Source organism: Aegilops tauschii, chromosome 7 (genome assembly GCF_002575655.3).
Source record: "Aegilops tauschii subsp. strangulata cultivar AL8/78 chromosome 7, Aet v6.0, whole genome shotgun sequence".
In the NCBI taxonomy this organism is placed as follows: domain Eukaryota; kingdom Viridiplantae; phylum Streptophyta; class Magnoliopsida; order Poales; family Poaceae; genus Aegilops; species Aegilops tauschii.
This window is the reverse complement of record NC_053041.3, coordinates 584,313,289-584,385,377: the sequence shown is the minus strand read 5'-3', so window position 1 is coordinate 584,385,377 and position 72,089 is coordinate 584,313,289. Positions and strand designations below refer to the sequence as shown.

Here is a 72,089-nt window from a genome sequence, read left to right as displayed (position 1 = left end):
CTTCATCTGCGGCGATTGCTGTTCTGGTGCGCTGGTCCTATGAGGCCTTAGTACGACGACTTCCCGACTGTCTACTACAACAAGTTGTGTCCAACTCTGACGATGGAGGGGCGATGACGGCGGCGCGCCTTCGGCTCGCTTCAGTGCTTGTAGTCGTCGCTAGGTGGTCTACGGATTTGGATATAATTTTTATTATTTTTTATATTCGTTGTCCTGCCATGATTTGAAGATGAATAGATCGGAAGATTTTCCCGAAAAAAAAATATACCCGTGCATCACGTACGTGTACGCACATGCATGCCTGCCTCCGGCCAGAACATCTTCATTTGTGTATACTTTTTTTTGCATGACTTCAATTACGTACAGTGGTGAGCTGATGGCATGTTTCGTGCATGCATTGCTAGCTAATTACCCATGTGCATAATTAACGAAGCGCTCATGCCTGGCGTGGATGCAACTACAAACTGGGCTGGGACCACGGGATCACTTTGAATCGGTCAATGAATGCTTAGCAGGCTAGGAGACCACGGGACCACGCGGACTAAACAACAAATCTGGAGGCAGAGACCAACAGCGACATGCATGCGTGAGGCGTAGGACCACGGGAGCGACAACGACAGCATGCAGAATGACCACCGCCCGATCATGATCCAACGTCGCCTGGTGTCGTCTGGATCTGTTGCAAACTGCCAGTCGGCAGGATTTTAGCTTTTCCGAAAAACGATTAGGACACACGACCCGCCAGGATTAACGGGTCTCCAGGAGAACGTTGCGGGCCCGATAAAACATCCCGAGGCTGGAAAGGAAAAGTGGAAAACACGAATATTGACACAAGGATCGGACGGACGGAAAAACGAATGAAAGCGAATTGATTTCATCTGGATGAAAATTAGCAATTCCGTTAGTTAATTACTAGCAAAAAGGCCCATGCGTTGCAACGGGAGAAAAAAATACCACACGTTTTTAATTTATAAAAAATGGTCTATAATCTGAGAAAAGGTAGGCTACTGGATCGTTTGCTGAAGTTGGGACCGCACCTATCGAGAAAAGGTAGAGGATCGTACCACCGCCGGAGATGGTAAACGACACGACAGGTTGACGGCCAGAGGTGAGGAAGCGTTGGTGTGGCGATTAACATTGCAGCCTAGATAGTATATTTTAAATTTTTAACAGGTAAAATAACATTATATTCAAATTCTACATATTTTTTTAATCAAATTTCGTATATAACATGTTAATTTGAAGTTACGGTTTAGAAGATATGAGTATTTTAAAAAACATTTGATATGCTGCGGGTTTAATGTCAGAAACATTAAGGGGTTTTCCATAAAATAGCATGACGGACTAAGAATACCTATTTCTTTTATTAGTAGGTATAGATAGTTAGGTCAAGGTGTTCCACATACAGTTTCCCGTCCCAAACTCGCTGATCCCTGATGTTGGGCCTCTGTTATCTCGCTCGCGGGCGAGAATCATTTCCCCAGGCTTGACAGGTCCATAGTCCAGATTAGGGCACAGGCCCATCAAGTGATGATAACCAGGCCGATCTGCACCAGGCGCGTTTGTCCCATGCCCGGCCCGCTAGTTGGCCTGCTGCCAGTGGGCTTTCTCTCGCCTGTCGCGTGCACTGATATGCTGCACGGAGCCTGCACAGTCCTGCCGCTTGAAGTTGCTACTCGCTTCTGCAGCTGTCATGCTCCATCCCTCCTACCCACCGTCGCCGACCAAAAGAGCCACCCACCCACCCTACAGCTCCTGGACCCCTCGGCTGCGACCGCTGCCGTCGACCACCCAACGCCGGAAGGACCACTGGGGCCACCCCAGTCGGTCACACTCACGGCGACAGCGGCAGAGGCCGCAGAAGCTGCGGATCTGGCCCCACGCGCCTCCGCCGCCTCCCCCCGCCGGAGCCCATGCATTCAACAGTTGTATGACGGGGTCCGCATCGACCCCATCGAGCGCGCCTCCAAACGCAAGGCTTCTGTTAGCCCGGCTATCGGGGAAGGCAGCCGCCGCCGCTCCTCGAGGCGGAAGAAGAGCAAGGCCGTCAAGGCTGCCTCGGTCGTCGAGTTGCCGCTCCAGGGCACCCCAAGGCCTCTTACCAGAGGCAAGGCCAAGCTGTTCGCCCGCTGCTGTGACCTAAACTTCGAGGCAATCTGCACGGACGAAAGCTTGTCCTCTTCTGATGTGTCAGGTGCTGCTACTGGTTCCTCCGAGTCAACCGGATCTGCTCATGAATAAGTCTGCTAGGATGTTGAGTAGTGATGTATCTTGTGTCTGCATGTTAGTTAGAGCCTCTCCCAAGGGCTGTTTATCTCTGCTTCTGCCTTGTATCGTAGTTCATCCTTCTAGTGTTTGGTCCTTCTGGACTATGTATCTGCATTGTACTACATGTGTCTCTTTCCCTGTCATTTGCATTCTAAGCTTTGTAAGCTCTAATGAGCAGCACATCACTTATTTCAATCAAGCCTTTCCTCTAGTCTTCCTCACTACCATGCTTACGTCTCTCTTAGTCAAGTGTTTTCTTTTCCTTCATGCGGATTGCTAATTGGAATGTTAGGGGGCTTGGTGACTCTCACAAATGCTCTTTGGTCAAAGATGCACTACTTGCTTGTTGATCGAGTGTTGTTTGCCTGCAGGAGACTAAATTGCAGGTCGTGGACATGATGAAGGCAACCTCCTTCCTCCCCCCAACTCAAAGATCCTTCCTTTACATGCCGACCAATGGAGCAGCTGGAGGCCTGCTCATGGCTTGGGATGACAATGTCGGCTCAGGCTCGGAGATACTAAAGCACATGTTCGCTATATCTGCAAGTTTCCAGTCCAGGAGGAACAACGACAGTTTCGTCCTCTCCACTATGTACGCCCCGTGCGACGAAGCTGAGAGGGATGAGTTCTTTGCGGTAATGAGTCACACGGCAGAGCAAGTAACAGGGCCCTGGATCATCATAGGGGATTTCAACATGTATAGGTTTGAGCACGAAAAGTCAAAATAAGAGCCAAAATAAGAGGCTGCACCCTGGGAGATGAGAATATTAAGTTCTTCCACGCAGCCGCTAACTGTCAGCAAAGAAAAAATAAAATTAAACTGCTGGTTAAGGATGGCACAGATTTCTTCAGAGATCAGGACAAGCTACAAATTGCCACTCAGTTCTTCACTGATATCTTCGGGAAACAATCTGTTTCAATGCCAAACTTTGGACCCCCAGGAACTTATACGACCTGGCTGATCTAAGCGCGTTGGAGGTGCCTTTCACCTGGGGCGAAATTGCAACTGTTATTCAAAAAGCTCCGAATAATAAGAGCCCGGGGCCTGATGGCTTCACTAATGAGTTCTACAAGAGCTTCACTGGGCTACTAAAGGAGGATTTGATGAGGTTTTTTCAGGATTTCTATGAACATGGCAATGATCTGTGCGGCATCAACACTGCCAATATTGTGTTGCTCCCGAAGAAAGAGAACCCAACGGATATTAAGGATTTTAGACCCATTGCTTTGGTCCACAGTATACCCAAGCTTGCAACCAAGGTTCTAGCAGTCCGGCTACAACATTTCATTCCGAGCCTCATACACCCTCTACAATCTGGTTTTCTGCCTGGAAGATGCATAGCTGAAAACTTTGCACTGGCAACCGAACTGGTACAACAGGCAAAAAAGAGGAAAATGCCAATGCTAGTGCTCAAACTAGATTTCCAGAAAGCGTTTGACAGTGTAAGCAGGGATGCTCTGAAGCTCATCCTTGCAGCCAGAGGCTTTGGAAGCAGATGGGTCAGATGGATACATGATATCCTATCAACTAGCTCATCCAGGATAATAATCAATGGATCTCTTGGGGAGAGGATCTTATCAAGAAGTGATTTAAGGCAGGGGGATGCCCTATCTCCTTACCTCTTCATTCTGGCCGCTGATGTTTTGCAACAGCTTTGCAAAAAGGAACACCAAGCGGGGAACCTTAAGCACCCACTTGGAAGCGATGCCCCTTTCCCGATCCTGCAGTATGCGGACGACACGTTGATCTTAATGCAAGGGGACATCCAGCAAGCATGTGTTGGGGAACGTAGTAATTTCAAAAAATTCCTACGCACACGCAAGATCATGGTGATGCATAGCAACGAGAGGGGAGAGTGTGTCCACATACCCTCGTAGACCGAAAGCGGAAGCATTAGCACAACGCAATTGATGTAGTCGTACGTCTTCACAATCCGACCGATCCAAGTACCGAACGTACGGCACCTCCGAGTTCTGCACACGTTCAGCTCGATGACGTCCCACGAACTCCGATCCAGCCGAGCTTCAAGGGAGAGTTCCGTCAGCACGACGGCATGATGACGGTGATGATGTTGCTACCGACACAGGGCTTCGCCTAAGCACCGCTACGATATGATCGAGGTGGATTATGGTGGAGGGGGGCACCACACACGGCTAAGAGATCAAGAGATCAGTTGTTGTGTCTAGAGGTGCCCCCTGAAGGAAATATGCCCTAGAGGCAATAATAAAGTTATTATTTATTTCCTTATATCATGATAAATGTTTATTATTCATGCTAGAATTGTATTAACCGGAAACATAATACTTGTGTGAATACATAGACAAACAGAGTGTCACTAGAATGCCTCTAATTGACTAGCTCGTTGATCAAAGATGGTTATGTTTCCTAGCCATTGACATGAGCTATCATTTGATTAACGGGATCACATCATTAGGAGAATGATGTGATTGACTTGACCCATTCCGTTAGCTTAGCACACGATCGTTTAGTATTCTGCTATTGCTTTCTTCATGACTTATACATGTTCCTATGACTATGAGATTATGCAACTCCCGTTTACCGGAGGAACACTTTGTGTGCTACCAAATGTCACAACGTAACTGGGTGATTATAAAGGTGCTCTACAAGTGTCTCCAAAGGTACTTGTTGGGTTGGCGTATTTCGAGATTAGGATTTGTCACTCCGATTGTCGGAGAGGTATCTCTGGGCCCACTCGGTAATGCACATCACTATAAGCCTTGCAAGCATTGCAACTAATGAGTTAGTTGCAGGATGATGTATTACGGAACGAGTAAAGAGACTTGCCGGTAACAAGATTGAACTAGGTATTGAGATACCGACGATCGAATCTCGGGCAAGTAACATACCGATGACAAAGGGAACAAATGTATGTTATTATGCGGTTTGACTGATAAAGATCTTCGTATAATATGTAGGAGCCAATATGAGCATCCAGGTTCTGCTATTGGTTATTGACCGGAGACATGTCTCGGTCATGTATACATAGTTCTCGAACCCGTAGGGTCCGCACGCTTAAAGTTCGATGACGGTTATATTATGAGTTTATGTATTTTGATGTACTGAAGGTTGTTCGGGGTCCCGGATGTGATCACGGACATGACGAGGAGTCTCGAAATGGTCGAGACATAAAGATCGATATATTGGACGATGATATTCGGACACCGGAAGGGTTCCGGAAGGTTTCAGATATTTACCGGAGAACCGGGGGGTTACCGGAACCCCCCGGGGGGTTTATTGGGCCATGATGGGCCTTAGTGGAGAATAGGAAGGGAGGCAAGGCAGGCCGCGCGCCCCCTCCCCTCTGGTCCGAATTGGACTAGGAGGGGGGCGGCTCCCCCTCTTTCCTTCTCTCCCTCTCTCCCTTCCTTCCCCTCTCCTTGTTGGAATAGGAAAAGGGGAGTCCTACTCCCGGTGGGAGTAGGACTCCTCCCTGGCGCGCCTCCTCCTGGCCGGCCGGCCTCCTCCCCCTAATCCTTTATATATGGGGGCAGGGGGGCACCCCAAAGACACACAATTGATCTATTGATCTCTTAGCCGTGTGCGGTGCCCCCCTCCACCATAATCCACCTCGATAATATCGTAGCGGTGCTTAGGCGAAGCCCTGCGTCGGTAGAACATCATCATCGTCACCACACCGTCGTGCTGACGTAACTCTCCCTCAACACTCGGCTGGATCGGAGCTCGAGGGACGTCATCAAGTTGAACGTGTGCAGAACTCGGAGGTGCCATGCGTTCGGTACTTGGATCGGTCGGATCGTGAAGACGTACGACTACTTCCTCTACGTTGTGTCAACGCTTCCATTGTCACGAGGGTACGTAGGCACACTCTCCCCTCTCGTTGCTATGCATCACCATGATCTTGCGTGTGCGTAGGATTTTTTTTGAAATTACTACGTTCCCCAACACCCCCTGCCCCCGTATATAAAGGAGCAAGGGGAGGAGGCGGCCGGCCAGGAGGAGGCGCGCCAGAGAGGAGTCCTACTCCCACCGGGAGTAGGACTCCCTCCTTTTCCTAGTTGGAGTAGGAGGGGAAAGGAAGGGAAGGAGAGAGAGGGGGAAGGAAAGGGGGCACTGCCCCCCTCCTTGTCCAATTCGGACTAGAGGGGGAGGGGGCGCGCGGCCAGCCCTAGCCGCCCCTCCTCTTCTCCACTAAGGCCCATCTTGGCCCATTAAACTCCCCGGGGGGTTCCAGTAACCCCCCGGTACTCCAGTATATGTCCAAAACTCCCCGAAACCATTCCGGTGTTCAAACATAGTCATCCAATATATCGATCTTTACGTCTCGACCATTTCGAGACTCCTCGTCATGTCCGTGATCACATCCGGGACTCCGAACTACCTTCGGTACATCAAAACACAAAACTCGTAATACAATCGTCATCGAACTTTAAGCGTGCAGACCCTATGGGTTTGAGAACTATGTAGACATGACCGAGACACGTCTCCGGTCAATAACCAATAGCGGAACCTGGATGCTCATATTGGCTCCCACATATTCTATGAAGATCTTTATCGGTCAAACCGCATAACAATATACGTTGTTCCCTTTGTCATCGGTATGTTACTTGCCCGAGATTCGATCGTCGGTATCTCAATACCTAGTTCAACCTCGTTACCGGCAAGTCTCTTTACTCGTTCCATAACACATCATCCCGCAACTAACTCATTAGTTACAATGCTTGCTAGGCTTATAGTGATGTGCATTACCGAGTGGGCCCAAAGATACCTCTCCGACAATCGGAGTGACAAATCCTAATCTCGAAATACACCAACCCAACAAGTATCTTCGGAGACACCTGTAGAGCACCTTTATAATCACCCAGTTACGTTGTGATGTTTGGTAGCACACAAAGTGTTCCTCCGGTAAACGGGAGTTGCATAATCTCATAATCATAGGAACATGTATAAGTCATGAAGAAAGCAATAGCAACATACTAAACGATCAAGTGCTAAGCTAACGGATTGGGTCACGTCAATCACATCATTCTCCTAATGTTGTGATCCCGTTAATCAAATGACAACTTATGTCCATGGCTAGGAAACTCAACCATCTTCGATTAACGAGCTAGTCTAGTAGAGGCATACTAGTGACATTATGTTTGTCTATGTATTCACACATGTATCATGTTTCCGGTTAATACAATTCTAGCATGAATAATAAACATTTAACATGATATAAGGAAATAAATAATAACTTTATTATTGCCTCTAGGGCATATTTCCTTCAGTCTCCCACTTGCACTAGAGTCAATAATCTAGACTACACAGTAATGATTCTAACACCCATGGAGCCTTGGTGCTGATCATGTTTTGCTCGTGGAAGAGGCTTAGTCAACGGGTCTACAACATTCAGATCCGTATGTATCTTGCAAATCTTTATCTCTCCCACCTGGACTTGGTCCTGGATGGAATTGAAGCGTATCTTGATGTGCTTGGCCCTCTTGTGAAATCTGGATTCCTTTGCCAAAGCAATTGCACCAGTATTGTCACAGAAGATTTTCATTGGACCTGATGCATTAGGTATGACACCTAGATCGGATATGAACTCCTTCATCCAGACTCCTTCATTTGCTGCTTCCGAAGCAGCTATGTACTCCGCTTCACATGTAGATCCCGCCACGACGCTTTGTTTAGAACTGCTCCAACTGACAGCTCCACCATTCAATATAAACACGTATCTGGTTTGCAATTTAGAATCATCCGGATCAGTGTCAAAGCTTGCATCAACGTAACCATTTACGATGAGCTCTTTGTCACCTCCATAAACGAGAAACATATCCTTAGTTCTTTTCAGGTATTTCAGGATGTTCTTGACCGCTGGCCAGTGATCCACTCCTGGATTACTTTGGTACCTCCCTACTAAACTAATAGCAAGGCACACATCAGGTCTGGTACACAGCATTGCATACATGATAGAGCCTATGGCTGAAGCATAGGGAACATCTTTCATCTTCTCTCTATCTTCTGCAGTGGTCGGGCATTGAGTCTTACTCAACTTCACACCTTGCAACACAGGTAAGAACCCTTTCTTTGCCTGATCCATTTTGAACTTTTTCAAAACTTTATCAAGGTATGTGCTTTGTGAAAGTCCAATTAAGCGTCTTGATCTATCTCTATAGATTTTGATGCCCAATATATAAGCAGCTTCACCGAGGTCCTTCATTGAAAAACTCTTGTTGAAATATCCCTTTATGCTATCTAGAAATTCTATATCATTTCCAATCAACAATATGTCATCCACATATAATATCAGAAATGCTACCGAGCTCCCACTCACTTTCTTGTAAATACAGGCTTTTCCAAAACTCTGTATAAATCCATATGCTTTGATCACACTATCAAAACGTTTATTCCAACTCCGAGAGGCTTGCACCAGTCCATAAATGGATCGCTGGAGCTTGCACACTTTGTTAGCTACCTCTGGATCGACAAAACCTTCTGGTTGCATCATATACAACTCTTCTTCCAGAAATCCATTCAGTAATGCAGTTTTGACATCCATTCGCCAAATTTCATAATCATAAAATGCGGCAATTGCTAACATGATTCGGACAGACTTAAGCATCGCTACGGGTGAGAAAGTCTCATCGTAGTCAATCCCTTGAACTTGTCGAAAACCTTTTGCAACAAGTCAAGCTTTATAGACAGTAACATTACCGTCAGCTTCAGTCTTCTTCTTGAAGATCCATTTATTCTCAATGGCTTGCCGATCATCGGGCAAGTCAACCAAAGTCCACATTTTGTTCTCACACATGGATCCCATCTCAGATTTCATGGCCTCAAGCCATTTTGCGGAATCTGGGCTCACCATCGCTTCTTCATAGTTCGTAGGTTCGTCATGGTCTAGTAACATAACCTCCAGAATAGGATTACCGTACCACTCTGGTGCGGATCTTACTCTGGTTGACCTACGAGGTTTAGTAGCAACTTGATCTGAAGTTTCATGATCATCATCATTAGCTTCGTCACTAATTGGTATAGACGTCACAGGAACCGATTTCTGTGATGAACTACTTCCCAATAAGGGAGCAGGTACAGTTACCTCATCAAGTTCTACTTTCCTCCCACTCACTTCTTTCGAGAGAAACTCCTTCTCGAGAAAGGATCCATTCTTAGCAACGAAAGTCTTGCCTTCGGATCTGTGGTAGAAGGTGTACCCAACTGTCTCCTTTGGGTATCCTATGAAGACACATTTCTCCGATTTGGGTTCAAGCTTATCAGGTTGAAGCTTTTTCACATAAGCATCGCAGCCCCAAACTTTAAGAAATGACAACTTTGGTTTCTTGCCAAACCACAGTTCATAAGGTATCGTCTCAACGGATTTGATGGTGCCCTATTTGACGTGAATGCAGCCGTCTCTAAAGCATAGCCCCAAAACGATAGCGGTAAATCAGTAAGAGACATCATAGATCGCACCATATCTTGTAAAGTACGATTACGACGTTCGGACACACCATCACGCTGTGGTGTTCCGGGTGTCATGAGTTGCAAAACTATTCCGCATTGTTTCAAATGTATACCAAACTCGTAACTCAAATATTCTCCTCCACGATCAGATCGTAGAAACTTTATTTTCTTGTTACGATGATTTTCAACTTCACTCTGAAATTCTTTGAACTTTTCAAATGTTTCAGACTTATGTTTCATTAAGTAGATATACCCATATCTGCTCAAATCATCTGTGAAGGTGAGAAGATAACGATACCCGCCGCGAGCCTCAACATTCATTGGACCATATACATCAGTATGTATGATCTCCAACAAATCAGTTGCTCGCTCCATAGTTCCGGAGAACGGCGTTTTGGTCATCTTGCCCATGAGGCACGGTTCGCAAGTACCAAGTGATTCATAATCAAGTGATTCCAAAAGTCCATCAGTATGGAGTTTCTTCATGCGCTTTACACCGATATGACCCAAACGGCAGTGCCACAAATAAGTTGCACTATCGTTATCAACTCTGCATCTTTTGGCTCAAACATTATGAATATGTGTATCACTACTATCGAGATTCAACAAAAATAGACCACTCTTCAAGGGTGCATGACCATAAAAGATATTACTCATATAAATAGAACAACCATTATTCTCTGATTTAAATGAATAACCATCTCGCATCAAACAAGATTCAGATATAATGTTCATGCTTAACGCTGGCACCAAATAACAATTATTTAGGTCTAAAACTAATCCCGAAGGTAGATGTAGAGGTAGCATGCCGACGGCGATCACATCGACTGTAACGCCCGGATAATCATGCTACAGTAATCTCACGCTAATCATGCCACGTCACCTCAGTTACTGTTGCTAACCTCGCAGCGATTCGAAACCAATTCAAATTTAAAATTTAAAATATGTGAGACAACAAAAGTTTTCAAAAATTTAAACAAAATTGTTCGGTGGGTGCCAAATATTGCACTGATAATTATCGTGGGGAAAACATATTTTTAGAAAGTGCCTAAATATTTTAAAGTGAATTAAAACATAAATAAAATAAAGAAAAAGAAAAAGAGAAGCAGAAGTGAGAGAGAGCAAGCCCCCCTGGACTACACCCACCTGGGCCGGCCCACCCCAGCTGGCCACTAGGCCACCAGGAGGCCCACCCCGTCTCCCCTTATCCCCCAGGAAACCCTAACCCCTTCCCCACCCCCCCACTCCCCCCACGTCGCCACCCTCTCCCCCTCCCGATCCAGATTGGATCGGGATCGACCCCGCTCGCCTAACGCCGCCCCGCCGCCCGTCGCCGGCGCTCCCCCGCCGGCCTGCTTCACCACCGTCGCCTGGTCGTCCCCGTCGACCTCCTCAACCCCCGCTGCCCTATCCCCTACGGCCCCTGTGAGCCGCCGCCTCCCCTCCTCCCTCTCTGCTCCCACCGCTCCCTCGCCGTTGCCTCGCCCCGGCCGACGCCCGCGCCGCACACGCCGCGGTCGCCGCGCCCCGCGCGTGCGCTCGTCCGCGCTCACCGCCGCGCCCGCAGCTCGCCGAGACCCCACGCTTGCGCTCACCTCGCCCCCTGCACTGCCCCACGCTCCGCCGCGCCGCACCTGCCCCTCCATCCCGTGCTCGCCTGCGACCGCCGTCGCCTCTGCCACTTTGCCCCGCGGCCACTTCCTCCGCCCGCACGGCGCTCGCCGCTCGCCCCGCCTCCGCCCGCCGTGGCCCTCGCGCCCCGCTGCGGCAACCCCCCCGCCCTGGCCATCGGCCTCGCGCGCCCCCACCACTGCAGCTTGCTGCTCCGCCACAGGCCGCCGGAGCCCTGGCCGCTGCTCCGGCCGGCCTCGCCGTGCCCTGGCTTCGCCCAGTGACCGCGTGCGCGCGGCACTACCGTGGCTGGCCGGCCACTGCCGCTGCCCCACCCTGGGCCAGTGACCCTGGGCCCGAACCCCCTGGCCCTATGACGTATGGGGCCCATGCCCCTGGAACGTTTAACAAAAAAAATGAAAAAGAAAAGAAATAAAAAAATAAATAAAAAAAGATAGTTAAAAATAATAATTAGTTAATTAATTAATTAATTAACTTAATTAATTAAGTTAATTAAACCCTGTTTAGGTTAATCTAATTTAATTAATTAGTTTAATTAATAGTTAATTAATTAGTTAACCCTAATTACCCTAATCAGGCTATGACATGTGGGACCCACGTGTCAGATGACTGCTGACGTCAGCATGACATCATGCTGATGACATAAATCCATTTTCGAATTAAATTAAATAATTAGTTAAATTCTAGAAATTATTAAAATCTTTAGAAAATCATATCTTTTAATCCGTAACTCGGATTAAAATATTTTCAACATGAAAGTTGCTCAGAACGACGAGACGAATCCGGATACGCAGCCCGTTCGTCCACCACACCTCCCTAACCTATCGAACTCGCAACTTTCCCCCACCGGTACCTCTGCCCGAAAACGTGAAACACCGGGATTACTTTCCCGGATGCTTCCCCCCTTCGCCGGTATCACCCCTTACCGCGTTAGGGCACACCTAACACCGCGTTTGCTTTGTCATGCATCGTCATGCATATGTTTGCATTATATTTATTGTTCTTCCCCCTCTTCTCTCGCTAGACACCGAGACCGACGCCGCCGCTACCCAGTACGACTACGGTGTTGACGACCCCTCCTTCTCGGCTGACCTTCCAGGCAAGCCCCCCCTTGATCACCAGATATCGCCTACTCTTCTCTATACTGCTTGCATTAGAGTAGTGTAGCAATGTTACTGCTTGCTGTTAATCCTATTCTGATGCATAGCCTGTCCTTGCTCCTATTGTTGTTACCTTTACCAGCAATCCTACTTGCCTAGTTTAGGATGCTAGTATTTCATCAGTGGCCCTACATACTTGTCTGTCTGCCATGCTATACTATCGGGTCGTGATCACTAGGGAGGTGATCACGGGTATATACTATATACTTTATACATGATACATGTGGTGAATAAAGTTGGGTCGGCTCATAGGAGTACCCGCGAGTGGATCTTTGTGGCGGAGCGACAGGGCAGGTTGAGACCACCTAGGAGAGAGGTGGGCCTGGCCCTGGTTGGCGTCCGCGGTTATTTCAAAATAACACACTTACGAGTTCTGGGTATTTGATCTAAGTCTGGCCATTTGGTCTATACGCACTAACCATCTACATGGGAGTAGTTATGGGTATCCCGGCATCGTGGTATCAGCCGAAGCCTTCGTGACGTCAGCGAGTGAGCGGCGCGCGCCGGATTGGAACGCAAGCCTGCTCTTGTATTAAGGGGGCTAGTTCTGCTTCCGGCCGCCCTCGCAACGTGCAGGTGTGCAATGGGCGATGGGCCCAGACCCCTGCGCCATAGGATTTAGACCGGCGTGCTGACCTCTCTGTTGTGCCTAGGTAGGGCTGCGACGTGTTGATCTTCCGAGGGCGGGCATGACCCAGGAAAGTGTGTCCGGCCAAATGGGATCAAGCGTGTTGGGTTATGTGGTGCACCCCTGCAGGGAAGTTTAATCTATTCGAATAGCCGTGATCTTCGGTAACAGGACGACTTGGAGTTGTACCTTGACCTTATGACAACTAGAACTGGATACTTAATAAAACACACCCTTCCAAGTGCCAGATACAACCCGGTGATCGCTCTCTAACAGAGCAACGAGGGGAGGATCGCCGGGTAGGATTATGCTATGCGATGCTACTTGGAGGACTTCACTCTACTCTCTTCTACATGCTGCAAGATGGAGGCTACCAGAAGCGTAGTCTTCGACAGGATTAGCTATCCCCCTCTTATTCTGGCAATCTGCAGTTCAGTCCACTGATATGGCCCTTTACACATATATCCATGCATATGTAGTGTAGATCCTTGCTTGCGAGTACTTTGGATGAGTACTCACGGTTGCATTTCCCCCTCTTTTCCCCTTTTCCCTTCTATCTGGTTGTCGCAACCAGATGTTGGAGCCCAGGAGCCAGACGCCACCGTCGACGACGACTCCTACTACTCCGGAGGTGCCTACTACTACGTTCAGGCCGCTGACGACGACCAGGAGTAGCTTAGGAGGATCCCAGGCAGGAGGCCTGCGCCTCTTTCGATCTGTATCCCAGTTTGTGCTAGCCATCTTATGGCACCTTGTTTAACTTATGTCTGTACTCAGATATTGTTGCTTCCGCTGACTCAACTATGATCGAGCATTTGTATTCGAGCCCTCGAGGCCCCTGGCTTGTATTATGATGCTTGTATGACTTATTTTATTTGTATAGTTGTGTTGTGATATCTTCCCGTGAGTCCCTGATCTTGATCGTACACGTTTGTGTGTATGATTAGTGTACGATTGAATCAGGGGCGTCACAAGTTTGTATCAGAGCCAACTGCCTGTAGGAATCCCCCTTTCCAACTCCTTGGCCGAAGTTGAGTCTATTCATTGCAAAACTTTTACTAACATGGCTGTGTGGCTTACGGGCCAACGTCGCCATTGGGTGGTATTAGGATCTTTTATTCTTCGTCTATACTCTAGGACTCTTATCTCTCTTCTACTCGGGTTAAATGATTTTGCTAACTCTAAAACTAGGATCTCGTACTACTTCCTCCCGGAGAGCCCCTTCATTCCAGATGATGGCCTGATTCATTAGAAGACCCCGAGGATACTCTCCGATGTTATCCCGAGAACTTGTGTTCATCGCCGTTGCAATTCCCTACCACCGATGAATCCCTATGGATAAATACATACACCCGCCATTCTTACTTTATTCCAAGTTGATCTTGTTAATACAAGATGCCCCGAACCGCTCTCCGTTGTTCCAAGAATCCTTTGAGCTTACTGCTTTGCAGTTCCTTGCCACATGAATACCCCTGCGGATAATTACTCGCGCTTGCCGAGTATCCTGTCGTCCACAGTTGTTCTTTGTTTCACAAAATTCTTTGGAATATTATCCGATCTTCCGAAAATCCATAGTAACCTATTGCTCTTGCTCCTCCTTGTCTACTTGCATTGTGAATGCTTTCCATATGTCTGGCAATATTCAGTAGTATCCTTTGTCATCTTTAATTTTGAGCATTTGATTCAATATGTTTGTGAATGATTACAATCATCTAACAAAGTTAGAATTCTCCCCTTTGGCTCAGACGTCACCCCTGACATGAGCTGGTGTTCGACAAATCAAACCTTGATTGATTGTCGATCTATGCCTATTCAACTTACTTGTCTTTGATCAGAGCCTCTTCTTCTGATCCCCCATTTTGGAACTCATAATTCCCTTTGCCTTCGAGCCTTGAGTTAGTTAGTTGTTTCTATAATCTGATATCCTTGCATTCTTTATTCTTCTGGTTGAGTACCGATGCTCACATCAGATCCCTTGAGGACCACCGGATCCTTTGTTGGATTTTATCCGGTAGCGTCCTTCGTATTCAAACACTTTGGAAGTTCTTTATCCATTGGTAAATCCTATACTCTGATTGACCAAACATGCCCTGCTTTCGAGCTTGTATTAATTCCTCTTGAATATTTGTTTCTACGATGCCCTGATGGGTTGAACCTATGCCTTCCTTAATATGTGTGAACTCGAAAGTTTTCACGAGTCATACTCTTCTGGTATTTTGCTAGATAAAATTTCAACACTACAACTTCTTCGAAAGTGAGAAGTGAATGAAAGGTTATGCATTGGAGAAGTGGGAGTCGACCTTGAACCTTGTGTTCATGCCCATGGACACGATGTGGATCTTATCATTAAAGCTTCTCTTAAATTAATTATTCCTTTGGTATAAGTTAATCTTATATATGGGATCTGGCTTTTGCAATCGTGGTTCCGACCATGTTCTCCTTTAAATACCATTTCTCGTGCAAATTTAAGCACTTGTCTTTTGCAGAGCAATACCCCAGTCCAACCTCTACTTTGATTCGTCGTCGAGCATTACCCCCTGGTATCTCGAGATTATCATGGAACTGCATAACTTCTTATGAGTTCTTCATCTAGTACTACATTCTCACCGATTCCAATCCCCCTCGGGTTCTGAGTTATTAAGCACTCAAAGACACTGATAACTGAACCGAGTCCGCACTACGGTTCAATAACTCTAAGTAATCTTCGTTGCTTATGAGTTTATTAATCCATCAAGTCATTCCTAGCCCGACCGGCTATATCATTATCGTGCTAAATTTTAACTGTGCTACCTGGTCCTTACTCCCAGAGCACAACTTTCGATGATGAGCTAAGCTTACGTCGATTTTCCTTGTCTTTTCGTTTCGCCTCAAACAACAAGCTTGATTTCGAGTTTGTGTCATACCCTTGGTTCCAATAACCTTTTGCTTCATCATTCCTTTGACTTGATGTCATTGCCGATCGATTACATCTTCATGGAATCTCTCGACAAATGCGCCGTGATCATCATTAGCATTCTGATGCTCTTCCAGGACATCAATTGAATTCATGATGAGAAATACCATCCTTGCCCTCGATGAATTGTGTTGTCATCGACCACTTTATTGCCTTCCCTCCAACACAAACTGGTTCGTGTTCTGTGTTATACCTTGAGTCCTTGCTATCCAACTTCTGTTGCGTTCTACCTTGGAGTATTGCCATCTTTGATGTCAAGGATGTTGTGAGAATTGCTCCCCCCATCATTTCTTGAAATAGTAATACTTCTCGCCATCTCTGTTCATTCCTTGGTCCCCGTGTTGTTTCTAACGGGAATACCGACAATTGAACCATGATGTGTGAATTTGAAACTTCTAGCGGCCCCATTTGCTTCGTAGTGAATGGTCGATAGTTTCATTCTTTGTGTATTGGTTATCAATCACCATACTATCATTGATCATGCTACATAAAGCCCATAATTCGGGTGCACCTCTCAACCAGTGTTTGCTCGTGGATGTTCTCCTCGAGCATACATCATTATATCATTTGATATGAAAAATGTTATCTCCTTGTTCACATAGTTGTGGAAATCCATCTTTTTGGAAATCTCAAGGAATTTTCGCTGAGTCCATCAGCCACCTCCTCATCCTCTCCTTGGTTAAATGATGAACTCTTGTTTTGGAAATTGCTCCTATTGTTCATTTCCCGAGAATCTTGCAATGTCATCTCACCAATTTGTGTTGCATCTTTTCTTCTCAGGCATCCAGAGTCTGAGGTATTCTGACACCAATCAGCACTGAATCTCGGTCAGATATAATGGTTGGGACATTTCCGAGGGTTATAACATTGGTCTATATATGACCCGGTAAGGTGATGTCATGCCTAGTACACCTGGCCGGAGGACCTATTTATAGTTTCCTTGTTAGCAAGGCTATCCATTCTTCCATGAGGAAATGGTAAGACTTATTATGTGAGTTGTTCCTGATGGATCCTTTGTGTATCCAAAGTCCGACCCTTGCTTGGAGACCATGCGAATGCTATCTCAAAGCACGGTTGTGGTACTTCGAACATCCTTAAGAACATTTGAAGCCCAATGCTAAATTTTTCCTGCTCAATTATCCAAACACCGCTGTATGGGTAATACCATGAAATTTCTCTCCCCTCACCTAGAGGGTTTTCTACATAATATCCTAGCATGGTTATCATGCTCTGCTTGTCCTTGGAAAGGATATACCCTCGAATATGTGTTTAAACACATTTTCCTTTCCATTGTTCTGTTTAATCTGAAAATCACATTTTCCTTTCATTGTTTTGTTTAACCTTCTTGAGGTTTATATGATCTAAGAAGTAATAAGTCACTGCTTTTGTAAGCACCTCGGTGTACAACTCTGTCAGTAAGAACCTGTTACTATTGTTGATGACATTCCGGTATCCACCGATGGACGAGAACTTTGCCTAATGGTCCGCCTCGTTCAACGAGCAGGAAAATCGTTCTCTTCGTCCCTCGCCCTTGGTACCAACGATGCTGCCAACATAACTGACCGGTTATTTTCTGACATGCCTTGCTTACATGATCGTGCAAGACGTCACCTCTCTTCCTATTTTTAACCCACATGGTGGGCCCATAACCCACAGTTCCATAGGATCGAAACCTGACTCTCCTGTACACCCTGCCGCCAAAGTTATTCCTAGAACTTGACTTCGTATGTAGTTCATGGGCCACCTGCCCAGTGATCTATTTTGGTATCAGACGCAATACTTACTCTCGCTGCTCTGAACCCCTTTCTCACTCTGGTTCAGACTTCGAGCATCTATCTATCCGCTTGGAACCTCTTATTGCACCTTCGTACCTAACTCTCGATGTATTTTATATGCTCAACTCGAGAGATACTCTTATGCTCATTCATGGGTTAACCCCAGATTGTTTCCCTCATAAGCATTCTGTCATAGCCGAGCTGCCCCTTACCTATTCGTAAGTACGTTGGAGTTTCCGAAGAAAAGGACGACTTCATCATGATGACCTGGAGAAGAGGAATGAAGGCATCAACATAAGGGATCGACCTCTTCGAGAAGAGCAACCAAGGCCGAGAAGATCCGTTAGAATTTCGGAATTAGACCTTCCCTCCCCCCTTACTCCCCTCTTAAATCTCGGGACGAGATTTCTTGTAGTGGAGGAGATTTGTAACGCCCGGATAATCATGCTACAGTAATCTCACGCTAATCATGCCACGTCACCTCAGTTACTGTTGCTAACCTCGCAGCGATTCGAAACCAATTCAAATTTAAAATTTAAAATATGTCAGACAACAAAAGTTTTCAAAAATTTAAACAAAATTGTTCGGTGGGTGCCAAATATTGCACTGATAATTATCGTGGGGAAAACATATTTTCAGAAAGTGCCTAAATATTTTAAAGTGAATTAAAACAGAAATAAAATAAAGAAAAAGAAAAAGAGAAGCAGAAGTGAGAGAGAGCAAGCCCCCCTGGACTACACCCACCTGGGCCGGCCCACCCCAGCTGGCCACTAGGCCACCAGGAGGCCCCCCCGTCTCCCCTTATCCCCCCAGGAAACCCTAACCCCTTCCCCACTCCCCCACTCCCCCCCACGTCGCCACCCTCTCCCCCTCCCGATCCAGATTGGATCGGGATCGACCTCGCGCGCCTAACGCCGCCCCGCCGCCCGTCGCTGGCGCTTCCCCGCCGGCCTGCTTCACCACCGTCGCCTGGTCGTCCCCGTCGACCTCCTCAACCCCCACTGCCCTATCCCCTACGGCCCCTGTGAGCCGCCGCCTCCCCTCCTTCCTCTCTGCTCCCATCGCTCCCTCGCCGTGGCCCCGCCCCGGCCGACGCCCGCGCCGCACACGCCGCAGTCGCCGCGCCCCCCGCGCGCGCTCGGCCGCGCTCACCGCCGCGCCCGCACCTCGCCGAGACCCCACGCCTGCGCTCACCTCGCCCCCTACAACGCCCCACGCTCCGCCGCGCCGCACCCGCCCCTCCATCCCGTGCTCGCCCGCGACCGCCGTCGCCTCTGCCACTTTGCCACGCGGCCACTTCCTCCGCCCCGCACGGCGCTCGTCGCTCGCCCCGCCTCCGCTCACCGTGGCCCTCGTGCCCCGCTGCGGCAACCCCCTGGCCATCGGCCTCGCGCGCCCCCACCACTGCAGCTTGCTGCTCCGCCACAGGCCGCCGGAGCCCTGGCCGCTGCTCCGACCGGCCTCGCCGTGCCCTGGCTTCGCCCAGTGACCGCGTGCGCGCGGCACTACCGTGGCTGGCCGGGCACTGCCGCCGCCCCACCCTGGGCCACTGACCCTGGGCCCGAACCCCCCTGGCCCTATGACGTATGGGGCCCACGCCCCTGGAACGTTTAACAAAAAAATGAAAAAGAAAAGAAATAATAAATAAATAAATAAATAATAGTTAAAAATAATAATTAGTTAATTAATTAATTAGTTAACTTAATTAATTAAGTTAATTAAACTCTGTTTAGGTTAATCTAATTTAATTAATTAGTTTAATTAATAGTTAATTAATTAGTTAACCCTAATTACCCTAATCAGTCTATGACATGTGGGACCCACGTGTCAGATGACTGCTGGATATTTTCAACATGAAAGTTAATTAAATATTTTCAACATGAAAGTTGCTCAGAACGACGAGACGAATCCGGATACGCAGCCCGTTCGTCCGCCACACCTCCCTAACCTATCGAAATCGCAACTTTCCCCCTCCGGTACCTCTGCCCAAAAACGCGAAACACCGGGATTACTTTCCCGGATGCTTCCCCCCTTCGCCGGTATCACCCCTTACCGCGTTAGGGCACACCTAACACCGCGTTTGCTTTGTCATGCATCATCATGCATATGTTTGCATTATATTTATTGTTTCTTCCCCCTCTTCCCTCGCTAGACACCGAGACCGATGCCGCCGCTACCCAGTACGACTACGGTGTTGACGACCCCTCCTTCTCGGCTGACCTTCCAGGCAAGCCCCCCCCCTTGATCACCAAATATCTCCTACTCTTCTCTATACTGCTTGCATTAGAGTAGTGTAGCAATGTTACTGCTTGCTGTTAATCCTATTCTGATGCATAGCCTGTCCTTGCTCCTATTGTTGTTACCTTTACCTGCAATCCTACTTGCGTAGTTTAGGATGCTAGTATTTCATCAGTGGCCCTACATACTTGTCTGTCTACCATGCTATACTATCGGGCCGTGATCACTAGGGAGGTGATCACGGGTATATACTATATACTTTATACATGATACATGTGGTGACTAAAGTCGGGTCGGCTCATAGGAGTACCCGCGAGTGGATCTTTGTGGCGGAGCGACAGGGCATGTTGAGACCACCTAGGAGAGAGCTGGGCCTGGCCCTGGTTGGCGTCCGCGGTTATTTCAAAATAACACGCTTACGAGTTCTGGGTATTTGATCTGAGTCTGTCCATTTGGTCTATACGCACTAACCATCTACGCGGGAGTAGTTATGGGTATCCCGACGTCGTGGTATCAGCCGAAGCCTTCGTGATGTCAGTGACTGAGCGGCGCGCGCCGGATTGGAACGCAAGCCTGCTCTTGTATTAAGGGGTCTAGTTCTGCTTACGGCCTCCCTCGCAGCATGCAGGTGTGCAATGGGCGATGGGCCCAGACCCCTGCGCCATAGGATTTAGACCGGCGTGCTGACCTCTCTGTTGTGCCTAGGTAGGGCTGCGACGTGTTGATCTTCCAAGGCCGGGCATGACCCAGGAAAGTGTGTCCGGCCGAATGGGATCAAGCGTGTTGGGTTATGTGGTGCACCCCTGCAGGGAAGTTTAATCTATTCGAATAGCCGTGATCTTCGGTAACAGGACGACTTGGAGTTGTACCTTGACCTTATGACAACTAGAACTAGATACTTAATAAAACACACCCTTCCAAGTGCCAGATACAACCCGGTGATCTCTCTCTAACAGGGCAACGAGGGGAGGATCGCCGGGTAGGATTATGGTATGCGATGCTACTTGGAGGACTTCACTCTACTCTCTTCTACATGCTGCAAGATGGAGGCTACTAGAAGCGTAGTCTTCGACAGGATTAGCTATCCCCCTTTTATTCTGGCATTCTACAGTTCAGTCCACTGATATGGCCCTTTACACATATATCCATGCATATGTAGTGTAGATCCTTGCTTGCGAGTACTTTGGATGAGTACTCACGGTTGCATTTCCCCCTCTTTTCCCCTTTTCCCTTCTATCTGGTTGTCGCAACCAGATGTTGGAGCCCACTAGCCAGACGCCACCGTCCACGACGACTCCTACTACTCCGGAGGTGCCTACTACTACGTTCAGGCCGGTGACGACGACCAGGAGTAGCTTAGGAGGATCCCAGGCAGGAGGCCTGCGCCTCTTTCGATCTGTATCCCAGTTTGTGCTAGCCATCTTATGGCACCTTGTTTAACTTATGTTTGTACTCAGATATTGTTGCTTCCGCTGACTCAACTATGATCGAGCATTTGTATTCGAGCCCTCGAGGCCCCTGGCTTGTATTATGATGCTTGTATGACTTATTTTATTTGTAGAGTTGTGTTGTGATATCTTCCCGTGAGTCCCTGATCTTGATCGTACACGATTGCGTGTATGATTAGTGTATGATTGAATCGGGGGCGTCACATCGACTTTGGAACCATTTCCCACGCGCATCGTCACCTCGTCCTTAGCCAGTCTTCGCTTAATCCGTAGTCCTTGTTTTGAGTTGCAAATATTAGCAACAGAACCAGTATCAAATACCCAGGTGCTACTGCGAGCTCTAGTAAGGTACACATCAATAACATGTATATCACATATACCTTTGTCCACCTTGCCATCCTTCTTATCCGCCAAATACTTGGGGCAGTTCCGCTTCCAGTGACCAGTCTGCTTGTAGTAAAAGCACTCAGTCTCAGGCTTAGCTCCAGACTTGGGTTTCTTCTCCCGAGAAGCAACTTGTTTGTAGTTCTTCTTGAAGTTCCCCTTCTTCTTCCCTTTACCCTTTTTCTTGAAACTGGTGGTTTTGTTCACCATCAACACTTGATGCTCCTTTTGGATTTCTACTTCCGCAGCCTTTAGCATTGCGAAGAGCTCGGGAATCGTCTTATCCATCCCTTGCATGTTATAGTTCATCACGAAGCTCTTGTAGCTTGGTGGCAATGATTGAAGAATTCTGTCAATGATGCTATCATTCGGAAGATTAACTCCCAGTTGAATCAAGTGATTGTTATACCCAGACATTCTGAGTATATGCTCACTGACAGAACTATTCTCCCCCATCTTGTAGCTGTAGAACTTATTGGAGACTTCATATCTCTCAATCCGGGCATTTGCTTGAAATATTAACTTCAACTCCTGGAACATCTCATATGCTCCATGATGTTCAAAACGTCGTTGAAGTCCCGGTTCTAAGCCGTAAAGCATGGCACACTGAACTATCGAGTAGTCATCAGCTTTGCTCTGCTAGACGTTCATAACATCTGGTGTTGCTCCTGCAGCAGGTCTGGCACCTAGCGGTGCTTCCAGGACGTAATTCTTCTGAGCAGCAATGAGGATAATCCTCAAGTTACGGACCCAATCCGTGTAATTGCTACCATCATCTTTCAACTTTGCTTTCTCATGGAACGCATTAAAATTCAACGGAACAACAACACGGGCCATCTATCTACAATCAACATAGACAAGCAAAATACTATCAGGTACTAAGTTCATGATAAATTTAAGTTCAATTAATCATATTACTTGAGAACTCCCACTTAGATGGACATCCCTCTAATTATCTAAGTGATCACGTGATCCAAATCAACTAAACCATGTCCGATCATCACGTGAGATGGAGTAGTTTTCAATGGTGAACATCACTATGTTGATCATATCTACTATATGTTTCACGCTCGACCTTTCGGTCTCAGTGTTCCGAGGCCACATCTGCATATGCTAGGCTCGTCAAGTTTAACCCGAGTATTCTGCGTGTGCAAAACTGGCTTACACCCGTTGTAGAAGAACGTAGAGCTTATCACACCCGATCATCAGGTGGTGTCTCGGCACGACGAACTTTGGCAACGGTGCATACTCAGGGAGAACACTTTTATCTTGAAATTTTAGTGAGAGATCATCTTATAATGCTACCGTCAATCAAAGCAAAATAAGATGCATAATAGATAAACATCACATGCAATCAATATAAGTGATATGATATGGCCATCATCATCTTGTGCTTGTGATCTCCATCTCCGAAGCACCGTCATGATCACCATCGTCACCGGCGCGACACCTTGATCTCTATTGTAGCATCATTGTCGTCTCGCCAACTATTGCTTCTATGACTATCGCTACCGCTTAGTGATAAAGTAAAGCAATTACAGGGCGATTGCATTGCATACAATAAAGCGACAACCATATGGCTCCTGCCAGTTGCCGATAACTCGGTTACAAAACATGATCATCTCATACAATAAATATAGCATCATGTCTTGAACATATCACATCACAACATGCCCTGCAAAAACAAGTTAGATGTCCTCTACTTTGTTGTTGCAAGTTTTACGTGGCTGCTACGGGCTAAGCAAGAACCGTTCTTACCTACGCATCAAAACCATAACGACAGTTCGTCAAGTTAGTGCTGTTTTAACCTTCTCAAGGACCGGGCATAGCCACACTCGGTTCAACTAAAGTTGGAGAAACTGACACCCGCCAGCCACCTGTGTGCAAAGCACGTCGGTAGAACCAGTCTCGTGTAAGCGTACGGGTAATGTCAGTCCGGGCCGCTTCATCCAACAATACTGCCGAACCAAAGTATGACATGCTGGTAAGCAGTATGACTTGTATCGCCCACAACTCACTTGTGTTCTACTCGTGCAAATAATATGAACGCATAAAACCTGGCTCTGATACCATTGTTGGGGAACGTAGTAATTTCAAAAAAATTCCTACGCACACGCAAGGTCATGATGATGCATAGCAACGAGAGGGGAGAGTGTGTCCACGTACCCTCGTAGACCGAAAGCGGAAGCGTTAGCACAACGCGGTTGATGTAGTCGTACGTCTTCACGATCCGACCGATCCAAGTACCGAACGTACGGCACCTCCGTGTTCTGCACACGTTCAACTCAATGACGTCCCACGAACTCCGATCCAACCAAGCTTCGAGGGAGAGTTTCGTCAGCACGGTGGCGTGATGACAGTGATGATGTTGCTACCGACACAGGGCTTCGCCTAAGCACCGCTACGATATGATCGAGGTGGATTATGGTGGAGGGGGGCACCGCACACGGCTAAGAGATCAAGAAATCAATTGTTGTGTCTAGAGGTGCCCCCTGCCCCCGTATATAAAGGAGCAAGGGGAGGAGGCGGCCGGCCAGGAGGAGGCGCGCCAGGGAGGAGTCCTACTCCCACCGGGAGTAGGACTCCCTCCTTTTCCTAGTTGGAGTAGGAGGGGAAAGGAAGGGAAGGAGAGAGAGGGGGAAGGAAAGGGGGCGCCGCCCCCCCTCCTTGTCCAATTCGGACTAGAGGGGGAGGGGGCGCGCGGCCAGCCCTAGCCGCCCCTCCTCTTCTCCACTAAGGCCCATCTTGACCCATTAAACTCCCCGGGGGGTTCCGGTAACCCCCCGGTGCTCCGGTATATGTCCGAAACTCCCCGAAACCATTCCGGTGTTCGAACATAGTCGTCCAATATATCGATCTTTAAGTCTCGACCATTTCGAGACTCCTCGTCATGTCCGTGATCACATATTCTACGAAGATCTTTATCGGTCAAACCGCATAACAACATACGTTGTTCCCTTTGTCATCGGTATGTTACTTGCCCGAGATTCGATCGTCGGTATGTTACTTGCCCGAGAATCGATCGTCGGTATCTCAATACCTAGTTCAATCTCGTTACCGACAAGTCTCTTTACTTGTTCCGTAACACATCATCCCGCAACTAACTCATTAGTTACAATGCTTGCAAGGCTTATAGTGATGTGCATTACCGAGTGGGCCCAGAGATACCTCTCCGACAATCGGAGTGACAAATCCTAATCTCGAAATACGCCAACCCAACAAGTACCTTCGGAGACACTTGTAGAGCACCTTTATAATCACCCAGTTACGTTGTGACGTTTGGTAGCACACAAAATGTTCCTCCGGTAAACGGGAGTTGCATAATCTCATAGTCATTGGAACATGTATAAGTCATGAAGAAAGCAATAGCAACATACTAAACGATCAAGTGCTAAGCTAACGGATTGGGTCACATCAATCACATCATTCTCCTAATGATGTGTTCCCGTTAATCAAATGACAACTCATGTCCATGGCTAGGAAACTCAACCATCTTCGATTAACGAGCTAGTCTAGTAGAGGCATACTAGTGACATTATGTTTGTCTATGTATTCACACATGTATCATGTTTCCGGTTAATACAATTCTAGCATGAATAATAAACATTTATCATGATATAAGGAAATAAATAATAACTTTATTATTGCCTCTAGGGCATATTTCCTTCAGCACGGGTTATCAAACGGATTCTACATGCTTTCAGTGATTTCACAGGACTAAAGATCAACTACCACAAGAGCACCCTCATTCCAGTATGCCTGGACCAACAAACCTGCCAGAGTATTGCAGATGTTCTACAGTGTCAAGTGGCAGCTTTCCCGTGCACATACCTTGGATTACCCCTCTCTCTCAACAAATCACGCATGGCCTGTTGATGCCTGTGATTCACAAAGTGGACAAGCGTCTGTCTGGCTGGCTTGCTACTTTTCTGTCTTGGGGGTCCGCTTCACTTTGATTAACGCAGTCTTGGCAGCGATCCCCAGCTACTTCATGAGCTGTTTTTTATGGCCACAACAATCACTAGACAAGGTTGAACAAATCCTGAGGGGCTTCTTATGGCAAGGAAAGAACCAGGCCAAGGGAGGACAATGCCTTGTCTCTTGGGAAGTGGTCACGTTGCCAAAAGAGAATGGTGGGGGTAAGAGACATTGCAGCACACAACAGGGCCCTCGTTTGCAAGTTCATGGCAAAGATCTTGCAGCAAAGGGAAGCTCCATGTTACAATTGGTTTGCATGCACATACTGTCAGAAGGAAATCTCCTGGTCTCCACAAAGTCGAGACACCGCTATCTGGAGAGGCTTTAGGTCCACCTTACGAGTGGTTATGGAGGCTACCAAATGCAAGATTGGGGATGGACAGGGTACTGCCTTCTGGCACGACCACTGGCTCGACTATGGTCGGCTCATGACATGCTTCCCGACTCTTTTCTCCTTCTCCATGTCCAAGTTCTACACAATTGCCTCACAGTTCAGAGATGGGCAATGGAACATTCAACTACATCCAAACCTCTCTTCCATAGCAACACAGGAGCTAGAGGGCATGTCTGCAATCTTGAGTAATGTTCAGCTACAGGAAGGTACGCCAGACACCAGAGTGCCTTTTTTGGAAAACAAATGTGCTACTACTGCATACTTCTACAAGCTGCTCACTTTTAGAGGAAAGCTTTGTACGTCGGCTAAATATATCTGGGACAGGATCATACCGCACAAGCACCGTGTTTTCTTGTGGATTGGGATAGACGCAACACTCGAGACAATATGCTAAAAAAGCATTGGGACAGACTTGTGTCACATAACGAGTGTGATCTATGCCCAGCCGCGGAGACAATGAACCACATCTTGCTAAGATGCAAGCTAGCACAAGCCCTATGGTCCAAGCTAGAGATACAAGAACTTGCCTCATCCTCTATGGTAGCAGGAGATCTCTTATGTTCACATCAGCCGCGGGCTCGACACGACACTAAGTGGCATGTTCCCTTCACAGCATGCGCAGTCACCCTTTGGAATGCCAAGAATGCTCAGGTGTTTGATGGGTCCTTTTGGGACGACAGACAACTATATAGCAAGGTTGCCGATCTCATCAGGCTATGGAGCCTGCGCGCTAAACTACATGATAGACATAACCTTTTACTGTGGGCAAATGCTTTCGCTCCTAATTAGCCTGTTGAGAATTGCCTCTTCGTTTCCCACCTTGTGCTTTGTATCCTAATTCAGGTCTGTTGATGGCCTGCTGCACACAGTGTGCAGCGTTAACATCACCTTCATGTAAATGACTTTGGTCGTCCGGGTACTTTTGCCCGTTTTGAATGTATAAGGTAGAAAATGCTCTACCTTTTTTATTCAAAAAAGAGCAAGGCAGGGATGCCCTAAGCAATCCGGGCATTGCTTTTGTGGCGATTATAAAGTAAGTGCAACATTTACATATAGCAAAGTGCAGCAACCGCAAACTGCAGATTACAAGTTCAGCAAAATATAATTTCAGTAGCTGCAAACTGAGTCTTATACAATATGTTCCGAAAAAACTCCAATGTGGAATCAAAGCTAAAGGGATTTTACATTTCGCTTCCCGTCAGTTTTTTTTTTTGGGTCTGCTCTACGAAGCATGCTGTGTACATGCTACGATTATAAAAGTTTGAAATAAGAATTTGAAATGAACCACGGGGTTTACGATTTCTAATATGGAGCAGTATGCTTGGTTGCTGGATCCCAGCCACAAATAACCAGATCTATCAACGTAGATGCATGGTGTTGGATCAGATTGCACAGTACTTCTTCGACAAGGCTTCCTAGAATTTCCTTTGGTGCCACACCAACAAAAACAAAATGTAAGGCACGCACATGCTGCTAAATAAAAGGGGTAAGCAAAACGAGAGGCTATCAATCAGAATGTCGGCTGCACCTGTTCTGACACTCACGGCTTTACTTTGGATAGTGCTCGCTCGAAGTGCGAGAGTTCAATCGACTCACCCAAACCTGACCCCAATCTATCTTCCAGGGCTTCCGTGGCTGCTTCATTCATCTGAACAAGGAAGCATACATGTTAACTGGTTCCACTTTGCGCGTTGGATCATAGCCTAAACTACATAAATGCTTCATCAATGAAGAAGAAAAATATCACAGAAAGTACTTACCAGTGATGCTAGGTTGGCACCGGAGAGATTGTTGCACTCCTCACGGCGAGCTAGTGCATCCAAATCGACACTGGGGGAGAGTGGTTTTTTCCCGGAACCTGCTAGCAATTTGAGTATCGAAGCGCGCTCATTAGCGCCAGGTAGAGGTACAAAACGTTTCCTCCCAAATCTACCGGGCCGTAGAAGAGCATCATCTATCACATCAATTCTGTTTGTAGCTGCAATAACAAAAACACCTTGATCAGAACTACTACCAAGTTCAGTAAGTAACTGCAAGTGCAAAAATGAATTAACATGAGAAGTACAGAGCGTGGAAAGAAATGACTGAACATGTTAGAGAATCTCTGCATTGCCAATATATATAGGATGTTGAAAGTTACCTGGTTGACGACACGTTCAACAACCCATGATCCCTCATTCCCTCTTTTTGTTGTCAAGGCATCTATCTGGCAACGTACAACAAATTAATGGATTAACTAACCAAAAATTTGAGCACCATATTTTGCTTGGAACACTAAGCACCTTATGAAGCAACACATGCAAGTTGCGAAGCAACTCTAAATTCTAATAGCACAAACCGATGAATCAGACATTAAAAAAAAGTTCCAGGCTTTCACTAAATAGGATAAATCATACATCATACAATGAGCAAGCAAGGACTTATTTTACCTCATCAAAAAATATTATGCAAGGGGAGTTCGTCCGTGCACGGGCGAATATTTTCCTTACTCCTGATTCACTCTCCCCAACATATTTGGTTAACAGCTCAGGCCCCTAAGTTCCAAACAAAACAAGAATCTTAGTTAGCAGTCTGTATGAAACTCAAAGGAGCAAGTACTGAGAATATGGAAATCTCAACATGAGTTACCTTTTTGTAAATAAAATTAGCCCCTGCATCGTGTGCAACTTCTTTTGCTATTAGTGTTTTCCCACAGCCCGGAGGTCCAAACAGCAAAAAACTATCTTGCATATCCACTCCAAATTTCTTTAAAGGCAGATAACAGAGGACATGAATATACAAAATTACAAATAAATAAAAGGATACAATTGAAACACATATAAAACATGTTGGATTTCAAGCAATATTGCAAATAAAGCACCACAGGTGCCCATGACTCTAGCTATGAGATCTGTCTTCAGTACTACAAATGAACTCAATATGCAAGCCAAATAACGGACTGGTGAAAAATAGCACTTGAACTAAAACCATGACAAGAATTATGGAATGGAGGGAGTATGATAGAACACATTTCATCACGAGATTCACCTTATAAAGTTCAGGGTGCTTGATACACCGGACGATGCAGCGATCAAGTTCTTGCTTTAAAGAATCAAGACCTCCAACATCAGCCCATTTGACATCAGGGATAGAGGAAAATCCTTCCCTTCTCAATGATGGTTGAGCCACTTTAGTTGCTTCCTTTAGATCAATGACAAAGGTATATATGTAATATGTTAAACATGGTACAGTCTACTGAAATCCCCCCTTTTCACATGAGCGGAGGAATTAATTCAACTGTTGCATGTAGCTAGATGTAAAAGTTGAAAAATCATGCTTAACTTAATTACCTCAAAGTTATCCATGGTGACACTTAGGCTCTACATCTCGTTTTGACTAAAAGGATGCCTCCACCAATTCAGTCCATTCTCATTCATTTTTACATCAATAAATCTATCTATAGCTTGACTCCCTGCTTGATCAACCAATGCCTTCAGGTCGGAACCGACGAATCCTGGTGCCGCCCTCGTTATCTTGTCCAAATCAAATGGGCCTCCTTCTACCGGTTTTCGAAGGCTCCGAGTAAGCCTCTCTAGTATCTGCCTCCTTGCATCCTCATCAGGAACACCAAGACATATCTCCCGGTCGAACCTCCCAGGCCTTCGAAGCGCCGGGTTGACAGCGTCAGGTCTATTGGTTGCTCCAATACCAACGACGTGGCCTTCAGCCGTCTTGGTCTTCTCCACATCAGATGATTGTGAAGTATCCATGTCACTTGCAGCGCCATCCGATCCAGCAAAGTTCTGGTGGAATTGGTCCATGCATGTCATGAGCTGTGTGACGATCCGCTGCTCCATTCCTCGCTGTGCATCCTCCCTCTTGGAGGCGATGGCGTCGATCTCGTCGATGAACACGATGGAGGGGGCAGTCCTGTATGCCTTGTTGAACAAGGACCTGATGTTCTCCTCAGAAGCTCCTGAAAGAACAAATTCATTTTGTAATGTTAGCATCAGCTGGTGTAAATTGACAAATATGTTGCGTGCATATTGATTGATAGTGCATACCCCAGACCCCGGAGACAAGCTCGGGCGCTGAGGTCTTGTGGAAGGGCACGCCGGTCTCGTTGGCGATGGCGTGGGCGAGGGTGGTCTTTCCGCAGCCGGGAGGCCCGTGCAGGAGGATCCCGGTGACGGGCCGCACCCCGAGCCACTGTAGTAGCTCCGGCCGCCGCAGCGGGATCACCACGTCCTTCATCAGCAGATTTATCACCGGCTGCATGCCGCCAAGGTCAGCGAACATCGACGCCTTCCCGCCGCCTCCCCGAGCAAGGTTATGCCCCCCTCCTCCTGCTGCTTCGTCGTCCGCGGTGACCTCGCTCTCGACGGCCGGCTGCCGGTTAGAGGCGTCAGGGTCCGGCCGTTTGGACGTCTGCGAGGAGTAAAGGGCGCGGAGGAGGGACTTGGTGACGTCGTCGAGGGTGTGGGGATCAGACGGCGGCGAGTGGGTTGACGACGCTGAGGAGGAGGTGGCGGCGTCATAGCTACTGCGGGGGGATTCGGCGTAGGAGGCGGGGCGAGGGAGGGAGGAGATCAGGGCCCGGTGAACGGCGGCGGTGAAAACCTTGAGGTTATACCGGCGGTACTCGCGGTGGCGGGAGAGGATGGCGCGGGCCGTCCTCGGTTGAGGAGCCGGGGGCGGCGAGGCTGGAGTCCGACGCGATGATCCGGTGGAGGCGGGACTCCAGAGAGTATGGCCGGCGCGGGCGAGGGCGCTTCGCCATGGCTGGGGCTTCTATTTTTTCCTTCTTGATTAATATAACTGGCGGCTAGGGTTTATAGTATGTCTAATCAAACCATTCCTCCATGTCAAATCCATGAACTCCTACAACACTAAACTAAAAATGCAAGAATGGAAATTGCCAAAAAAGATCTGGAATATTTTTAGTATTAAATTACAAGAAGATTTATTTGCTAAAAAAATGCAAGGAGGATATTTGCAAGAATATTTTGGACAAACAGAAGATTCTATTGGTGAAGATATTTTGGAGAACTATATCATTAGGCAGATATCTCGTTTTCCTCCCCTAACCCTAAGCGGTCAGGAAAAACTCTCCCCTCCAAGCTTCACCGGCGAGCCCGTGGATTCCATCCCTCTGCTTGCTGCTTCGGCGGCCGGTGGCCGGAAGGGGAATCCTGGTTCCTCCACTCTAGTTAGTTGTTTAGATTAGGGTATTTAGTCCTTGCAGGTGTTTTTCGTCACTCGGGCGAATGGCGAAGGTTCTTCTTCGAGTTTACCTTTCAGGCTTTAATCCTCCTTGAATTCATCTGTCTGGGCGTAGTGGACGGAGCTCCGATGTAAATTCCTCTCGTCTCCTTGGGGTGGTGAGGTTAAAGTTTCTCCTCGTGTGACAAGATTTGGTGTCACCTGCTTCACATCTATTCAAGTGTAAAGTGTTCAACGGCCACAAGTGCGGCTTCAGGGCACTATTCCTTAGTGACACGTGCATGAAGATTTTCCGACTGTCATCAGCAAGGTCAAGCCAGCTCAGATAGGGAGCGGCGACGGTGACCCGTCGGTAGCTCGTCCTAGCGGCAGTAGTGATTGTTTGGTGGTCTCGAAATCTTGATGTAATTTTTATTATATACTTGAGGATTTGTACTTCCGAGGAATTTTTGTAATAAATTTGATCCTTTTCACACAAAAAACTATAGTATTAGGCAATATTATAGGGCTACATATTGTCGGTGTCAAAACCGGCGGATCTCGGGTAGGGGGTCCCGAACTGTGAGTCTAAGGTCGATGGTAACAGGAGACGAGGGACACAATGTTTACCCAGGTTCGGGCCCTCTCTATGGAGGTAATACCCTACTTCCTGCTTGATTGATCTTGATGAATATGAGTATTACAAGAGTTGATCTACCACGAGATCGTAATGGCTAAACCCTAGAGGCCTAGCCTGTATGACTATGATAATAAGTATCCGCCTATCCGGACTACGCTCTCCGGTTTATATAGACACCGGAGAGATTTAGGGTTACATGGAGTCGGTTACATAAAAAGGAATCTACATGATTAATCGCCAAGCTTGCCTTCCAAGCCAAGGAGAGTCCTGTCCGGAGACGGGTGCGGTCTTCGGTCTTCACATCTTCACGGCCCATGGCTAACAGGCCAGATGCCCGAGGACCCCTTAGTCCAGGACTCCCTCAGTAGCCCCTGAACCTGGCTTCAATGACGAGGAGTCCGGCGCGCAGATTTGTCTTCGGCATTGCAAGGCGGGTTCCCCTTTTCGAACTCCAAAATAGTCTTCGGACGAAATGATTATATCCGGACCTGTGTATACAATTGCAGAGAATACAATATTCCACGAGTCCAATCCGCTGACAACTGTTTGTGACATTACATCACGCCTGCCCGGTTATTATTTCGAACCGTTGGCTAGCCCGCCGTCCCACGTCTCGGGACGCGGTTTTACTGGCACGTCTTGTCAAAGCAGAGATCGTGTCCCCTTATTCACGGGATTTTCATCAATGCGGGCGTGGGTAACCCAACCGTCCCCTGGGTACAACTGTTTGGAGATAGGTAAGTTTCGAGACCCAGGAGGAGACGCTCAGTATTCAGGGTCTTTATATAGGGACCCAGACTCGTCTTTTTCCTTTGCGCTTGCTTCTTCCTCAACCCCAGCCACCTCGAGTTCTAACCCTCGGGTTCCAATCACCACCAGCCCCAATCATGTCCAGATCCAGCCGTCCAGGCCGGTGGGTGGCTTCTTCTGTCACAGAGGAGGATATTGCGAAGCTCCGCGCGGCAAGGTATCTGACCCCAGAAATCCTTCATCGGCTTCCTTCAAAGGGGCAGGTTATACCTACTCCCAGATCCGGCGAGAGGGTAGTATTTGTGTCCCACTTCCTCCACGGGTTAGGGTTCGCGCTTAACCCCTTCGTCCGGAGGCTCATGTTCTACTATGGGCTAGACTTTCACGATCTGGCCCCGGACTCTATTCTTCTCATCTCGACATTTATCGTCACGTGTGAGGCCTTCCTTCGGACTCCTCCGCACTTTGGTTTGTGGCTCAAGACCTTTGACGTAAGGCCGCAGATGACAGAGGGGGAACAGGCAGAATGCGGCAGCGCCACAATAGGCAAGCTTGCCCGCGCGGTTTGGTTTGAAGGATCTTTCGCCGAGTCTTCCGACCTATGGCAGCAGGGGTGGTTTTAAATCAACGAGCCGCGCGGCTCCAGGTGGGCGGCTACGCCTGCGTTCCGACCCGGCCCTCCAATTCAGCTTGCTTCATGGATCAATAAGGGATTGGACTGGGGATCCGTCAATGAAGTGCAGACTCTGCAGAGTCGCATCCGAAGCCTTACCGAGAAGGGCATCGATGTTGTGAACGTCGTTCAAGTAATGCTAGTCCGCTGGACCCTGCCATGTCAGCGGCGACCTCTCCGTATGTGGGAGTTTAATCCAGAAGGGCGGCAGACTCTTCAGCACTTCTTCGGCACCACGCACGAAGGAATGTGGAAATTATATTTCGGGGAACGAGATCAATGGCCGGACACCACCGAAGGTGTTGGCCTTGACTGCAATCATCCGGACACTTCGGTAAGTATTCAATCTCCGCACACCTTCTATTCAAGCATCTCTTGACAAGATACTGAACAATCCGTCCCTATACAGGACTGGATAAACAAAGCGGTATTAATCTGGTGTCCGGCGCCCCTTCCCGAAGACTCTGCGAACGCCCTGCTGGCGAGAATGCTGACTCCAACACCATACCAGGCGTCTGCAGAGGAGGGCAAGAACAGGGAGACCAGAGGTGATCTCCGCCCCGAGGCTAAATTAGACGCTGTGTTCGGGGAAACTGAAACCCTTTTGCCCGAGGGCAAAGGTGCAGGGGAAGCCTTCCATGGCAAGAAGAGGGCCGCTTCCGAAGATTAGGAGGGGAAACCTTCCAAGAGAGGAAAAATGCCATCGTCGGGCGGCTTGGGCCGGGCAAGCGATGTTGCCGTAGAGCCTTATGATGAGGACAAACCTCTGGCCAAACTGTAAGTGAAGCAGGGTACTTTAAACATACCGCATTCTTTTCCTATTACTGAAGTAATCATCCGATTTATGTACATCCTCGCAGGTTAATGCCCGGTGTTTCTCAACCATCCTCCTCCTCGGGAGACCTTCTTCCGGAGATGATGGAGAGTGGTACGCCTTCTCCGGCCTCCTCGCCCAACAGGGCGGATGATTCTGAGGTATCGTCCCGGAGGGCTCCTCCCGATCGACAAGTAGTGCAGGGAACGAAGAAGGCGTTACCCGAAGGTGGTGCCTCTGCCACTCAGGGTTCGGAAGTCAAGAATGACGGCCCCGAACTATCCGGTTTACAGCCGAAGACGATTCTAGAGGCGAGTAAGCGAATTCCTTCAAAGGAAGGCCGTACTCCGGTGGCGGTTTCCGAAGACCCAGGAGCGCCGGAAATGCTGATGGACATGCTGCGACAGCGTCCATTTCAGAGGAGCACCGTGCCTTGATGGTTACGGTGGCCGAAAAGGTTCTATCCGCGAAGAGCGGATTGAACGAGGCCTTCACGAGCCTTCTAAGAGGTTTCGAGGTTTGTGATGTAATTTTGCCTATTGAATTTTATTGACAGAATGCACCTGTTGTATATGCAGTAGCCCCTCAGACTCGGATTGCCTTCCGAAGGAAGCGATCGGAGGATCAAAAAGATATGCTCAGGTACTAACCTTGATTTAATTTTGAATACAGGCTGCCTCCCTCCCGGCGGCTACCCGAAATACGGAAGTGGCCGAACTGCAGCAAAAGCTGGATATTGCGGGGGATGACATTGCATTGATCAACATGCGTCTTGACGACTCGCAAGGTATATATTTCGAGCATTCCTTACACCAATGTGCTTGTAATTTAAGCCTGACGCTGAAAAGAGTTTTATATGAAATGTGCATGAATGCAAATGGTGCCGCCGCCATTGAAGCTCTTCGGGCGGAGCTAGCCCGGGCCAAGGAGCAGGCCCGGTGTAGTAATGCGGCTGCCGAAAAGGCATCGGCTGATCTAAGAGCTCAAATGAGGAGAAAATATCCGCACTGGCGCTTGAATTGAAGAATGCTGCCAGCCGCTGTGAATATCTTGAGAAGGAGAATAAAGCCAAAACGGCTGAACTTGATAAGGCCTTACGAGAGGCGAGTGAAGCTCGGTCTGAATCCAGGCCAGCTCGTGAAGAGATTCGGCAGGCTAAGGAGATAGCGGCCGGTAAGCCCTTTTTGCTTCATACTAAGTTTGGCGATCCGGACTATGCTCAGCTAAACCAAGTCTGGAGTTCTCCGGCTGAATTTTTGGACTTGCCGAAGAGTTCTTCCGATGCGGCGCAGTTTTACCAAGCGCAAGAGGGGTATGCAACGGAGAAGCTTTTCTGGTCACAATTTGGCGCATCAAAGCGCACTCTATTGCTGAATGAACAGATGTCCCAATGTGGGCCGAGCTTCATAGGATATCCGGCGACGCCATGAAGAATGTCATAATCCGGTTGTGGCCAAATGAGCCTATTCCAAAGAGTTACTTTGGCTTGGTGCGGCGTCTTGTTGACGCGGTGCCGCGTATCGACGCTGTGAAGCGGTCGGCGTGCATTGAAGGTGCATGGATGGACTTTGCCCGAGTCAAGACATTTTGGGGGAAGATGAAGGCCATCGATGTTGCGGCGAAGAGTCCGCCCAAGGGCAAGGACCGTAATGAGCCGGAGCATTATTTTGAAGACGTCCTGGAAGCCGCCCGCCTGATAGAGGGTCAATGCTCGAAGAACATAATGTTCAAGTGAGGTGTATTAGAATTGTAAAAGACAATTTTATAATTAATCTATTTTTATATTTTGCTCAAAAGCTTGTGCTCCTCTTGTGCGGCCATTTTAATATAATCTGAAAGTTTTCCAGTCGTCGGCTTCAGCCCCCTCGTAGGAAGTACGGGGGTGTTCGGAAAAAGCATGTAATCACTCTTGATCCAATGTCTTGGTCCATAAAGGAGGTGACAATGCGGCGAACCAGGCAATCGGACTATAGGGCGTTAATACTTTCACTTAGCCATTGGAGTTTTATAGGTGGGGCTACGATATAGCCCCTGGTATGTATACGACTTATTCCGATGTGATGCGTTACATATATGACTTGAAAAGGAGGTCCTTCGTGTTATACGGAGGAATTGACAGATTCCGATAAGTCATCGAGTGGTTGACCAGCTCGCGCAGCATCATGACAGTCGGTTTTCGGCTTTCTCTACTGAGGTGCTTGACCAGATGAACCGGAAGCACAATTGCAGTAGTTCTCCCTTTACTACCCTAGCCGATAGAGCGGAACGTAAGGTAGAAAGCACAGGAGCTGGGCAACCCAACCATTGACCCAAGATATGATTCGGAGCTGATGCATATAAGGCCAAAACTCGTGACACTGAAGTATGCTATAAAGCTGTTCGGAATTTGCTGGCAACTCATTTGTTCCCATACCGAGCCCCTGGCAGGTTATGCCGAGGTGCATCTGTAAAGCAACCTTTAAGGCCGTACTCATTGTTGAAAGAGTATGGAAGATTAGTTCGGATAAAGTTTACTGGGAGCGGAGCAATATGCCAATGATAAATTCATATATATATAAAACCACAAACCCGGCTATTTGACATGCTCGGGGTCGGGAACGGAGGAAAAAAGGCATAGTACAGGCTCAAAATAAAGAGTGCGGTCTATAAAAAGTTATTTTGGACCTCCTGTCGCATGTCTGCGCCGCCCGTCCTCGGGGAGGGGAATCCTTAATGGAAGTAGGCCCTTAGGTGAGTGTACGGATCCGAACTCCGTCCGTCGTAGATGCTATCCTTTTCGTCACATGTTTTTAAGAGATAATAAAGAAAGAAAAAGAAAACAGATAAAAAACGTTACGGGAATGTTTGCCGGGTTGTCCGTATTGTGCTTCCATCGATGCCCATGGTATCTTGAGTGCGTAGTGATGTACGCGCGGTGTAAATCTTGCCGGTATAGGAGGTGGGTGGTGGAAGCCGAACTGCTATTTCCGTTCCGGGAGTGGTCGAACTTCAGAGAGAAATTTTTTCTGGCCCCTGGTGTTTGGCTGGTGAGTCGCTCTGTCGTCTTTATCGCCTGGCGGCCTCCTCCGCTTGTGCTCGGCGTTGAGTTTGCCTGCCTTCTTGAAGACCCAACAGTTTCTATTGGTATGATTAGCTGGCTTATCAGGGTGGTCGTGAATCTGGCAAGGTCGGTCCAATATCCTGTCAAGGGTGGATGGTCCGTCTTGGTTTGCCTTTAGTGGCTTCTTCCGTTGACCGGGTTTCAGATTGTTAAATCCGGCGTTGACCGCTGTGTCGCGTGATCTTTCATTGTTATTGCGACTATTGTGTTCGGTTTGTCGTGGCTTGTCGTTGCCGTCTCGGATTTCGGAAGTGCCCGGGTCGCTGGCGTTGTTGCTTTTACAAGCGAGCCAGTTGTCTTCTCCCGCACAAAAGCGAGTCATTAGAGCGGTAAGGGCTGTCATGGATTTGGGTCCTTCCTGGCCGAGGTGACATGCTAGCCATTCATCCCGGACACTATGTTTGAAGGCCGCAAGGGCTTCCGCGTCCGGACAGTCAACAATTTGGTTCTTTTTGACTAAGAACCTAGTCGAGAGCTCCCTGGGTGACTCGCCGGGCTGCTGGACAATATGACTTAAGTCATCGGCATCTGGTGGCCGGACATATGTTCCTTGGAAGTTGTCTCGAAAGGCGTTTTCCAAATCTTCCCAACTGCCAATAGAATTTTCTGGCAAACTGTTTAGCAGGTACCGCGCTGGCCCTTTGAGCTTGAGAGGTAGGTATTTAATGGCATGAAGGTCGTCTCCGCGAGCCATGTGAATATGGAGGAGGAAATCCTCAATCCATACCGCGGGATCTGTTGTTCTATCATATGTTTCGATGTTAATGGGTTTGAACCCATCTGGAAATTCATGCTCCATTACCTCGTCAGTGAAGCAGAGAGGGTGTGCGGCTCCTCTATGTTGGGCCACACTGTGAAGCACCTTCGGTGGATTCCGTTTGCGATTTTCGGACCGGGCGTGGTCGGGTATGTTGTGTCCGAATAGGTAACCATCATCGCCGGTCGGGGCATGTCCCCACAATCTATACATCGATCTTGTGTGTCCTGCTCTGCCCTCCAGGTCTTGTTGGATGTTGCGAGTGTTCCCCCGAGCTGTTTTGTTCTTGCTTTGACGGCCGGGTGGGGTGGTATGGTGTTTTGCTTGGGCTGCTGCTTTATCCGGACCGAACTGTGGTCGACCTACCGCATTATGCGATGGTGGTGCGGGCTCCAGCGCCTCGCCATCGTATTGAGGGAGCCACCTACACTTGTGGTGGCTTTTGTCTGGGCCGCTAAGGCTGTATTCTTCGGCGGCCAGGACCTCGGTCCATCTATCATTGAGCAAATCTTGGCTCGCTTGAAAGCTGCAGCTGCTTCTTTCTTAGGCTCCTTGCAGTGGCTATTAGCCGACGTCTAAAGCGCTCCTGCTCGAGAGGTTCCTCAGGCACGATGAAATCCTCGTTGCCGAGGCTTTCCTCTTCCTCGGAGAGTGGAAGATAATTACTATCCTCCGAGTCTCCATATATGGCCTGTTCATCAGGGCTATCTTGCCTGCTTTCCTATTCCTCCTGTTCGGATCCTACCTCAACAGGGTCTTCATTGTCCGGCGTGTTATCTTCTCCGGTGCTAGTATTGTTTTCTCTTGAGCGACGTGACTTAGAGCGGCGCCGGGGGCGCAGGTGTTCGGACTGTGTACCAGGAGGTTTATCCTCAACTGGATCATCCTTGTCATCGTCGAGAGCGTCGTTGGGTGTGTCTACCATACACGTCATACCAGGAAGTGGCCGTCCCACGTCTAGTGGATAGTGAGTTCTGGCCTTGCCCCTCATCGTCGTCCATACCGTCGATGTCTTCAGAGCCGGGGTCAAGCGTGTTTGTTGGGTCTTCGACAGTGGCTATGAAGTGGGTGGCGGGTGGCAAGCAAAATTCTCCATCATCTGTCGCAAGTTCGAACCGGACATAGTTCGACGGCGAGTCACCTGCCAGGGATAGGTTTTTTAGTGAGTTTAGTACGTCGCCGATGGGCGAGTGTTGGAAGACGTCTGCGGCGCTGAACTTGAAGATCGATAACCGATCGAGTTCGGTATCCGCGGAAACGCAGGGATCGGAACTTGTCGCCGGAGACAAGTCCGGGGTTCCGTTGATGCAGATATCATATGAAGTAGAATCTGTGTGCGGCTCCAATGCCGCGGAATCGGTAGCCTCCGTGATGGGGTTGAGCTTCCCATCTTTGGATGACTCGATCTGCTCCAGATCTAAGGCCAGAGTTGTTACAGGAGCTATCTCCTGGATGCGGCCCGATGGCAGGTTTAAGCCATGCTTATCGCGGCGAAGGGGAGTGATACGTCTCAAACGTATCTATAATTTTTGATTTCTCCATGCTATATTATCTACTGTTTTGGACTATATTGGGCTTTATTTTCTAGTTTTATATTACTTTTGGGACTAACCTATTAACCGGAGGTCCAGCCCAGAATTGCTGTTTTTTGCCTATTTCAGTGTTTCGAAGAAACGGAATATCAAACGGAGTCCAAACGGAATTAAACCTTCGGGAACGTGATTTTCTCACCGAATATGATCCAGGAGACTTGGACCCCACGTCAAGAAAGAAGGGAGGCGGCCACGAGGGTGGGGGGCGCGCCCCCCTGCCTCGTGGGCCCCCCTTTGCTCCACCGACGTACTCCTTCCTCCTATATATACCTACGTACCCCCAAACGATCAGATACGGAGCCAAAAACCTAATTCCACTGCCGCAACCTTCTGTACCCACGAGATCCCATCTTGGGGCCTGTTCCGGAGTTCCGCCGGAAGGGGGATCCACCACGGAGGGCTTCTACATCAACATCATAGCCTCTCCGATGAAGTGTGAGTAGTTTACCTCAGACCTTCAGGTCCATAGTTAGTAGCTAGATGGCTTGTTCTCTCTTTTTGGATCTCAATACAATGTTCCCCCCCTCTCTCGTGGAGATCTATTCGATGTAATCTTCTTTTTGCGGTGTGTTTGTTGAGACCGATGAATTGTGGGTTTATGATCAAGATTATCTATGAGCAATATTTGAATCTTCTCTGAATTCTTTTATGTATGATTGGTTATCTTTGCAAGTCTCTTCAAATTATCAGTTTGGTTTGGCCTACTAGATTGGTTTTTCTTGCAATGGGAGAAGTGCTTAGCTTCGGGTTCAATCTTTCGGTGTCCTTTCCCAGTGACAGAAGGGGCATCAAGGCACGTTTTGTATTGTTGCCATCGAGGATAACAAGATGGGTTTTTTTATCATATTGCATGCATTTACCCCTCTACATCATGTCATCTTGCTTAAGGCGTTACTCTGTTTTCATTAACTTAATACTCTAGATGCATGCTGGATAGCGGTCGATGAGTGGAGTAATAGTAGTAGATGCAGGCAGGAGTCGGCCTACTTGTCTCGGACGTGATGCCTATATACATGATCATACCTAGATACTCTCATAACTATGCTCAATTCTGTCAATTGCTCAATAGTAATTCGTTCACCCACCGTAAAATACTTATGCTCTTGAGAGAAGCCACTAGTGAAACCTATGGCCCCCGGGTCTATTTTCATCATATTAATCCTCATTACTTTATTATTGCTTTGCTTTTTTACTTTGCTTTTTATTTTACTTTGCATCTTTATACAAAAAATACCAAAAATATTATCTATTATATCTATCAGATCTCACTCTCGTAAGTGACCGTGAAGGGATTGACAACCCCTATTCACGTTGGTTGCGAGGAGCTATTTGCTTTGTGTAGGTACGAGGGACTCGCGCGTAGCCTCCTACTGGATTGATACCTTGGTTCTCAAAAACCGAGGGAAATACTTACGCTACTCTGCTGCATCATCCTCTCCTCTTCGGGGAAATCCAACGCAGTGCTCAAGAGGTAGCAAGAAGAATTTCTGGCGCCATTGCCGGGGAGGCTTACGCAAGGTCAAGTCAAGATTTGGACTCCCGACAACGAGCCATTTCTGGCGCCGTTGCCGGGGAGTCTATGGAAAAGTCAACATACCAAGTACCCATCACAATCCCTTATCTCTCGCATTACATTATTTGCCATTTGCCTCTCGTTTTCCTCTCCCCCACTTCACCCTTGCCTTTTTATTCGCCCTCTCTTTTTCCGTTTGCCTTTTTCTTGCTTGCTTGTCGTTATGTTTAGTCCTTTATCTTCTCCGATATCTCCCGAGAATGAAGTTCTAAATTTTAAACAAAGGGAGGGAGAAAATCTGAAAGACGCTTGGTATAGAATTTGCAATGCTCAAAATAGATCTACCAGGAAGCAATCTACTTCAGTTCTTCTTCGCAATTTTTATGTAGGTACTAATCCTTGGTATAGATATATCCTTGATACCATCACCGGAGGGAATTTCTTGGGTAGCTACACTTTCGACTCTTATAATGCTATGATAGATTTATTTGGCTCACCACCTCTCTTGGTTAATGGAACTATGTTAACTTTGCAGCATGTAATGCAAAGACTTGAAATTATTGAAAATAAAGTTGCTACCGTTGAGTTAATTTGAAATCTAGATAAAAAGATCCACAATCAAATTACCCAATATGGATCTAAGGTAGGACTAACTTTGAAAAATACTAAGGAGAAGGAACCCATAGTTAATGAGAGAATAAATCAAGATTCCACTAGAATCGATAAACTTGAGGGTATCATTACCAACTTGGGAACCGCTTTTTCTTCCGTAAAGAATACTCCAAGTCCTCCTACTAAAATTGCCAAGCTTATGTATGTTCCTAAAACTAAGGGTGAATCCTCTAGTAAGGAAACTGCAGATCTTAAATCTATAAGTATTCATCCCGATCTTTTTGCTATTATTAAGGAACCATTTGCTACGAATGAATTTTTCGATTTTGTGCCTAAAAGTTTGTAATTACTAAAAAGAAAAAAATTTCTAAGAAAGGTGGATATCTCATTGAAGAATTGCCTACCAAAGATGGCAACACCTAGATCTATCCTTGCTTTTATGCCTAGCTAAGGGCGTTAAACGATAGCGCTTGTTGGGAGGCAACCCAATTTTAGTTTTAGTTTTTTGCTTTTTGCTTCTGTTTAGGAATAAATAATCCATCTACCTTCTGTTTGGATGTGGTTTTATGTCTTAATTAGTGTTTGTGCCAAGTTAAACCTATAGGATCTTCTTGGATGATAGTTATTTGATCTTGCTGTAATTTCCAGAAACTTTCTGTTGACGAAAACAATTGTTAGAAATCACCAGAACGTGATAAAATAGTGATTCCAATTGCTGATGATCAATAAACAAATTTCCTAGGTCTTCCTATTTTGGCTAATTTTTTGGAGTTCCAGAAGTCTGCGTTAGTTACAGATTACTACAGACTGTTCTGTTTTTGACAGATTCTGTTTTTCGTGTGTTGTTTGCTTATTTTGATGAATCTATGGATAGTAAAATAGTTTATAAACCATAGAGAAGTTGGAATACAGTATGTTTAACACCAATATAAATAAAGAATGAGTTCATTACAGTACCTTGAAGTGGTCTTTTGTTTTCTTTCGCTAACGGAGCTCACGAGTTTCTGTTGAGTTTTGTGTTGTGAAGTTTTCAAGTTTTGGGTGAAATTTTTGATGGATTATGGAACAAGGAGTGGCAAGAGCCTAAGCTTGGGTATTCCCATGGCACCCCCAAGATAATCTAAGGACACCAAAAAGTCAAAGCTTGGGGATGCCCCGGAAGGCATCCCCTCTTTCGTCTACTTCCATCGGTAACTTTTACTTGGAGCTATATTTTTATTCACCACATGATATGTGTTTTGCTTGGAGCGTCTTGTATGATTTGAGTCTTTGCTTTCTAGTTTACCACAATCATCCTTGCTGTACGCACCTTTTGAGAGAGCCATACATGAATTGGAATTTGTTAGAATACTCTATGTGCTTCACTTATATCTTTTGAGCTTTATAGTTTTGCTCTATGTGCTTCACTTATATCTTTTGAGCTTTATAGTTTTGCTCGAGTGCTTCACTTATATCTTTTAGAGCACGGTGGTGGATTTGTTTTATAGAAACTATTGATCTCTCATGCTTCACTCAGATTATTTTGAGAGACTTAAATAGCATGGTAATTTGCTTGATAATCTTAATATGCTAGGTATACAAAAATAGTAAAAACTTTCTTATGAGTGTGTTGGATACTAAGAAAAGTTTGATGCTTGATAATTGTTTTGAGATATGGAGGTGATAATATCAAAGTCGTGCTAGTTGAGTAGTTGTGAATTTGAGAAATGCTTGTGTTGAAGTTTGCAAGTCCCGTAGCATGCACGTATGGTAAACGTTATGTAACAAATTTGAAACATGAGGTGTTCTTTGATTGTCCTCCTTATGAGTGGTGGTCGGGGACGAGCGATGGTCTTTTCCTACCAATCTACCCCCCTAGGAGCATGCGCGTAGTGCTTTGGTTTTTGATGGCTTGTAGATTTTTGCAATAAGTATGTGAGTTCTTTATGACTAATGTTGAGTCCATGGATTATACGCACTCTCACCCTTCCATCATTGCTAGCCTCTTCGGTACCGTGCATTGCCCTTTCTCACATTGAGAGTTGGTGCAAACTTCGCCGGTGCATCCAAACCCCGTGATATGATACACTCTTTCACACATAAACCTCCTTATATCTTCCTCAAAACAGCCACCATACCAACCTATTATGGCATTTCCATAGCCATTACGAGATATATTGCCATGCAACTTTTCACCATTCCGTTCATCATGACACCTTCATCATTGTCATATTGCTTAGCATGATCATGTAGTTGGCATAGTATTTGTGGCAAAGCCACCGTTCATAATTTTTTCATACATGTCACTCTTGATTCATTGCATATCCCGGTACACCGCCGGAGGCATTCATATAGAGTCATACTTTGTTCTAGTATCGAGTTGTAAATAAATAGAAGTGTGTTGATCACCATTTTCTAGAGCATTGTCCCATGTGAGGTTATAAAAATAAAAGAGGCCAAAGAAGCCCAAATAAAAAAATGAGAGAAAAAGAGAGAAGGGACAATGCTACTATCCTTTGCCACACTTGTGCTTCAAAGTAGCACCATAATCTTCATGATAGAGAGTCTCTTGTTTTGTCACTTTCATATACTAGTGGGAATTTTTCATTATAGAACTTGGCTTGTATATTCCAACAATGGGCCTCCTCAAGTGCCCTAGGTCTTCGTGAGCAAGCAAGTTGGATGCACACCCACTTAGTTTCTTTTGTTGAGCTTTCATACATTTATAGCTCTAGTGCATCTGTTGCATGGCAATCCCTACTCCTTGCATTAACATCAATTGATGGGCATCTCCATAGCCCATCGATTAGCCTCGTTGATGTGAGATCTTCTCCTTTTTTGTCTTCTCCACATAACCCCCATCATCATATTCTATTCCACCCATAGTGCTATGTCCATGGCTCGCGCTCATATATTGCGTGAAAGTTTATAAGTTTGAGATTACTAAAGTATGAAACAATTGCTTGGCTTGTCATCGGGGTTGTGCATGATGAGAACATTCTTGTGTGACGAAAATGGAGCATGACTAAACTATATGATTTTGTAGGGATGAACTTTCTTTCGCCATGTTATTTTGAGAGGACATAATTGCTTAGTTAGTATGCTTGAAGTATTATTATTTTTATGTCAATATGAACTTTTCTCTTGAATCTTTCGGATCTAAATATTCATACCTCAATTAAGAAGAATTACATTGAAATTATGCCAAGTAGCACTCCGCATCAAAAATTATTTTTTATCATTTACCTACTCGAGGACGAGCAGGAATGAAGCTTGGGGATGCCTGATACGTCACAAACGTATCTATAATTTTTGATTGCTCCATGCTATATTATCTACTGTTTTGGACTATATTGGGCTTTATTTTCCACTTTTATATTACTTTTGGGACTAACCTATTAACCGGAGGCCCAGCCCAGAATTGCTGTTTTTTGCCTATTTCAGTGTTTCGAAGAAACGAAATATCAAACGGAGTCCAAACGGAATGAAACCTTTGGGAACGTGATTTTCTCACCGAATATGATCCAGGAGACTTGGACCCCACGTCAAGAAAGAAGGGAGGCGGTCACGAGGGTGGGGGGCGCGCCCACCCCCCTAGGGCGTGCCCCCTGTCTCATGGGCCCCCCTTTGCTCCACCGACGTACTCCTTCCTCCTATATATACCTATGTACCCCAAACGATCAGATATGGAGCCAAAAACATAATTCCACCGCCGCAACCTTCTGTACCCACGAGATCCCATCTTGGGGCCTGTTCCGGAGCTCCGCCGGAAGGGGGATCCACCATGAATGGCTTCTACATCAACACCATAGCCTCTTCGATGAAGTGTGAGTAGTTTACCTCAGACCTTCGGGTCCATAGTTAGTAGCTAGATGGCTTGTTCTCTCTTTTTGGATCTCAATACAATGTTCTCCCCCTCTCTCGTGGAGATCTATTCGATGTAATCTTGTTTTTGCGGTGTGTTTGTTGAGACCGATGAATTGTGGGTTTATGATCAAGATTATCTATGAGCAATATTTGAATCTTCTCTGAATTCTTTTATGTATGATTGGTTATCTTTGCAAGTCCTCTTCGAATTATCAGTTTGGTTTGGCCTACTAGACTGGTTTTTCTTGCAATGGGAAAAGTGCTTAGCTTTGGGTTCAATCTTGCGGTGTCCTTTCCCAGTGACAGAAGGGGCAGCAAGGCACGTATTGTATTGTTGCCATCGAGGATAACAAGATGTTTTTTTATCATATTGCATGAATTTATCCCTCTACATCATGTCATCTTGCTTAAGGCGTTACTCTGTTTTCATTAACTTAATACTCTAGATGCATGCTGGATAGCGGTCGATGAGTGGAGTAATAGTAGTAGATGCAGGCAGGAGTCGGCCTACTTGTCTCGGACGTGATGCCTATATACATGATCATACCTAGATACTCTCATAACTATGCTCAATTCTGTCAATTGCTCAATAGTAATTCGTTCACCCACCGTAAAATACTTATGCTCTTGAGAGAAGCCACTAGTGAAACCTATGGCCCCCAAGTCTATTTTCATCATATTAATCCTCATCACTTTGATTTTTTACTTTGATTTTTATTTTACTTTGCATCTTTATACCAAAAATACCAAAAATATTATCTATTATATCTATCAGATCTCACTCTCGTAAGTGACCGTGAAGGGATTGACAACCCCTATTCGCGTTGGTTGTGAGGAGCTATTTGCTTTGTGTAGGTACGAGGGACTCGCGCGTAGCCTCCTACTGGATTGATACCTTGGTTCTCAAAAACTGAGGGAAATACTTACGCTACTCTGCTGCATCATCCTCTCCTCTTCGGGGAAATCCAACGCAGTGCTCAAGAGGTAGCAGGGAGCGGTTGCCATGGTCTCAAATTCGTCGAAGATCAAGTCTCCGCGGATGTCCGCGACATAGTTCAAGCTTCCAAATCTGACTTGATGGCCAGGGGTGTAGCTGTCGATCTGCTCCAGATGGCCAAGCGAGTTGGCCAGCAGTACGAAGCCGCCGAATACGAAGATCTGTCCGGGAGGAAGGTTTCTCCCTGGACAACATCATTGTAGACGATTGAAGGGGCCATCGGACCCTTTGCCGACAGCACAACGGAACTCTCAATGAAAGCACCAATGTCGGTGTCAAAACCGGTGGATCTCGGGTAGGGGGTCCGAACTGTGCGTCTAAGGTCGATGGTAACAGGAGACGAGGGACACAATGTTTACCCAGGTTCGGGCCCTCTCTATGGAGGTAATACCCTACTTCTTGCTTGATTGATCTTGATGAATATGAGTATTACAAGAGTTAATCTACCACGAGATCATAATGGCTAAACCCTAGAGGCCTAGCCTGTATGACTATGATAATAAGTATCCACCTATCCGGACTACGCTCTCCGGTTTATATAGGCACCGGAGAGATCTAGGGTTACATGGAGTCGGTTACATAAAAAGGAATCTACATGATTAATTGCTAAGCTTGCCTTCCACGCCAAGGAGAGTCCTGTCCAGACACGGGTGCGGTCTTCGGTCTTCACATCTTCACGGCCCATCAGTCCGGCCCATGGCTAACAGGCCGGACGCCTGAGGACCCCTTAGTCCAGGACCCCCTCACATATCTAGGTGTTAGATCGAATATCCATGGACAATATATCGGAGATTTTATTATTGTAAATAATTGGAGAGCATGTATATTATGTATAGAACATATGGAGAACTAACTTCTAAATAACGAAAGTCTTAGCATGTATAATGTCTGTTGGGCCGCCCGGTTTCCAGCCGATTCCACTTGGGATACCATCGTCAGTCCGACATGGCGAATGCGGCGCCCCATATCCACCCTCATATGTGGGCTGGATATGAGGGGTGCCGGTCAGCCCGGGGGTTTGAGACGCCCGTCGGGATTGAATTTTCATGACTGATGAGTGACCGGGTCGACCGCCTGGACGTTTGAGGCGGATCAGATTTGGGGCGTCCAACTATAGGGGCCTCTTTGATTCGTAGGATTTTGAAAACGTAGAAATAGGAAAAGTGTAGGGTTGGAGTGGCATGTCCATTTGAATCCTATAGAATTAGCAATGATTATTTGATGCCACGAGAAAAACAAAGGAATTGTAAAAAGAGGTTGGAGTGGATGTTGAATATCCTATGAATTGTAGTACAGAAGATTTCATAGAAAAAATTCCGATGAGATTCAATCCTATCTTTACCTAATAATAAAGCAAATTGGGTTTCTTTCGTCCGTCATGGCATTTTTCAGAAAAGTCCCTCTATTTAAGAGAATTCAATCCGCAGTCCTGTTTTGAGTTAAAACGAATCGTTTTTTTCATATTTTACACAAAAGTCCCTATGTTTCTTTGAAATCAACCCACAGTTCGGATTTAAGTCACACCCGAACTGTTATTTTACATTTTTCGAACCCCCCCTGATGTTTTACGTAATTCATCCGCGGATCATATTTAAGTCAAACAATGTTTTTTTAAATCATCCATATCTTTTGAACCGTAACTGCGATTTGCACATGTTATATATGAAATTTGATTAGAAAAATATGTTGAATATGAATATGAGATTATTTTTACCTGTTACGTATTTTTAAATATTATATTGTATATTTAAGTCAAATAAATGATTTTCTAAATTAAACCGTAACTTCGATTTTAACATATTATATATGAAATTTTATTAGAAAAATATGTGGAATCTAAATATGATGTTAATTTTACCTGTTAAATATTTTTAAAATATTGTGGGAGCAAACTTATAATTTATAACGTAAGATCCGTTTTCCTTTCGTACCAGCGGCAATCCGGATTGCAAATAAACACCCCACTATAACAATATAGGGAAAAGAAAACATCGATAACTACACATGCATACCTCTGAAAAATGTCGTAGGGAAAAACAACAGATTTATCATCGCGAGAGTGAGAGAAAGCGAGAGAGAGAGAGAGAGGAGGGAAAGGGAGGATACAGGGAGAGAGAGACGCCTTAGGATTAACCATATTCAAACACATTTTTTGTTTGTTTTGTGTGAACACCGAGGCCATCGCCGGCGAGGGTGAGAAGGAGGATAAGCGGCAACACAAATATGATGCCTCGCAAAAATAAAGGAGATGGACCTATTGTGGTCTTTTTTTTGCGAGAAAACTTTCAATCTATTCATCTTCTATCATAGCAGTACAACGAACACTAGAAATAATAAAAATTACACCCAGATCCGTAGACCACCTAGCGACGACTACAATCACTGAAGCGAGCCGAAGGCACGCCGCCGTCATCATCCCTCCCTCGCCGGAGTCGGGCACAACTTGTTGTAGTAGACAGTCGGGAAGTCGTCATGCTAAGGCCCCGTAGGACCAGCGCTCAACATGTTAAGAGCGTGTGTTATGTTTTCTCTCCCGTTGCAACGCACGGGCTCTTTTGCTAGTTACGAATCAAAGGACCAACATAGGAAAAAATCTGAAGGATTTAAATCATTCATAAGTTCTATAAAATTCCTTTGAACTAAACAAGCCCTAGATGCTCTAAGGTTGTGTACACGTTCCAAACACCTCCAGCAATTAAAAATAAGTTCTGCTACTGTAGGGGTAAACCACGACGGCTGTCCGCCCAGCATGGAAGGAAAAAGTAGTGTCCGGCCGACCGAGGATGTGCCAGACGAGCGGTGCTGGTGTGGCCTAGAACGACTTTTCCTTTGCGCTCACCGAATCATGGATGCACACGCGTGCGTGCGTGCAACTTTAGCCCGTTGATTGCTCCATCACCAAGCTAGTCAGGCCAACTCCACCGCGCGACCCCAAACGAACGTCGGTTTTATCCGGATTCTGTCCGTTTGGGTAGGGAATTGGGGTCGTGTCCGGGCGTGTCCTGGGATGCGGTTGTTGGTGTCAAAACCAGCGGATCTCGGGTAGAGGGTCCCGAACTGTGCGTCTAGGATCGATGGTAACAGGAGACAGGGGACACAATGTGTGACGCCCCCAATTCAATTGTAAACTAATCATACACGCAAACGTGTACGATCAAGATCAGGGACTCACGGGAAGATATCACAACACTACTCTAAAAATAAAATAAGTCATACAAGCATCATAATAAAAGCCAGGGGCCTCGAGGGCTCGAATAAAAGTGCTCGATCATAGACGAGTCAGCGGAAGCAACAATATCTGAGTACAGACATAAGTTAAACAAGTTTGCCTTAAGAAGGCTAGCACAAACTGGGATACGGATCGAAAGAGGCGCAGGCTTCCTGCCTGGGATCCTCCTATACTACTCCTGGTCGTCGTCGGCAGCCTACACGTAGTAGTAGGCACCTCCAAAGTAGTAGGAGTCGTCGTCGACGTGGCATCTGGCTCCTGGGCTCCAGCATCTGGTTGCGACAACCAGAAAGAAAGGAAAGGGGGAAAAGAGGGAGAAAGCAACCGTGAGTACTCATCCAAAGTACTCGCAAGCAATGATCTACACTACATATGCATGCGTATATGTGTAAAGGGCCATATCAGTGGACTGAACTGCAGAATGCCAGAATAAGAGGGGGATAGCTAATCCTGTCGAAGACTACGCTTCTGGACACCTCCATCTTGCAACATGTAGAAGAGAGTAGATGGTAAGTTCACCAAGTAGCATCACATACCATAATCCTACCCGGCGATCCCCTCCTCGTCGCCCTGTTAGAGAGCGATCACCGGGTTGTATCTGGCACTTGGAAGGGTGTGTTTTATTAAGTATCTGGTTCTAGTTGTCATAAGGTCAAGGTACAACTCCAAGTCGTCCTTTTACCGAAGATCACGGCTATTCGAATAGATAAATTTCCCTGCAGGGGTGCACCACATAACCCAACACGCTCGATCCCATTTGGCCGGACACACTTTCCTGGGTCATGCCCGGCCTCGGAAGATCAACATGTCTCAGCCCTACCTAGGCACAACAGAGAGGTCAGCACGTCGGTCTAAATCCTATGGCACATGGGTCTGGGCCCATCGCCCATTGCACACCTGCACGTTGCGAGGGCGGCCGGAAGCAGACCTAGCCTAGCAGGCGTTCCAGTCCAATCCGGCGCGCGCCGCTCAGTCGCTGACGTCAAGAAGGCTTCGACTGATACCACGACGTCGAGTGACCATAACTGTTCCCGCGTAGCTGTTAGTGCGTATAGACCAAATGGCCAGACTCAGATCAAATACCCAGAACTCGTTAAGCGTGTTATTTAGTAACCGCGAACGCCGACCAGGGCCAGGCGCACCTCTCACCTAGGTAGTCTCAACCTGCCCTGTCGCTCCGCCACAAAGATCCACACAGAGGGCCATCAGGACAAAGTTCCTTTCAGCCCCCAATCCGTGAATCACTCGCGGGTGCTCCACGAGCCGACCCGACTTTAGCCACCACATGTATCATGTATAAGTATATAGTATATACCCGTGATCACCTCCCGAGTGATCACGACCCGATAGTATAGCATGGCAGACGGACAAGAATGTAGGGCCACTGATGGAATACTAGCATCCTATACTAAGCAGGTAGGATTTCAGGTAAAGGTAACAACAGTAGTAGCAAGGACAGGCTATGCATCAGGATAGGATAGACGGAAAGCAGTAATATGCTACACTACTCTAATGCAAGCAATGTAGAGAAGAATAGGCGATATCTGGTGATCAAGGGGGGGGGGGCTTGCCTGGAAGCTCAGCCGAGAAGGAGGGGTCGTCAAAACGGTAGTCGTACTGGGTAGCATCGGCGTCAGTCTCGGTGTCTAACGAGAGAAGAGGGGGAAGAAACAATAAATATAATGCAAACATAATCATGACGGTGCATGACAAGACAATGCGCGGTGCTAGGGTGTGCCCTAACGCGGTAGGAGGTGATACCGATGAAGGGGGGAAACATCCGGGAAAGTATCCCCGATGTTTCGTGTTTTCGGACAGAAGAACCGGAGGGGGAAAGTTGCGTGTGTGCTATACTAGGGATGTGTGGCGGACGAACGGGCTGCGTATCCGGATTCGTCTCGTCGTTCTGAGCAACATTCATGTAGAAAGTATTTTCATCTCAGCTACGGTTTATTTTATATTAATTTTAAAAGATTTAAATCATTTACTAAATTATATTTTAATTCAAAAATTAAATATTAAATCGCTAAGTGCACACAGAAAGTGCACATAGCATAGTGTATGCCAGGCTGACAGTGGGGCCAGAGGCTGAGTCAGCAGGTCAACTGTTGACCACTTGACTGGTCAACAGGTCAACAGGGGGCCCACCTGTCATTGACTGGGGCAATCCCAGTCAGCATTTGACTTGTCAATGGGACCAGTGGGACCCCATTGTAAGTGACAGTTCTATTCATTAGAGTTTTGTTAACGTTTTAATTAATCTAATTAAGTAGTGGGGGCCTACTGTCATGCTCACATTAGGCTAATTACAAAATAATAAATTCATTGGTTTTAGTTATTATTTTATTTTCTTTATGTTCTTTTCCATGGGGGCCCTGTGGTCAGAGGCACATGCCAGGGGTGGGGCGCGTGCTCGCACATGAGCACCGTGGAGCTGCGGGCACAGCCGCAACAGCGAACGCCGGCGACGGGACGTGGTGGCGCGGCAGGGCGCGCCGGAACATGGCCACGGCGGTCGGGCGAGGAGGACGGGCGGGGGACGCAGCAAGGTGGGCACGCGAGCAAGCGCCGGTGGGGCGCAGCAACAACAGCAGCTGGCGGTGCGTGGCGGTGGCTGCGCGGCGACTCGTCTGGGGCGCGCGGCGAACGCGGTGAGCGCGCACGCGCGGGGAGCGAAGCGGGGCCGCGGCGCGGCTAGCGACGCACGATGGCGGAGGGCAGAAGGGGAAGGAGGGAGGTGCGGTGCTTATGGCGGGGCCGTAGGGAAAAGGCAGTGGGCTCGGGGTCGGCCGATGAGGAGGAGACCGGGGACGGGGCGGCGCAGGCATGGTCGAAGCGGAGGGCGACGTGGTTCCGGGCGACGCGGACGGGGCCGCGTCGGGGATGGGCGCCGACGTTATGAGCGCGGGGCGCGGTCGTCGGAGGCGCAAGGCGTGGTCGGGTAGGAGGAAGAGGAGGCGGTTCCGGCGACGGGGGGCCGCGGCGGCGCCGGTCCAGTGGGAGGGGGCGACGATGTGGGCGGGGTCAGGCGCTGGGGCCCCGATCCAGACGGGATCGAGTGAGAGAAGGGAGATTGGGGATCGTGCGGGGCAACGGGGATGGGCGTCGTGGGTTCGTTCCCCCGATCCAGATCTGGATCGGGGAGGGGAGAGAGAGCGACGTGGGGGGTGAGTGTGAGCGAGTGGGATGGGGGATTAGGGTTTCGGGGGGGTTATGGAGGAAGTGGGTGGGCCGGCCTATTCGGCCTGATTGGCCCAGAGGCCAGCTGGGCCGGGGCCCAGAGGGGGGATTCTTTTCTTTTCCTTGGTTTTTTAATTTTTATTTATTTTATTTTCTGTTTTCTTTTAGTTTCCTATTATTTTTGTTTTAGCAAAATACAAAAATGGCACCTAATTTGTTGTTACCAAATATGCCATGGCCACATTAACTTGGTACCCAAACTAAAATAGTTTTGTAATTATTTAATATTTAAAAGTATTTAAATAATAGTTTTCACTATTGTTTTATTCAGCTTATAGTATTTAAACATTTTATAAAGGTGTGGTTTCTCCACCATAATTTCCTATGCAATATTTGGTTCACTCTGAACATTTTAATTTTAATATTTGAAAAGCTTTATTGTTTTCTTGATTTTGAATTTGAATTTGAATCGATTTCGAACTAACGCGAGATTAGCAACAGTAATCGTGGTGACGTGGCATCATTAGCAGAGGTTACTGTAGCTTGATTATCCGGGCGTCACAATTCTCCTTCACTACAAGAAATCTCATCCCGAGATTTAAGAGATGGAGTAAGGGGGAAAGATTTGGTTACAAAATTCTAATGGATCTTCTCGTTCTTGTTGCACATCTCGGAGAGGTCGACCCATTACATTGATGTCTTCAATTCTCTGCTTTAGGTCATCATGATGAAATCGGCATCCTTCCTTCAGGAACTCCATCGTACTTACGAAAGAATAAGGCAGAGTTATTCCGAGAGAACGGACCTCTGCAAGGTTGACTATCTAGTAGCTAACATCGGGGAAGGTGGCGAAAAGTAACTCTCGAACTGAAACTTAAGAAGAAGAAAAATCAAGAGTAAAGTAAGAAGGTACCATGAGAAGTTTCAAGCGGGTAGGCAATCGTTCGATGTCTGAAACAAAGTGTGAAAAGGGGTCCAGACCAACGAGAATAGGTATTGCGTTTCATACCAGAATAGATTACTAGGAAAGTGACTCCGTGAATTACGTACGAAGTCAAGCGCGAGGAATAACTTTGGCAACAGGGGTGTACAGGAGAGTCAGGTTTCGATCCTGGGACCTGTGGGTTATGGGCCCACCATGTGGGTTAAAGTAGGAAGGGCGTTGACATCTTGCACGGTCATGATAGCAAGGCATGTCAGAAAATAGCCTGTCAGTTATGTCACCAACAACGTCGGTACCAAGGGCGAGGGACGAAGAGAACCATTTTCCTGCTCGTTAAACGAGGCGGACCAATAGGCAAAGTTCTCGTCCATCGGTGGTTACCGGAATGTCATCAACAATAGTAACACGGTCTTGCTGACAGAATTGTACACCGAGGTGTTTACATAAGCAGGAGAATATTACTGCTTAGATCATGTAGACCTCAAGAAAGGTTAAACCAAACAATGAAAATGATAATATGATTATCAAATTAAATAGAACAATGGAAAGGATAATGTATTTAAACACATATTTCAGGGGCATATCCTTCCCAAGGACAAGCAGAGCATGATATACATGACGGGATATAACGTAGAAAACCCTTTAGGGAAGGGGAGAGAAATTTCATGCCATTACCCATACAACGGTGTTTGGATAATTGATAAACAAAATTCAGCGTTGTGCTTCAAATGTTCTTATTGAACTTTGGAGTACCACAGACATGCTTTGTGATAGCATTGACATGGTCTTCAAGCAAAGGTCAGACATTGGATACACAAAGGATTCATTAGGAACAACTTATAGAATAAGTCTTGCAATTTCCTCATGGAAGAATAGTTAACCTTGCTAAAAAGGAAACTATAGCAACAAGCCCTCCGGCAAGGTGTGCTTGGCAAGACATCACCTTATTGGGTCTTATAAAGACCAATGTTATAACTCTTGGAAATATGTTCCAACCATCATATCTGGACGGGATTCAGATCTGATTGGTGTCAGGATACCTCAGACTCAGGATGCCTGAGAAGAAAAGAGTGCGACACAAATTGACAAGATGACATTGCAAGATTCTCGGGAAAAGAACTTATGGAAGCAAGTTCTGAAATAAGAGTTCATCATTAACCAAGGAGAGGATGAGGAGGTAGCTGATGAACTCAGCGAAAATTCATTAAGATTTCCAAAAGATGGATTTCCACAATTCTGTGGACAAGGAGATAACATTTTTCGGATCAAATGATATAATGATGTATGTTCGAGGAAACATACACAATTTAACAGTGATAGAAGGTTGCACCCGGAAATCTGGACTAGGTAGCACGATCAATGGTTGAATGATGATTCAATAAGCAATAGACTTAGAATGAAACTACCAACCATTAACTTTAAAGCAATAGGGTTGCTAGAAGGGCAGAATCCAAACAGCACCGTTCACCTATTGGTGTCCCGGTTAGAACCAACACCAGGATCAAGAAAGAATTGTGATGGTGTGAAGTATTATTATATAAAGAATTAATAGTTGAGGTAATTCCCTCAACATTCTTGACATAACAGATGGTAATACTCCAAAATAGAATCATAATAAGTTGGATAGAAAGGAAACTACACAAAACATGACCAAGTTTTGTGTCGGAGGGAATGCGAGAAAATGTTGTCGAAGTGAATACAAATCATCAAGGGGGCAAGGATGATTTTTCCCATCATGGATTCGATAGATATTTTGGAAGATCTCAGTATGTTGATGATCACGACACATTTGCCGAGAGATTCCATGAGGCTGCCATCGAACAACGACGACATCAAGAAAAAGGAATGGTGAAGCAAAAGACTACTGGAACCATGGATAAGACACAACTTGGAATCAAGCTTGTTGTTCAAGGAGAAATGATATGACGAGGAAGATCGACTTAAGCTTAGCTCATCATCGAGAGTTGTGCTCCGAGAATAAGGGCCAGGTAGCACAGTTAAAATCAGCACGATAGTGATATAGCCAATCAGGCTTGGGATGACTCGAAGGTTTAATAAACTCGTAAGCAACAAAAATTACTTAGAGTTATTGATTTGCAGAATCGATTCACTTATTGGTGTTCTCGAGTGACTAATAACTCAGAACCCGGGGGAAATCTGAGATCGGTGAGAAGCAAAACTAGATGGAGACTCGCAGGAAGCAACACAGTTCTTGAGGTACCAGAGGTTAATACTCGAGGAAGATCAAAATAGAGGTTGCGGAGATGTATCGATCAATAGAAGACAAGTGCTTTAACTTGTCTGAGAAATGGAATCAAGGAGAAAATGTGGTCTGGACCACGATTGCAAAGGATCAATACATAGATACCAGATGATATCATATCAAGGAAATAGTAATTATTACAAGAAGCTTCTATGATAGGATCTACATCGTGTCCCTGGGCATGAACACAAAGTTCAAGGTCGACTCCCACTTCTCCGATGCATAACCTTTCATTCACTTCTCATTTTTCGAAGAAGGTGTAATGTTTAAATTTTATCCAGCAAAACACCAGAAGAGTATGACTCGTGAAAAGTTCCGAGTTCACACATATTAAGGAAGGCATAGGTTCAACCCATCAGGGCATCTTAGGAACATATACCACGAGCTTCAGGAGTAACGAACAATATCTCGAAAGCAGAGCATGCTTGAAAAAGGGAGAGGATACAATTTACCAAAGGCATTATGTATCAAGGAAAGAACTCACAAGGTGATTAAATATGAAGGACGCTGTCAGATAACAATCCAACAAAGGACTTGATGGTCCACAAAGGATATGATGTGAGTATTGGTACTCAACCAGAAGAGGAAAGAATGCAAATGCCACAGGTTATGGAATTATCTGAATAACTCAAATCTTAAATGCAAAGGAATTATGATTCCAAGTCGAAGGCTCAGAAGCAGACGCTCTGATCAATGATGGATAAGTTGAATAGACTTAGGGGTATATTCGACGACAACTTGATTGGACGAGGACCAGCTCATGTTCAAATTGACACTAAGTCGGAAGGATGAATTCTAGGATTCGACTGAGGAATGCGAGCATTCGCAACTTATTGAATCAATGGACTCAAAATGATAGTGGCAAAGGATGCCAATAAGATTACAATACTTATGGGATTAACCAAAATGCAAGCAAGAAAGAATTTCAAGAGCAATAAGCTGTTGAGGATTTTCGGAAGATTGAATTGTATTTCGAAGACTTTGTGAAACATACGGACAACTGGGGATGAGCGGATACTCGATAAGTGCGAGGAATTATCCGTAGGGGTATTCATGTGGCAAAGAACTTCAAGGTAGTAGGCACAAGATATTCTCGGAACAATAGAGAGAATTTTGGGGTATCTTGTAATAACAAGATCAACTGGGAATACAAAATAGGAACGACAAGTGCATGTATTTATCCATAGGGATATTTCGATGGTAGCGAATTGAAAAGGCAACGGACACAAAGTCTCGAGAGAACATCAGAGAGTATCTTCTAAATCCTCTAGTGCTGCAGGCGGTCATCGGTAATAAGGGGCTCTGCGGGTGGAAGTGATCACGAGATCCTAATGTTAGACTTAGCAAAATTCATTTAACCCGAATAGAAGAGAAATCAGAGTCCCAGAGTATAGACGAGGAGTAAAAGATCCTAATACCACCCGATGGCGACGTGGGCCCGTAAGCCACACAACCATGTTAGTAAAAGTTTTGTAATCACTAGACTCAACTTCGGCCAAGGAGTTTGAAAGGGGGATTCCTACAGGCAGTCGGCTCTGATACCAACTTGTGACGCCCCCGATTCAATCGTACAATAATCATACACGCAAACGTGTACGATCAAGATCAGGGACTCACGAGAAGATATCACAACACAACTCTAAAAATAAAATAAGTCATACAAGCATCATAATACAAGCCAGGGGCCTCGAGGGCTCGAATACAAGTGCTCGATCATAGACGAGTCAGCGGAAGCAACAATATCTGAGTACAGACATAAGTTAAACAAGTTTGCCTTAAGAAGGCTAGCACAAACTAGGATACAGATCGAAAGAGGCGCATGCCTCCTTCCTGGGATCCTCCTAAACTACTCCTGGTCATCGTCGACAGCCTGCACGTAGTAGTAGGAGTCGTCGTCAACGGTGGCGTCTGGCTCCTGGGCCCAGCATCTGGTTGCGACAACCAAAAATAAAGGAAAGGGGGAAAAGAGGGAGAAAGCAACCGTGAGTACTCATCCAAAGTTCTCGCAAGCAAGGATCTACACTACATATGCATGAGTATATGTGTAAAGGGCCATATCAGTGGACTGAACTGCAGAATGCCAGAATAAGAGGGGGATAGCTAATCCTGCCGAAGACTACGCTTCTGGCCGCCTCCATCTTGCAGCATGTAGAAGAGAGTAGATGGTAAGTTCACCAAGTAGCATCACATAGCATAATCCTACCCGGTGATCTCCTCCTCGTCGCCCTGTTAGAGAGCGATCACCGGGTTGTATCTGGCACTTGGAAGGGTGTGTTTTATTATGTATCCGGTTCTAGTTGTCATAAGGTCAAGGTACAACTCCAAGTCGTCCTGTTACCGAAGATCACGACTATTCGAATAGATAAACTTCCCTGCAGGGGTGCACCACATAACCCAACACGCTCGATCCCATTTGGCCGGACACATTTTCCTGGGTCATGCCCGGCCTCGTAAGATCAACACGTCGTAGCCCTACGTAGGCACAACAGAGAGGTCAGCACGCCGGTCTAAATCCTATGGCGCAGGGGTCTGGGCCCATCGCCCATTGCACACCTGCACGTTGCGAGGGCGGCCGGAAGCAGACCTGGCCTAGCAGGCGTTCCAGTCCAATCCGGCGTGCGCCGCTCAGTCGCTGATGTCAAGAAGGCTTCGGCTGATACCACGACGTCGAGTGCTCATAACTGTTCCCGCGTAGCTGGTTAGTGCGTATAGACCAAATGGCCAGACTCAGATCAAATACCCAGAACTCGTTAAGCGTGTTATTTAGTAACCGCGAACGCCGACCAGGGCCAGGCCCACCTCTCACCTAGGTAGTCTCAACCTGCCCTGTCGCTCCGCCACAAAGATCCACACAGAGGGTCGTCAGGACAAAGGTCCTTTCAGCCCCCAATCCGTCAATCACTCGCGGGTGCTCCACGAGCCGACCCGACTTTAGTCACCACATGTATCATGTATAAGTATATAGTATATACCCGTGATCACCTCCCGAGTGATCACGGCCCGATAGTATAGCATGGCAGACTTACAAGAATGTAGGGCCACTGATGGAATACTAGCATCCTATACTAAGCAGGGAGGATTGCAGGTAAAGGTAACAACAGTAGTAGCAAGGACATGCTATGCATCAGGATAGGATAAACGGAAAGCAGTAACATGGTACACTACTCTAATGCAAGTAGTATAGAGAAGAATAGGCGATATCTGGTGATCAAGCGGGGGGGGGGGGGGCTTGCCTGGAAGCTCAGCCGAAAAGGAGGGGTCGTCAACACCGTAGTCGTACTGGGTAGCAGCGGCGTCGGTCTCGGTGTCTAACGAGAGAAGAGGGGGAAGAAACAATAAATATAATGCAAACATAAGCATGACGGTGCATGACAAGACAATGCACGGTGCTAGGTGTGCCCTAACACGGTAGGAGGTGATACCGACGAAGGGGGGAAACATGCGGGAAAGTATCCCCGATGTTTTGTGTTTTCGGACAGACGAACCGGAGGGGGAAAGTTGCATGTTTGCTATGCTAGGGATGTGTGGCGGACGAACGGGCTGCGTATCTGGATTCGTCTCGTCGTTCTGAGCAACTTTCATGTAGAAAGTATTTTCATCTGAGCTACAGTTTATTTTATATTAATTTTAAAAGATTTAAATCATTTTCTAAATTATATTTTAATTCGAAAATTAAATGTTAAATTGCTAAGTGCACATAGAAAGTGCACACAACATAGTGTATGCCAGGCTAATAGTGGGGCCAGAGGCTGAGTCAGCAGGTCAACTGTTGACCAGTTGACTGGTCAGCAGGTCAACAGGGGGCCCACCTGTCATTGACTGGGGCAATCCCAGTCAGCATTTGACTTGTCAATGGGACCAGTGGGACCCCATTGTAAGTGACAGTTCTATTCATCAGAGTTTTGTTAACGTTTTAATTAATCTAATTAAGTAGTGGGGGCCTACTGTCATGCTCAGATTAGGCTAATTGGAAAATAATAAATGCATTGGTTTTATTTATTATTTTCTTTTCTTTATGTTCTTTTCCATGGGGGCCCTTTGGTCATAGGCACATGACAGGGGTGGGGCGCGTGCTCGCACATGAGCACCGTGGAGCTGCAGGCGCAGCCGCAGCAGCGAACGCCGGCGAGCGGAGGTGGTGGCGTGGCAGGGTGCGCCGGAACGTGGCCACGGCGGTCGGGCGAGGAGGACGGGCTTGGGACGCAGCAAGGTGGGCACGCGAGCAAGCGCCGGTGGGGCGCAGCAGCAATAGCTGGCCGTGCATGGTGGTGGCTGCGCGGCGACTCGTCTGGGGCGCGCGGCGAACGCGGTGAGCGCGCACGCGCGGGGAGCAAAGCAGGACCGCGGCGCGGCTAGCGACGCGCGCTGGCGGAGGGCAGAAGGGGAAGGAGGGAGGTGCGGTGCTTACGGCGGGGCCGTAGGGAAAAGGCAGCGGGCTCGGGGTCGGCCGATGAGGAGGAGACCGGGGACGGGGCGGCGCAGGCGTGGTCGAAGCGGAGGGCGACGTGGTTCCGGGCGACGCAGACGGGGCCGTGTCGGGGATGGGTGCCGACGTCATGGGCGCGGGGCGCGGTCGTCGGAGGCGCGAGGCGCGGTCGGGTAGGAGGAAGAGGAGGCGGTTCCGGCGACGGGGGGCCGCGGTGGCGCCGATCCAGTGGGAGGGGGCGACGATGTGGGCGGGGTCGGGCGCTGGGGCCCCGATCCAGACGGGATCGAGTGAGAGAAGGGGGAGTGGGGATCGTGCGGGGCGACGGGGATGGGCGTCGTGGGGTCGTCCCCCGATCCAGATCTGGATCGGGGAGGGGAGAGAGAGCGACGTGGGGGGTGAGTGTGAGCGAGTGGGATGGGGGATTAGGGTTTCGGGGGGGGGGGGGGGGTTATGGAGGAAGTGGGTGGGCTGGCCTATTCGGCCTGATTGGCCCAGAGGCCAGCTGAGCCGGGGCCCAGAGGGAGGGGTTCTTTTCTTTTCTTTGGTTTTTTACTTTTTATTTATTTTATTTTCTGTTTTCTTTTAGTTTCCTATATTTTCGTTTTAGCAAAATACCAAAATGCCACCTAATTTGTTGTTACCAAATATGCCATGTCCACATTAACTTGGTACCCAAACTAAAATAGTTTCGTAATTGTTTAATATTTAAAAGTATTTAAATAATAGTTTTCGCTACTGTTTTATTCAGCTTATAGTATTTAAACATTTTTTAAAGGTGTGGTTTCTCCACCTTAATTTCCTATGCAATATTTGGTTCACTCCGAACATTTTAGTTTTAATATTTGAAAAGCTTTATTGTTTGCTTGATTTTGAATTTGAATTTGAATCAATTTCGAACAAACGCGAGATTAGCAACAGTAATCGAGGTGACATGGCATCATTAGCAGAGGTTACTGTAGCTTGATTATCCGGGCGTCACTCAATGTTTACCCAGGTTCAGGCCCTCTCTATGGAGGTAATACCCTACTTCCTGCTTGATTGATCTTGATGAATATGAGTATTACAAGAGTTGATCTACGACGAGATCGTAATGGCTAAACCCTAGAAGTCTAGCCTATGAGTATATGGTAATGAATCTCCCTCTATCCGGACTACGCTCTCCGGTTTATATAGACACCGGAGAGATATAGGGTTACATGGGGTCGGTTACAATAGAGGGAATCTTCATAGTCGGCGACCTAGCTTGCCTTCCACGCCAAGTAGAGTCCAATCCGGACAATGGTATAGTCTTCGGCCTTCATGTCTTCATGGCTCATCAGTCTGGCCCAATGGATAATAGGCCGGACGCCCGAGGACCCCTTAGTCCAGGACTCCCTCAGTAGCCCCTGAACCTGGCTTCAATGACGAGGAGTCCGGTGTGCAGATTGTCTTCGGCATTGCAAGGCGGGTTCCCCTTTTTCCGAACTCCAAGATAGTCTTCGGACATGACGATTGTATCTGGACCTGTTACACACCACGCACAACCGCAGAGAGAATATATATATTTTACACGAGCTCCATCTGCTGACAACTTTCTGTAATGTGACATCACGTCCGCTCGGTCGTAATTTTGAACCATTTGTCCCACGTTTCAAGACGCAGTTGCTATTGGCACGTCTTGTCGAAGCAGAGATCGTGTCCCCTTATCGCGGGACTCTCATCAATGCGGGCATGGGTAACCCAACCGTGCCGTTTATACAGCCCTTGGGAATAGGCGGATCTTAAGGCGAGTGAGGTGGCGTTCGATATATACCGCCTTTATAAGGGGATAACGATTCCTCCTTCCTCGTCTCATGCTTTCTCTCGGTCTCCGCCTTTTCAATCTCGAGCTCCAGCGCCCAAGTTCTCATCTCCTTTCCACTCAAGAAACCATGTCCGGATCCGGTGGTCAGGGCAAGTGGATGGTCTCCTCCGTCAAGGAGAAGGATATTACTGAGCTCCGGGCGGCCGCATATTTGGCGGAGGGAATCGCTCACCACTTGCCGGCTGAGGGACAAATCGTCCCCATGCCGAAGCCCAATGAGAGGGTAGTTTTCCTCCCTCATTTCTTCCGCGGACTAAGGTTTCCACTCCACCCTTTCGTTCGCGGGCTGATGTATTATTACGGGATAGACTTCCATGATCTGTCCCCCGAATTCCTTCCTCAACATCTCGGCGTTCATCGTCGTGTGTGAGGCCTTCCTCCGCATCCAACCCCACTTTGGGTTGTGGCTCAAAGTCTTCAACGTGAAGCCGAAGGTGGTGGATGGCTAGCACGCGGAATGCGGAGGGGCAATGGTGAGTAAATTGTCCAACGTCTCCTGGCCCAAAGGCACTTTTGTGGAGACGGTAAAGGAGTGGTAGAAGCAGTGGTTCTACATCACGGAACCACGCGGCACCACCTGGGCCGCAGCTGCCAAATTCTGCTCCGGCGCTCCTATGCGACTCACCTCCTGGGTCGAGAAGAGTCCGGACTGGTGTTCCCCTGACGAGCTGATAGCGCTGCAGACGCGTGTTCAGAGCATGGTGACCAACAGCGTCAAGCTCGTTGATGTTGTCCAAGTGATGTTAGTTCGCCGGATCCTTCCATGCCAGCACCGAAGCCATCCACTGTGGGAGTCCAATCCAAGGAAGCACCGGGCCTTGGTAAGGCTCTTTGAGACTACGCATGAAGGCACATGGAAATTGCTCTTTAAGGGTAATGAGAAACCGCCGGCCACGGATTCAGACTGTGGTCATGACTGTACACAGCCCGCCAGCAAGGTATGTTGTTTCGAATGTTTCCTCAACTTAATTGTTTCGAGGATGATGTCTGAGCTTTGGTAATTGCTCTTTCAGGACTAGACGGAGAGGGCGGAGCGGATCCAGTGTCCGGCTCCGCTGCCTGAGGAGCCAGTCATCCCGCGTCTAGCGAAGATGCTGGTACCGACGCCATATAAGGCGCTGGAGAAGAAGGCCAAGAAGAAGGCCAAGGGGGCCAAGGGTGGCCTCCGTCGTAAAGGTACTTCGGACGTGGCATCCGAAGACGATGAAACTCATTCCTCTGTCCCTGAGGACAACGACGGGGAAGAGGAGGAGGAGGAAGGAAACAATCCTCCCCCTGAGGAGAGGAAGAAGAAGAGGGCGGCTCCGGCGCATCCGGAGGCGGAGGCGCCCAAAAAGGGGAAGGGCGTTCCAGCGGCCAGCACCGCATGGGACGTTGACAGTAGTCCAGAACGACGCCCCCGCACTAAGCCCCAGGCCGCATCTTAAGTGACATGGATTATTTATGTGCACATCCAGCCCCTTCTCTCTGTTATCTTGATGTAGTTAACTGTACCATTGCAGTCCGGCCCGCGACCTAATTCAGTGAACCTCGTCTGGAAGTTCGTTGGCTCCGTCGGAGATGGCGAGCCAGTCGCCACCGCCTGCTTATTCCCCGGGGGCCAGGGATGACACCGAAGTGTTGTCCTGGAGGGCCGCTCCGAATCGGGGAAGAGCCCAGGACGCTGCCGGGAGGCGCTCCGAGGCGAAGCCTCCACTGCCGGACATATGGGGGAGACGATCCCCGTGGAGACTGGCGAAGAGGGCCACATCCAGTTTGGCCCTCAGCCGAATACGATTCCGGAGACCCATATGGCTCCGGAGTCGGGCGGGCAGCCCCCTTTGAAGGAGGGGGTGCGGCGCTTCCGCCGGTGATCCCTGTCGATCCAGGAGCGCCTGATAATCTGATGGATGCGCTACGAGGCGTCTCCGTTATGGACGAGCACCGTGTCCTTATGGCCGCGGTGATCGAAAAGATTCAATCTGCCGAGAGCGGACTGAACAAAGCCTGCAGCAACCTGTTGACAGGTTTTGAGGTAAGCGGCATAAACAGAGAAAAAAAACCATGTAGTCAGTAGCCCCTGAGACACTGTCCGGTGTTCGACGAGGAGAACCGGACAGGCGATAAATCCTCATGTGTTGGAGACTAACATGATATGTTATGCATGGGCAGGCATCGCTGCTGACTGTAGCCTCGCATGCTGCCGAAGTCTCCGATTTAAGGCAGAGGCTGGAGCGGACTGATAACCCACAAGTGTAGGGGATCGCAACAGCTTTCGAGGGTAAAGTATTCAACCCAAATTTATTTATTCGACACAAGGGGAGCCAAAGAATATTCTCAAGTATTAGCAGTTGAGTTGTCAATTCAACCACACCTGGATAACTTAATATCTGCAGCAAAGTATTTAGTAGCAAAGTAATATGATAGTAGTGGTAACGGTAACAAAAGAGTAATGAAAGCAAAAGTAATATTTTTGGTGTTTTGTAGTGATTGTAACAGTAGCAACGGGAAAGTAAATAAGCGTAAACCATTAGATGGAAAGCTCGTAGGCATTGGATCGGTGATGGATAATTATGCCGGATGCGGTTTATCATGTAACAATCATAACATAGGGTGACACAGAACTAGCTCCAATTCATCAATGTAATGTAGGCATGTATTCCAAATATAGTCATACGTGCTTATGGAAAAGAACTTGCATGACATCTTTTGTCCTACCCTCCCGTGGTAGCGGGGTCCTAATGGAAACTAAGGGATACTAAGGCCTCCTTTTAATAGAGAACCGGAACAAAGCATTAGCACTTAATGAATACATGAACTCCTCAAACTATGGTCATCACCGGGAGTGGTCCCGATTATTGTAACTTCGGGGTTGCCGGATCATAACACATAATAGGTGACTATAGACTTGCAACATAGGATCAAGAACACACATATATTCATGAAAACATAATATGTTCAGATCTGATATCATGGCACTCGGGCCCTAGTGACAAGCATTAAGCATAGCAAAGTCATAGCAACATCAATCTCAGAACATAGTGGATACTAGGGATCAAACCCTAACAAAACTAACTCGATTACATGATAGATCTCATCCAACCCATCACCGTCCAGCAAGCCTACGATGGAATTACTCACGCACGGCGGTGAGCATCATGAAATTGGTGATGGAGGATGGTTGATGATGACGACGGTGACGAATCCCCCTCTCCGGAGCTCCGAACGGACTCCAGATCAGCCCTCCCGGGAGGTTTTAGGGCTTGGCGGCGGCTCCGTATCGTCAAACGCGATGATTTCTTCTCCTTGATTTTTTCCCCCCAAAAGCAAATATATAGAGTTGGAGTTGGCGTCGGAGGAGCTCCAGGGGGCCCACGAGGCAGGGGGCGCGCCCTAGGAGGGGGGGCGCCTCCCACCCTCGTGGAAAGGGTGTGGGCCCCCCTGGTCTTCATCTTTGGCAAGGATTTTTTATTATTTCTGAAAAGACGTTCCGTGAAGTTTCAGGTCATTCCGAGAACTTTTGTTTTCTGCACATAAACAACACCATGGCAATTCTGCTGAAAACAGCGTTAGTCCGGGTTAGTTCCATTCAAATCATGCAAGTTAGAGTCCAAAACAAGGGCAGAAGTGTTTGGAAAAGTAGATACGACAGAGACGTATCACGGACCGAGAACGAGCTCGGCGAGGTTACACTGCGGAACGAACGGATTGAGGATGGCTCCCTCTCTTCCAACCTCCCTCTCCACCCCCACCTCCACCTCCACCACTGGCGGCCATGGATCCCTCTAATCCACCATGGAAGGACTCCTCCACTGGGACTTCAGCCCCGGCCTCAAGGTCGAGGACCAGGTTCGTAGGCGTTTCAAATCCACGGTCCATTTCTCCCCGGCTTTCTCCTCCAAGGAGTTTTTCTTGGTGGTCACATTTTCTTCTGCGTCTTTCCCCTTGTCATGTGCATCGGTGGGTTTGGCCCTACAATGCTGCATTGGAGGAATTGCTTCTGGTTTCAAGGTTACATCTATTGGAGCAAGAAATTTTCGGTTCTCGGTGGCTTCCAATAAAGTTGGTCATTTCATCTATGCCCTACGGGATAGAGTTTGGCCAGACTTTGTTTGTCATTTTGGTCTCTTTAAACATCCTTGGAATGTGCCAATTATGGATCCAGTTGTGCGAAATACTCCCCATCTTAGGGGTAGTGCCTCTAAATCCATTCGCACTAATATGCATTTTCTTGAGATAAGTGCTTCTAAGGATGTTTCAGCCTCAAAAGAGTTGGCCAAGTTTGGTCTTTGCATTCAATGTTCCAATAATTTACTGAGCTCTTTTGACGAGGTTTCTACTCATCATGGTCTTTCTCAAGACACTCAACTCTTGGATAATTCTTTGTTCAACAATGCAAATTTTGAGTTCTTGCAAGGGGATTTGATTTTTGGCAGTTTGCATATTCCGGTTTCTTCGGATCGTATTGCCAACACTACCAAAAAATTCTTAGGTAAGAATCATCATGAGCAGATTTGGCACAATATTCCTGCCTTGGCTTTGGAGGGTATCTTAGACCTAAGGCAAGCTCATTATGACAAGGCAAATATCCAGAAAGTACATGATTTAGAGGATTTGCCTCCTTCGGATTTCATTCATCAAATTTTGGGCAGATGCACCAGATGTTTGGGGGGTGGCCATGATGCTCTTAATTGCCATGCCAAAAGCTGTGAAGCTTGCCATTATTTTGAACGTGCATGTTTCTGCATGCGGCAGGAGATGGGCCGGCCCGTTAGAGCCTGCACGATTTGTAATAGTCTGGCCCATCAGAGGGAAATTTTTCCTCGGCTGCTCTGGTGCAAACACTGTAACTTACTGGGCCATGGTGCCAAATCCTGCTCCTGTAAATCTGCTCCCCGATTTATTTGGCAACAGAGAAAGGTGGAACGGCAGGATCAAACCAACATGGATTTATTGCCTCGTCCTCGAGCAGCCCTCCCACCACAGAATCCCCATATTCCTAATAGAAAATTGATTTGGCGTCCCAAAAGGAAAGTATCAGACGTTGGGCCCCCTCTCTCCCTAGCCATTGGGTGGACGATTCCACTTCAAGCAGCACGCCATTTGCCTACTCTGCCGCCCCTGACAATCATCGAGCAGAGCGACACATCCTCCTCCTCCCTTGCTCCGTCTTTGACTGGCGAGACTGCCATCGCCGCCACCGCAGGGGTCATGGCCAACTTTCCGGCGAGGCCGTTCCAGTTCGTGCCGATGGGAGCCCGGATTGAGCGTGGACTAGACCACAGACTAGCTCGCAATATGATGGTGATGGATGACCCGCCACTGAGCCATGAGAGGTATGCCATTGTTACGTTGTTCCTCTAGTTCCAGATCATCAGAAACAGTTAGTATTGGATGAGGTGGTTCACATCATGGTCGAGGATTTTCATCTTGAGGTGCCTGAGGCATTTGTTTATCCTATCGGGGTGGGGATGGTTGCATTTGCTGATGTTGCTCTAAGAGACCAGTTTATTCAGGAGAGTCCGCATCAGTTAGATCCCCTGGATGATGATATGACCTTCTCTTTTGTGCCGCATGATGAGGGAGAGAACATGCGTAGATGCCTGTTTCAATATGTTGCTTGGGTCTTGTTTCTTGCGTTTCCTATGGACTACCAAAACGATCACTACATCAATAAGGCAGTGTCGTGCTTTGGGAAATTGGATCTCTGGCACAGGCCAGGGCACAACAAGGAGCGAGTCCTAGTGCGGGTCATCATCAGTGATATCGCGCAGGTCCCCCATAGTCTTGTGATCAAGCGCATTGGCACTCTGCCAGGTATGGGTAGATCCTGGTCTGTTCCCGTTTATGTGCTCAATGGAAGGCATACTATTCCTGAACTTGTTGGAAATGAAGATGAAGCTCCGCCGATGAATGCCTCCCCGCATCCATATGAGCTGCCATACCTGACTGCTGCGCAACAGTGGGCGCTCGATCACCAACGTTGGATCCAGCAGCAGATTGATGAGGCCTGGGAACAGCAGATGCCTCAACAGCAGCCAACACAGAATGGCGGCTGGGGTGTCTGGCCAGTTGCACCGCCCTCATACAGAGGATTTAGCTTCAAAACACTTTTCCAGTACACAGGTCCCTCTCTCATGGATGGTGTGGAACATGAGAGCAACATCTCTGATGATCCTCAGGACGAATGGTCAGTTTACTCTGATATTGCTGAAGCTGCAGATGCTCTAATCAATGGAACACCAACTTCTGGACTGCAATTCGTGCGTGCTAATGGCAGCTCTCTTATTGTAGAAGTTCAGGCTGAAGAAGGGTACTTGTTTCTGCAATTTCTCTGGATGATATCCTTTGGCAGGTACACTTGTTGCATCACTGAACCTGAAGATGGTCTCGAGGGCGAGTTGTTCCCTCTGAACCCTGTTGCTGTCTTTCATACTGTGACTGCTGCTGTTGTCAAAGGCATGTACTATTTTAATGAGCAGATCTGCCCAAGAATTGCTCTGCTGCCCTGCCTTTCGACTGATATCTACATACCTGCTGAGATCTGGGCTAAATTCGCTGAAACTGTCACTTTGCCTAAGCCTGCTGTGTCTGATAGATTGGGGAACCCCATAGTGCAAGCTCTGGAAAGGTTTGGAGAGGGACTTGCGGGCCCCAAGTCTGGTTCTGGTGCCTGTGGTGATACTGCTGTATCTGAATCTTCTGAAGCTCCTGCTACCAAGCCTCTGAACAAATACATTCAGAAGATGATCCTAGCGGAGAAGTTGCCTATTGACACGATTTGTCTGAGGCGTAGCTCAAGGGCAACGAGGTATGATGGCTTCAAGGTAAATCTTGTATCTGACACTAAAAAGCCGCAATCTAAGGACAAGTGCAGGAGGGCTCAACGATTGCTTGTTCCTCCAAGGCGACAGATCCCTATCCCAAATTCGTACTGCAGCCTGTTACAGTTCAGTCTGACGAACTGCCTCCACCAACCTCGATTCAGCAATTGCAGCGTGTGGGTACAGAGCTGTGCGGGATACCAGCCGAGGAACTGAGCGCACAGAATCTCCTGGCTAGTGACCGTGGGGATGATCCGGAGCTGAAGTAAGAGTGATGACGACAAATAAACACTGGAACGTTCGTGGAATCAACTCTGACAAAAAACAGTTGGCGATCCGCAATGCGATTGAGACTAGTGGTTGTTCGGTAGTTTGCTTTCAAGAAACTAAGCGTGAATCTTTTGATGCGTCGTTTGTTAAACTCTTCTGCCCTAAAAAGTTTGATATGTTTGAATTTGTGCCGTCTGTGGGTAATTCTGGGGGCTTAATTACTGTGTGGATGAGTTCGGTTTTCACAGGTGTATCTGTTTTCTCTGAATCATTCACGCTCGGCGTTAGGCTTACCTCGACCTAGTCCAACGATACGTGGACACTTGTTAACGTTTATGGTCCTTGCGCAGACCCCAATAGAGCTCTGTTTACTGCATGGCTTTTTGACCTCCAAATCCCAAATGGGGAAGATTGGCTTATTTTAGGCGATTTCAACTACATCAGAGCACCCGATAATCGCAACCGTGGGGGTGGTGATGCTAACGATATATTAATCTTCAACGAATTTATACGTAGATAGTCTCTGGTAGAATTACCTATCAAGGGGCGCTCGTTCACATGGAGCAATATGCAATCCAACCCCCTCCTTGAACAATTAGATTGGCACTTTACCTCTGTGGACTGGGCGGCCAAGTATCCGAACACTGTAGTCATGCCTCTGGGGAAGCCCACATCGGACCATATGCCGTGTTATGTAAGTATCCAGACCAAAATCCCCAAAACCAATTTGTTTCGCTTTGAGGACTACTGGGTCAAAATGTCAGGCTTCTTTGATGTAGTGCAGCGATCATGGAACAAACGTTGTTATGCACCGAACACAGCTGCGGTCCTGTGCAAAAAACTCAAAACCCTGCGATATGATTTGAAACAATGGAGCAAGAATATCTCTAAATTGTCTGTGTTGATTGAAAACCGCAATAAAACCCTTCTGGAACTTGATGCCCTTGAGGAGCGTCGGCGGTTGTCCGTGCCGGAAGCCAACTTTAGAAAAATCCTGAAGAAACACCTCATTCACTTGCTTGACTGCAAGAAGGCGTATTGGAAAAAACGCTGCACCGTCAGGCACTTCAAATTCGGTGATGGCAACACCAAGTTCTTCCATAGAGTAGCAACAGAGCGTTTTCACAGAAACAACATTGCCTCGCTGCGATTACCGGATGACTCCGTTGTCTATGATCATGTGGGCAAAGAGGCCGTCTTATTGCAAACTTACAAAGAAAGGCTGGGCTGCTCCAATCCTACCAACATGAGGTTTCAGTTGGACCGCATCATTAAAAAGGTGGATGGATTGCAGGCCCTGTCCGAGCCCTTCACCCGGGAGGAGATTGATCAGGTTGTTAAAGAGATGCCATCGGATCGTGCGCCTGGGCCAGATGGCTTCAGTGGAAGCTTTATAAAATCCTGTTGGCATATCATTAAGGAAGATTTCTATCGACTTTGCTTTGATTTTCACACAGGTACTCTGGACCTTGATAGTTTGAATACTGGCTTTATCACTCTCATCCCCAAAAATCAGTCGCCAGAGACAGCTGATGACTATCGCCCCATAACACTTCTCAATTGCTGCCTCAAATTGCTGACAAAACTATTGGCAAATCGACTGCAGAAAGTAGTTCTCAAGATTGTCCACCGTAACCAATACGGATTCTTGAAGGGTAGATCGATCCAAGATTGTGTGGCGTGGGCATATGAATTCATTCATCAGTGCCAAGCTTCGAGACGTGAAATCGCCATTCTTAAGTTAGATTTTGCTAAAGCGTTCGATACGATCGAGCATGCACCAATGATGCAGATTATGAAATGCATGGGCTTTGACGATCGATGGCTATTGTGGATTCACTGCTTATTCTCGACTGCAAAGTCCTCGGTGCTCCTAAACGGGACCCCCGGTAGGCAATTTTTCTGTAAGAGAGGGGTGCGCCAAGGCGACCCGCTGTCCCCTCTCATCTTCGTCTTAGCGGCTGACCTCCTCCAAGCAGCCATCAATGACGCATATCGGAGGGGGGATCTTGAACTACCCATGCCAGCTGTGGAGAATGATTACCCCGTGATCCAGTACGCGGATGACACGATCCTCGTAATGCCAGCCGATCAAGCGCAAGCAGAGACGATCAAAACCATTCTTCAGGACTATGCCTCCTCCACTGGGTTGCGCATCAACTTTCAAAAATCGACTGTGATGACTGTCAACACGGCGGTAGATGCGACGGAACGCTTGGCAGAGGTGTTTGGCTGCAAGGTTGGCAAGATGCCGTTCACGTACCTTGGCATGCCGATGGGTACGGCTAAACCTACGGTGGCTGATCTGATGCCACTGGTGGCTTCGGTTGAGCGTAGGCTATCCACTGCAGCCTCGCTCCTTGATCT

The 72,089-nt window shown here is 47.3% G+C and overlaps 1 pseudogene; it reads right to left on the bottom strand.

Annotated features, from left to right (window-relative positions):
• Positions 1-27,515: 27,515 nt before the first annotated feature.
• Positions 27,516-52,819, bottom strand: LOC109785716 (cell division control protein 48 homolog C-like; annotated as a pseudogene).
• Between the last annotated feature and the right edge of the window lie 19,270 nt (positions 52,820-72,089).